Source organism: Aquarana catesbeiana, linkage group LG08 (genome assembly GCF_042186555.1).
Source record: "Aquarana catesbeiana isolate 2022-GZ linkage group LG08, ASM4218655v1, whole genome shotgun sequence".
Lineage (NCBI taxonomy): Eukaryota > Metazoa > Chordata > Amphibia > Anura > Ranidae > Aquarana > Aquarana catesbeiana.
In genome coordinates this window covers 44,985,805-45,046,752 of record NC_133331.1, presented here as the reverse complement: position 1 = coordinate 45,046,752, position 60,948 = coordinate 44,985,805, and the positions used below count along the sequence as shown (strand labels likewise).

The window sequence follows — 60,948 nt, the reverse complement described above, 5'->3', positions numbered from 1 at the left end:
GGGTCTCTCCGGTTCTTCTCCACGCTCTCCGGATCTTCTGCCGGGCTCCTCCGCTCTCTTCTGCTCTTTTGCCGCTCTTTTGCTAAAGCGGAGGAGCCTGGTCTTCAATCTTCTGCCTTCTGCCTTCTGCCCTCTTCTCCTGATGTTGACACGACGCTCTCCCCGGCTGGAATGCTCTCTGGGCGCTCTGCTCTGACTTATATAGGCGGTGACCCCGCCCCCTTATGCCGTCACAGTCCCTGGGCATGCTGGGACTATGACGGCATAAGGGGGCGTGGTCATCGGGTGATGACCACGCCCCCTAAAACGTCACAGTCCCAGCATGCCCAGGGACTGTGACGGCATAAGGGGGCGGGGTCACCGCCTATATAAGTCAGAGCAGAGCGCACAGAGAGCATTCCAGCCGGGGAGAGCGTCGTGTCAACATCAGGAGAAGAGGGCAGAAGGCAGAAGATTGAAGACCAGGCTCCTCCGCTTTAGCAAAAGAGCGGCAAAAGAGCAGAAGAGAGCGGAGGAGCCCGGCAGAAGATCCGGAGAGCGTGGAGAAGAACCGGAGAGACCCCCGAAGTCGGAAGAAGACCCCCGGAGCTGTCTAATAAAATGCTTTAAAAATCTGTGTAGTGTTTTTTTTTAAATTGACACTTTTTTCCTAGGTGAATGGGTAGGGGTACGCTGTACCCCATACTCATTCACATAGGGTGGGGGGCCGGGATCTGGGGGCTCCCTTATTAAAGGGGGCTCCCGGATTCCGATAAGCCCCCCGCCCGCAGACCCCGACAACCAACGGCCAGGGTTGTCGGGAAGAGGCCCTTGTCCTCATCAACATGGGGACAAGGTGCTTTGGGGTGGGGGGGCCGCAGCGCGCCCTCCTCCCCCAAGGCAACAACCCCCCATGTTGAGGGCATGCGGCCTGGTACGGTTCAGGAGGGGGGGGGCGCTCGCTCGTCCCCACCCCCATTCCTGTCCGGCCGGGCTGCGTGCTCGGATAAGGGTCTGGTATGGATTGGGGGGACCCCCCACGCCGCTTTTTCGGCGTAGGGGGTTCCCCTCAAGTTCCATACCAGACCCAAGGGCCTGGTATGCCCTTGGAGGGGGAACCCATGCCGGATTTTTATCTAAAATTTGGCGCGGAGTTCCCCCTCAAGATGATCTGAGCACAAGTCGCGTGCCGAAGTCGGATCATGCGAGACGGCAATCCGACTTTGATCCGACTTCAATGATAGTCAATAGGCTGAAGTAGGATCAAAGTCGGACCAAAGTAGTACAGGGAGCATTTCTAAAGTCGGAACGACTTGTGTCGGACCAGTTAGGACGGCTCCCATAGGGAAACATTAAATTTCACACGTCATGCGACATGAGCTCCCAATGTCGGAGCGTTTGTCGGACCAGTGTGAACCCAGCCTAAAACTGGTAAGCTGCAATTTTTAGGCTATGCTATGTGAATTGGGACATGTAACAAATATAAAGTAGGTTTTGTACCAATTTGGCTGCAAAATTGGATATACACTTTAAGTTAGGCACACATAGTAGAATTTTATTCAAAATGTTTTGTTTTTTTAAACGTTCACTCAATTTTTCTAATATTAATGGAGTAGTTATTAGTGGAGTTAAGGGATGTGTCATTCAAAAATAAAAAAAAAATTGAACTTGTGCCACTTTTTACAATTTATTTGATTAGGTATGGAAGAGAGGTGCCAGGGGACTGCTATGTTGGCTTTTGTGGAAGCCTTAAGACTTACACCAAATGAAGATTCAGAGATGCCCCTGTCTCCCAGAACCTGGGCATCAACAGCAATGCAATGGTGAAGCAGCATGGTATGTTGGTCCTTGGGTCAGCTGATCCTGGCACTCTAGCAGTGCACACAGTCTACCAGGAATCTCACCAGGTCAGTGCACTACATCTAGTGGGCCAAAACATCCAATGTCTCTTCTAGAGTGCAAAGAGACAAACCTGTACAGTTTGTTGCTGCACCTAGAGTCCAGGAACTTCCCACCTGCAACAGAGGTCCTGGAACACCTCTGAGTAAAGGGACCATTTCCCTGGGTACAGCTACTGCTGACTGAGGAAATTAATCCAGGACAGGATCTGATCTATCCTTTTCTTCACCTTTCCTATACCTTCTATATTTTATTACCTTAAAATGTTGTACACAGTGATTTTACCTATCTTTAAAACATAAGGGTTCATTTACTAAAACAGGAGAGTGCAAAATCTGGTGCAGCTGTGCACCGTAGCCAGTCAGCTTCTAACTTCACCTTGTTCAATTAAGCTCTGACCATAAAACCGGGAAGCTGATTGGTTTCTATGCAGAGCTGCACCACATTCTGCACTCTCCAGTTTTAGTAAATCACACCTGTAGAATCATATACTTGAGTCCACTAAATGTATACATCTTCCACCCATATATTTGAAACTTAACTCTCAATACAGTAGACCAGGGGTCGCCAAACCTTCTAAACAAAGGGCCAATTTTATGTCCTTTTGGCTTTAGTGTGCCAGACTGTGGCCGAGGGGAATAAACAATGCCCCATCCTTGGTTTGTTGGCATCAGTGGGAGGACTGGTGCCCCATCATTGGTGTCAGTGGGAGGATTATTGTCTCAATTTGGAGACCACTGCAGTAGACTTATGTGATATACGATGAGTAATTTTACACATTAAACTATATGGTTGTGTACAAGTCATGGAACTTATACCCTATGATTTCGTACACTGTGTTACTTTCTATATAAATATAGATTCTCAAAAAAAAAAAAATGTCAGTGCCTTCACCTAGGATAGGGCTTCCAGGAGCAAAAGAGATTACCTTCCTAGAAAATTAACCAGTAATCTAAGCAAAGTTATTGGGAACAGAGGAACTACTACACTCAACATACTAGTATTAGTACATACATCCAATATGCAAACATATAACATTAGCAAAAGAACCCAACACGAGTGTTGGTGGAGTTGTGAACATACAGTATCTCACAAAAGTGAGTACACCCCTCACATTTTTGTAAATATTTTATTATATCTTTTCATGTGACAACACTGAAGAAATTACACTTTGCTACAATGTAAAGTAGTGAGTGTACAGCGTGTTTTGTATAACAGTGTAAATTTTCTGTCCCCTCAAAATAACTCAACACACAGCCATTAATGTCTAAACCGCTGGCAACAAAAGCGAGTACACCCCTAAGTGAAAATGTCCAAATTGGGCCCAAAGTGTCAATAGTCCGCTAATTGCATATCCCTGCTCTATATGAATTGTTCTTCACAGTCACAATAATTAAGAATTAGATAAAAAAAATTGTGCGGAAATGCCTTTTAGTGATTTTGAAAAACAAAGATAAAATAAAAGCAAATAGACAGAAATTTGAAATGAGCCCTAAGCATATACTGCAGGGAAAGGAAATAAGACAGGAAACCTCGGTTTAATATATATTGAATTGTGAAGCTAGGCTGACACATAGCTAAAACCATCTCTGAAAGCATCTCTGACAGCTACATACAAGGTAAGTCTTTGCTCACCTTTTAGTTTTTGGTAACCAAGAGGTAACTGTCTTGATCTCCCAATAAAATTTGTATTATATTTTATTATATTATATTTATTTACATGGGGGCACGGGGAGTAGATTTAATTATTATAGACTTCTTACAAACTATTGCTGTATGATTATTTTGCTTTGCTGTTCCCTTCTGCTCAGAGTAAATTGATCAGCAGTCATCTAGCAGTATTGGTGACTTAACTGCTGGACATATTGCACATAAGTCCACTCAAGAAATAATCTATAATTATCTAGAGGGGAAAATATAAAACAGCAAGAATAATAGTTTTTGCTTTATTATTATTAAAAATACAATGATTTACTAAAACTGGAGCGTGCAATATGTGCATGGTAGCCGATCAGCTTCTAACTTCAGCTTATTCAATTAAGCTTTGAAAAAGAAAACTGGAAGCTGATTGGTTTCTATGAAGAGATGCACCAGATTTTGCACTCTCCCATTTCAGTAAATTAACCCTAATTTATACATTAAAGTGGTGTTCCGGCCGAAATTATAGTTTTTAAATAAAAATACCCCTATAATACACAAGCTTAATGTATTCTAGTAAAGTTAGTCTGTAAACTAAGGTCTGTTTTGTTAGTTTATAGCAGTAGTTTGTTATTTTATAAACTTACAGCAGGCCGTGGCCATCTTAAGTGTGGGCATCTGAAGCCAGACTGTATTTCTTCCTGGATCTCATCCTTGCAGATCTCGCACATGCTCAGTGCAGCACAAGCAGTGTAATAGGTTTCAGGTCAGGTTTCCATAGCAACGGCAGTGTCAGAGGAAGTTGCTGCCCCTTCCCAGAAGGCATTGCAAACAGGAAATGATGCGATGGGCCGCGGCCAGGGAGGAGGAAGTGAAAAATGAATACAGCAGATATACAGTAAGTGCTGAGAAAAAAAAATTTAAAATATCCAATTCGTTTACAGTACACAGTTTAGTGAGGGATGCTGAAGAGTTGTAAAAGTGGGTGGAACTCCACTTTAAGGAGCTATTTCAAATAATTCTATAATATTTATGAAGAAATCTAGAGTTACAATTATTTCTTGGATAACTAGGACTAATTATTTTGCATTCTATATGGGATTCCTGGGGCTTTGCTCATTAATTGTTGTCACCTTCATTTGGGTAGCTATACAGAGACGTAAGATTCTAAGATAGAGAATTTGTCCGGGCATTACCCTGGTCCTCTGCCTACGTCTTACATTAACCACATCTCCTTCTAGCCATTTCCTATAATATGCTAGTCCACATCTTTCTCAGCCTGTGTTTTTGCTGTCTCCTAATACGTAGCTTCATCAATAGCTGAGTGTAAAGAGCCTCTCAGAAGTCTGCACTCCTCCTCAGGACTCTGTGTCTCCCCTCCTTAGGAGCCTGCACATCGTATCTTGGGAGCCTGCACATTCTTCCTAAGGATCCTGCATTCCTCCTCTGAAGCCTGTGTCCTCCCCTCCTCTGGATCCTTTGTCCTCCCTCTTCAGGATCCTGCACTCCCCCTCTGGAGCCTGTGTCATTCCTCCTTAGGAGCCTACACATTCCTCCTCAGGAGCCTGCCCTCCTCCTCTGTAGCCTGGGTCCTCCCTCCTCAGGAGCCTGCACTCCTCCTCTGGAGCCAGTGTCCTCCCTCCTTATGAGCCTGCACATTCTTCTGTAGGAGCCTGCACTCCTCCTCTGGAGCCTGTATCCCCTGTAGCACCCTCTAGTATGTGTACTAGGAGTGGGTGTAGGTAAACCATACTATGACTCACATTTAAAGCGGAGTTCCACCCAAAAATGGAACTTCTGCTTTTCAGGATTCCTCCCCCCCTCCAGTGTCACATTTGGCACCTTGCAGGGGGGAGCGGAGAGCATATACCTGTATAATCCAGGTATTTGCTCCCAATTTCCCACTTTGCTCCCACTTTCGGGCATAGATATCCGCGGCTCCTCCTCCGCCCCCCCCCTGCTGTCTTCTGGGACACACACAGGTCCCAGAAGACAGCAGGGACCTGTGGGACCATGTAGCGCGACTCGCGCATGTGCAGTAGGGAACCAGGCTGTGAAGCCTGATTCCCTTACTGAAGATGGCGGTGCCTCCACCAGAGAGCCGAGGGACAGATCAGCTTTGGGTGCCGACAACGCGGGCTCCCTGGACAGGTAAGTGTCCATGTTTTAAAAGTCAGCAGCTACAGTATTTGTAGCTGCTGACTTTAAAAAAAAAATTTGGCAGGACCTCCACTTTAAGCTGGTGAGTCTTAATTGGGTCAAGGTTTATTAGAGGTCAGGGCTGGATGACTCATCTCAGCAGCTCTCTGAGGCCTCCTCCTGTTCCCAGAGTGTTGGAAAAGGTTCTGGAAGATAGTGGGTGGAGATTAGAAGGGGCTGCTCAGCATATTTAGAGGTCTCTGGCTAAACCCTGGGGGTGGGCCTGGCAGGGAGCCTTTAAATATTGATGAGCCTGCCAGCAGGGGCAGTCGGGTGAAATATGGAGATGCAGTGTTGAGGAGGCTATCGGTGGGCCTGATGGGTGGCCCCTAGTCTGGAGGGGGGGTGGTTTGAGTGAACTGTCTTGGGCTGGGGCTCAAGTGCTAGAAGGATCCTGCCAAAACACACTGGAGGAGGTCTTCCTGGAGTCACAGAAGCAGGAGAAGACTGGGTGAGTAGTGAGTAGTCAACACTGTTGGGGACTAACAAAGGGGGGAGACTGCCACATGTAGCCAGTCTCCCTTGAAGACAGCGGTGTGCTTAAGCCTTCAGTTCTTACCCAAGAGATTTCAGGAGAGGTGGACTGGTGTATAGAGGTAGCCAGGAGGGATGGTGAAAAGGGCAGATGCAGCCAGGTGGGCTGGCAGTGCCTGAAGAGGTGGTGCTGGGATCAGTGGCTACAGAAAAGTTGCATCTGAGCTAAATGTAAGGGACTGCTAGTTCCTGCCTGTAATAGACTGTTGCACATCTGAGAAGGAGTCTATCAGATCCCTCAAGAGTGATTCAGTTGACGCTGACAAGAGTGTGCAGGAGGAAAGTGAAGGAGACTGTATATAGATGTACTGTATATAGGAAGTTGTCCCTGAAGATTGCTGAAGTCAAGCGGGCATCCCATAACCTCCCATTTCTATCTGAGTTAATAACCCCCTATTAAATAACAAAAACAAACTACGGACTGTGTTCTCGCTTTGTGTGCTTGTGAAGTTTCAGTGTTCCTGGCGGTGCAGGAGTGGGGAATCAATGTTCAACTATAGCTCCTAGGTGGGGTGTGCTACACCCCCCCCTCAACAGCTTGCAGTCCTCATCTGGAGCTTGTATCCTCTCTCCTCAAGAGTGCAAGTTCCTCCTCAGGAACCTCCCTTCTCCACTCAAGCCTGTATCCTCCCTCAACAGGAGCCTGTAAATTCTTCACTAGGAACTTGCACTCCTCCTCTGGAACCTATATCCTCCCTCCTCAGCAGCCTGCACATGTCTCCTCAGGAACATGTATCCTACCTCCTTAGAAGCCTGCACATCCCTCAATAGGACTCTGCAAATCTCTCCTCAAGAACTTGTATCTTTCTCCTCAGTAGTCTGCACTCCACTTCATAAGCCTGTGTCTTCCCTGGGAGCATGCACATCTTTCCTCAGGTGCCTGCACATTCCTCCCCAGGAACCTGCACTCCTCCCCAGGAGCCTGCACATTCCTCCCCACAAACCTGCACTTATTCTTTGGAGCCTGCACATTCCTCCCCAGGAACCCGCACATTCCTTCCCAGGAGCATGCACCTCTCCTCTGGAGCCTGAACATTCCTCCCCAGGAACCTGCACTCCTCCTCTGGAATCTGCACATTCCTCCCCAGGAACCTGCACTCCTCCTCTGGAGCCTGCATATTCCTCCCCAGGAACCTGTACTTCTCCTCTGGAGCCTGCACATTCCTCCCCAGAAACCTGCACTTCTCCTCTGGAGCCTGCACATTCCTCCCCAGGAACCTGCACTCCTCCTCTGGAGCCTGCATATTCCTCCCCAGGAACCTGTACTTCTCCTCTGGAGCCTGCACATTCCTCCCCAGAAACCTGCACTTCTCCTCTGGAGCCTGCACATTCCTCCCCAGGAACCTGCACTCCTCCTCTGGAGCCTGCATATTCCTCCCCAGGAACCTGCACTTCTCCTCTGGAGCCTACACATTCCTCCCCAGGAACCTGCAGTTCTCCTCTGGAGCCTGCACATTCCTCCCTAGGAACCTGCTCTTCCCCTCTGGAGCCTGCACATTCTTCCTCAGGATCCTGCACTCCTCCATAAGAGCTTGCACATCTCTCCCCATGAGCATGTATCTTGCCTCCTTGAAAGCCTGCATGTCCCTCTTCAGGAGCCTGCACATTCCTCCTCAAGAACCTGCGTCTTCCTCAGGAGCCTGTGTCCTCCTTCCTCATGAGCCTGCATTCCTCCTTATGAGCCCGTGTCCCTTTTCCCTCCACAGGAGCCTGCACTCATGCTCATGAGCCTGTACTTACCTTTCAGAGCCCCTTCCTAAGGAGCCTGGGGACTGATGTGAATGCACAGTATGTAAAGCTCTGTATACATTGTCAGCACTCAACCTGTAATAAACAAATAGGTTTCCTTCTTTGCCCAACTTATTTTCCAGTTCCGGATAGACCTGATAACTGTAAACACTTCTTTCACATGTTTATCACTGCCTGTGACCCCCAATGGGCCACTAGCAGTCAATCTGCTGACAGCCTGAATATTTACTGCTGCTCAGTGGCTCTGGGGTTCAGCAAAATGACATCCTGCAACAAGAAGAAACAGAAGCAATCTTGAGGGCAATTTACAGCACACACTTATTTTGGTTACGTAATTATTAATGCGGAATGTATGTATTTTGCTAAAGAACATTATCAAGTTGTTGTGGTTAAAGTTTCGTTTAAATATTCATATTCATAACACAAATAGAGGAAATCCTGTAGACACAATGAAGTGATGGCTGATAACATCCAGTTAACACAGTGTAGAAACCAGAACAATAAAAAGCCCCCAATCATAAAATCAAATTAGAAATGTAATAAACTAATGTGAAATGACTCTAAGTCACAGTTTTTTTTTTTTTTTGAAGAGAATAGAATTGTGATGCAAATAAAAATCAAATAATTCTGTAAAGTTATTGGTATACACCCTCTAACAACCCCTCCCCCAATGAGACCACAATGTACAGTACCCAACAAAATCAGTGGCATAATATGGGAAACCTTTCTCCAAGCTATAAGCATAAGCAGTGGCGGCTGGTGCTAAAAATTTTTTGGGGGGCGCAAACAACCTGAAAAATACTGAAAAAAAAAACATCAATTGCAGCCACTGTGCCATCAAACGCAGCCACTGTGCCCATCAAATGCCGCCACTGTGCCCATCTAATGCCACCACTGTGCCCATCAATTGCAGCCACTGTGCCCAACAATTGCAGCCACTGTGCCCTTTAAAGGCTGCCACTGTGCTCTTTAAAGGCTGCCACTGTACCCTTTAAAGGCAGCCACTGTGCCCATCAAACACTGCCACTATGCCCATCAAATGCTACTACTGTGCCCATCAAATGCTGCTACTGTGCCCATCAAACGCTGCCACTGTGCCATCAAACGCTGCCACTGTGCCGTCAAACGCTGCCACTGTGCCCATCAAATGCTGCCACTGTGCCTATCAAACGCTGCCACTGTGCCCATCAAACACTGCCACTGTGCCCATCAAACGCTGCCACTGTGCCCATCGAATGCTGCCACTCTGCCCATCGAATGCTGCCACTCTGCCCATTGAATACTGCCACTGTGCTATCCAATGCCGCCACTGTGACCCCCGCCTGCTCGCCGTCTGCCCAGCACTTACCCTGTCTCAGTTGGGCAGCGGGTGACGATGGGGAGCGGTGTCCTCTGAGAGGTGTCTTAATGTGTTTCTTCCCGTCCTCTCCTCCCGTCCTCTCCTCTGTCAGGCATCCAATCACAGCACCTGTCGTTTCAGCCAATCAGGTGACGGGTAACAGACCCGAGCACATGATTGGTGGAGAGGTGGTTCATTGTTAGGACAGCGAATGTTCATTCGCTGTTCTAACACACCTGGGTCACATTAGAGCCCTATTATCTGACACCTATTAGAGCCTATGGCTCTAATCAGGTGCTTCAAAAACACCCCCCGCCGCTGTAATTCAGGCGCTCAAAAAGGGCGCCTGAATAGGGGTGGCAGCGGCGCCCATGGATAGATCCATGCATTGGTCATAGAGGGGGTAGCTGGAGAGAGAGGGCGGCGCCCATGCACCCTAATGGACGCACCGCTACTGCACATAAGCACTGATGAGACCTAAAACATATACCACACTAAACCTTAATTAGACGGTAAAATGGAAAATTGTATCAAATATGTACTGTAATTTTCCATTCTTGGTGTCAATCCATAACAGCACACACGTGGTAGTATGGTGCCATGTTGGCCCCTGGAAAAAGGTGTTTGTAATTCTCCCTCTTCTTTTAATAAAAGTCACTTTTTTTGCTGTCTGTGGCCCTGTTGGACAAATATACCTCTTATATTACCAATATCAGAAGTGGACTATGTGGATGTGCCCCAATGCCCAGCTTCTGCACCTGATCAATTCAGCAATGAGCCGACCTGAACAACAAGAGAATCTATGGACACAGCTAAGTATATCTATAGAATTCTGAATGTGGAAAATGATCACTAAATGCCAATCAGGGAAAATTATCCTGAGATGAGATGGCAGAGTTCTTCACCCCTGAAATGTGGATGTAAGGTTGGATTTGGGTGGGTGAGGTTGACACAAAGCACCGTCAGGTCTTTCTCTGAACTTCTAGAGCAGCCTTTCTCAACTTTTTTTGCCCGGAGGAACCCTTGAAATAATTTTTAGGTTCTAGGGAGCCCTTGGTACAATTAGTCTATCAAGGGTCATTGGGAAAATGTTGTGGTGGTGATAAATAGGAACAATGCCCCCCTACAGTGGTTGCAAGAATGACTCCCTTGCAGGCATCCTGCTGGTTCAGCCAAGTGGCATTGGACTTGAAACTGTGCAGGCACCCTCAGATAGGAGTTCAGTTTGCCACAGATCAAGAAACCCTTATGCCGCGTACACACGGTCGGATTTTCCAACGGGAAATGTTTGATGGGAGCTTGTTGTCGTAAATTCCGACCGTGTGTAGGCTCCATCTGACATTTTTCGTTGGAATTTCCGACAAACAAAATTTGAGATCTGGATCTCAAATTTTCCAACAATAAAATCCGTTGTCGGAAATTCCGATCGTGTGCACACAATTCCGACACACAAAATTCCACGCATGCTCGGAATCAAGCAGAAGAGCCGCACTGGCTATTGAACTTCATTTTTCTCGGCTCGTCGTACATGTTTTACGTCACTGTGTTCTTGACGATCGGAATTTCCGACAAGATTTGTGTGACGTGTGTATGCAAGACAAGTTTGTGTCAACATCCGAAGGAAAAAAAACATGGATTTTGTTGTCGGAATGTGCGATCGTGTGTACGCAGCATTAGCCACCCCTGAAGGAACCTTAGTTGGGAATGGCTCTTCCATAGAATGAAATGAGGCAGACCTGTTATAGTGCAGCAGATAACTAGAAATAAAAGAGAATTCAAGTAATGACCAGTAGGATGGTCAGGCATCAAATTTTGACACCAGCTCCTGTGATATTAGACAGGATTCATGATACTTTATGATTTGAATATTGGACATTTATTGTTACATAGATAGCATTGGAACTTCAGTGTGCTGGGTAATTATTACCACAAAGATATACAGTATATGGAGAATCAATGTGCAAGCGCACATTTGTCATTCCCTATCTGCAAAACTGAAGTCAACCTCTACTTATAGATTTTTTCATTAATTTTAGATACTACAGGCTTATGACAAGTTAATTTTAAGGCTTTTGTAGCGGCCCCATTGGCTTTGAGTAAATAACGAGGGGAGAGCTTCTGACGGGTGCTGTACTTTTATTCTTTTGTCTCAAAGGTGTGCATTAAGGTTGAACACCACAGAGGTTAATCTTTTGACTCCTTAAACAATTTAAGCACCATAAGCATCGTAAGCACCATAACCACCATTTGCACCATAAGCAGCGTGAAAACTTGCTCCGCTTGCCAAGGGGTGCAAACTTTAAATTTTAGTAAACTTCCATAAACTGTCACCTTCCCACGAGGTACTGCTGTATTGCCTGTGAATGCTGAATTAAATGAAAGCCCCTTTCTCCAAAACTAGAGGAAGCAGGAAGGTTGGGTATTCTCGATGTTTTCATAAATGAAGGCCTTCCTTTCATTGATGGTCCTTGCTGCAAAAGTCAGACATTTAGTGACACTGTGCATTTTGTCTTTGCAGACTAGGCAGGGTGGTTTTGGTCTTGAAGCAGAGATCTCTGGAACACTGGAGGTGGAGGGCTTATTTTGAGTGCTTGTGTTGAGCGCCTTGACTCTTTTGGGAATTCTCTCATCTGTGGTCTTGGTACTGAGGAAGAAGGGGGAGGCAATGGGGTTGCATGCTATCTTGGCTTCCTTCTGCAGGAACTCTGTGAAACAAGCAAAGGTTGGGTATTCTTGAAACTTGTCTAATTCGTCCACAACGATGCGACTCCATCTACGCATGACCCATTCAGGCAGTTTCTTGAGAAGCTTGTGGTTTTCTTCACAATCATTTAGAATAGCTAGGCCTTTAACATGGGGAATGGCCTCCACACAGCCTTGAAGGAAATCTGCAAACACTCTTAATGCTACAGGGTCGTTTGCGGATATCTTTGGCCATTTAGTCAGCCTTTCTCTGAAAGCTCTTTGCACTATGAATGGACCTCCATACCTGTCCTGTAGGATCCCCCAGGCACCCAGATAAGCGCCTTCTGTATTCCGATAGAAGAAACCTTCCACTGCCTTACGAGCTTCACCACCGAGATACCTCTTCAAGTGCAGCATTTTTTCGCACACAGGGATTGTTTTTTGATCGATCAGCGCCATAAAGGATATCTTCCAATCTATGAACTTTAAAGGATCACCTGTACCTGATTCAGGTATAGGGAGATGGTTGGAGATGAGCAGACTTGCAAGTTCTGGAATTAGACTACCTTCTTCTTGTGGTCTTGACACCTCAAGTGGTGTATTTGAAGGTTGAAATGACATAGCTTTCAGATTCAATGAGGTTTGTGGTTCATTCTTTTTGTAAAGGTTTTGCACCTTGTAGTCTGTCTCCTGTTCACAATATTCCAAAACATCATAGGCATTGTAAGCTTTCACTCTAGCTGCAGCTACCTTGACTTCATTTTTCTGCTTGTAGCTGTTGCAGTCTTGTCTTTTCCTCATCTAACTTAAGTTTAATTTCTGCCTCCATTTTGCTCAGCCTAACTTGCTGCTCTATCTTGGCTGCAAGGTCAGCTTCTGCACGTTTGCTAGAAGATCTGGAAGTGGCTCTCAAGCTTGAGCTAGAGTCTGGTAATGACTCTGAGAGGACAGTTTCTGTTTCTGTGTTTCCAAAGACTGACTCGTGCTCTTCTTTATTAAAGTGGAGGGCCACCCTAAAAAAAAAAAAATTGCACCAAAAATCTTTAAAAAATTTTTTAAAAAAGTGTGAAAAAAAAAAATGTACTTACCTGAAACCCTTGTTGCTAGGCAGTCTTCCTAATCTGCCTCTTTCTATTCCGCGGCATGTAATGCTCCTCGGTGAGCGGCCCCGTTGCCTTCTGAGAACTGTGTGTGTTCCCAGAAAACCACGGGGCCATTCACAGAGCGCCGCTCGCGCATGCGCAGTAGGAAACTGGCAGTAAAGCCGCAAGACTTCACTGCCTGTTTCCCTTACTTAGGATGGCGATGCCATGACCCGAGAGCCAAAGGACGGGTCGGCCTCAGGCGGCCGACATCGAGGGCACCCAGGACAGGTAAGTCTACTTATTTAAAGTCAGCAGCTACAGTGTTTGTAGCTACTGACTTTTAAAAAAAAATTTCACTGGCCGGAATCCCGCTTTAAGTACCATCCTCACTCTTTCCTTCTCAAGTTGATCATTAAAGGTTTCCTCCACACTCTCTAGCGGTTTGTTGGTGAGGTTTGTTGTGCTTATTGAGGAAAGTTTTCCTGTACAGTATTTATAATTAAGTAGTTTTTAACGATGATATTTTTAAGATACAAATTCAATCCATTATGACCACAGTCTAAAAATATGAAATGTTTTCACCAGACATGTAATCATACAAAAATAGTTATATTTGTTGGTTGACATAAACAAACGTTACATAAAATTAAAATACCGATTGCGTTACATAAAATCTTGAGTATCAATTTGAAACACCCGCTAAATTGGAGTGTAGTACCTTTGATGTGATACAACAGTGATAAACTTCCCTGTAGAATCAATAACCTTGTAAAATGACAATTTAGACAGAACGTCCATATTTCACAAATTCAACAGTTACTATACTGCAGGTAAGTAAGTGGTTAACAGCGTAAAATAAAATTGGACATATGTTATGTCATAAAATGGAAACTATTCAAGATGAAAAATATATACTGAAAATTGAATCTTTAGAGAAAAATCTACAAGGCGGTTATTGATTCGGGAGAAACATTATACTCAATAGATCAATATTTAAGAGAACATAAATGCACACAAGATAAAATCAACACGCCATAATTACCCGTTCCAAAGCGGTTGCTGGTTACCAGAGTTTTTAGAATAGCTGCCGTGGATTTCAAGATGGATACTCTTAAAGAGGAATTACTTCTTGTGACCTCCGAGTTGCAAAGCATAAGGTGTTCAGGAATCTCCATAAATGTAACAGTGTGAGTAGACGCATGGTGTATGTGCCTGCGTGTATGATTAATGGTGATCAGGTGTCTTCAGTCATCTTGAGGGTGTGTGTGTGTGTTCGAGTGTCCCTTCATGGCATCTTTCTTGCTTCTAAATATCATCCCAATCAATAAGATCATAAAATTATTAGGCCTGCGGAAATTAACGATTAATTCCTCGATTAATCGTTAATTTTTTTGATCGATCAAAATTTTTTTGATCAGTAGACTGCCTGCCCTGGGGCCGCTTTGGGCCAAGCTGTGGGTGCAGTGCAGCGCTTGGCTCCCTCCTCCTCCTCCACTATGTCATACACAGTCTGCGGGTATCTCCCGCTGTGTGTCTCGGAGCTGAGTGTGAAAACTTTGGCCGCGCTGTGAGAAAAGTCCCGACCTCCTCCTAGATCAGCTCGTGTGATAGACGCAGTGTTCTGTCTATCACACGAGCTGATCTAGGAGGAGGGCGGGACTTTTCTCACAGCGCGGCCAAAGTTTTCACACTCAGCTCCGAGACACACAGTGGGAGATGCCCGCAGACTGTGTAGTCCAGGCACAGGCACTGACTACAGTGAGGCTGCGATTATGGGCACGGTGAGACTGCATTATGGGCACGGTGAGACTGCATTATGGGCACAGTGAGGCTGCCATTATAGGCACGGCGAGGCTGCGATTATGGGCACAGTGAGACAGCATTATGGGCACGGTGAGACAGCATTATGGGCACGGTGAGGCTGCCATTATAGGCACGGTGAGGCTGCGATTATGGGCACGGTGAGACAGCATTATGGGCACGGTGAGGCTGCGATTATGGGCACAGTGAAACTGCATTATGGGAATGGTGAGACTGCATTATGGGCACAGTGAGGCTGCCATTATAGGCACGGTGAGGCTGCGATTATGGGCACGGTGAGACAGCATTATGGGCACGGTGAGGCTGCGATTATGGGCACGGTGAGACAGCATTATGGGCACGGTGAGGCTGCGATTATGGGCACAGTGAGACTGCATTATGGGAATGGTGAGGCTGCGATTATGGGCACGGTAAGTCTGAGATTATGGGCACGGTGAGACTGCATTATGGGCACGGTAAGGCTGCAATTATGGACATGGTAAGGCTGAGATTATGGGCACGGTAAGGCTGAGATTATGGGCACGGTAAGGCTGAGTTTATGATGTGTGACGTCCTAGCCATGCCCCGCTATGTCCGGCTTCGGCCGTTGCCATAACAACGGTGCTAAATCAGCTAAAAGTAGTTGGATCTGTATGTGTGTTATAATTAATCGAAATTAGTTGATTAAAAAAAAAATCGATTAATCGAACACGAAAAATTTAATCAGTAACAGCTCTAAAATTTATACGGTATGGCTTCTTTTTCATTGGTTAAAAAATCTAATGATCTACTTTCCAGGGAGTTCAGTGAGTTTTAGGTAATATCACCTTCAACCACTAGGGTGTGTCTGATAGCAGCAAAATGGGTTCTGAACTATCTTTTAAATAAAATGTTCAATTTTCATGACATGTATTTGTTTGTATCTTGGTGAGAAGAATATATTTCTTTAAGTATTCTGGTAACCAGCCTAGTCAGTATAGGTTTGATTAATCAACATTACATAAAATGTTTCTATATATATTTATATCTATAAATGTATATCTATATAAATTGGTCTATTTTTGAAAGACACATGTTATGTACATCAATCAATATCACACAAAATGATTATCTATATGGATAAATGTATAATTCGGATATATCCGATGAATATTTGTTTATCTAAAAACATGTGTAAAGTCTTATAATCACAACTTTTAAATTTCTACCTTATAACAAAGTTATTAGGTCAGCGGATACTAATTATAATCATATCTGTGACCTACAATATCATACATAATTCGAATGACTTATAATAACCATATAAGTACTTTTAAAATATTTCTGACTTGCACAAACTTCAAATCTTTTCCACCATGTGTTGAATTGAACTTTGAACAGTTTCAATGGATGTTTAGATAGTTTAGCTGTGTCCACAATTCCTAAAATTTACACGATGAGTTGTGTTAGCCAAGGTGTTTTTTATGTGTTAACAGTCCGAATAACCTTTTTGTCTCTATGGCTGTATTTGTCGCTTTTGTTTATCCACTAAAACCAGGTAAATATCTTTTGTTTCGTGAAGAGATACACTATTGTACAAAAAATCTCTCTCTCACACAAGGCTTGTATAACCTTAAAAGATGGTTGATGCATTAAGCCTTGTAAAGCATACAAAGTCACCTATTTTGCTTTAAATGGTTCCAAGAGGGGAACAGTTCAACTATTGCAATACAGTCCATATTCTTTAAGGCCCACTCGTATCTCACATCTCCGCCAGTAAATATAAAATGCATTATTTCTTCATAAATTCACAACAGGTTGCAGATTTCAGCTGTTAACGTGGTGCATGCATCCATTCTTTTAACAACATATGAGGTACGCCTTGTTGGATGTTATTTCATTTTTCTTAACTGTTTCTTTGTGCATTTCTTGGCCCTTTTCTGTTAATCTTCGCTCTCTGGAGCTGGACCGCACTTGTTGTGACTCGGTGGGTTTGTCTGTTTCTTTAGTGGGTGACAACATTTTGTTTTAGTGTGCCTTTGCCTTTCAATGTGTGTGCCTGAAACCTAATCTGAATGAGAGTTGGCTCAAACTTGCTATCAATAGGCTACAAAGGAAAATAGGCATTTACACTTGTAACTTACAAAGATTAACAAACAATGCATACCATACGACAAAATGTTGTTAAACGCATATACTGTTGATATTTTTTAACCAGACAATTTACCCTTTACGTAATTAACGAAAGTTAAGTAGATTAGGAGATAGCGTTGTTTACTATTTGACACTAGGCCTCTAAATACTAGGCACTCATATCACTAATTTAATAACAATCATTGCTTTAGTAAAATATAAATTATTTGGTTCGTATACTAATTAAAGGCAATTTCCAGACCACATATAAAGCAGCGCGCTATATTTAAATGCCCATGTGATGCGTTTACTTTTCGGCCTATTCTCTGTTGCTAAGATGGCGTCCGCATGTGTCCTTGCGAGGCGTTGGGAAGCCCTTACTCAAAGTTTGAAGAAAACAGCGACGCAGCCAGTGATGACAGAGATGTGGCGTCGAGTCTCCACCTCAGCAACAAGTTTTAACTGTAGCGGCCCCATTGGCTTTGGGTAAATAATGAGAGGAGAGCTTCTGACGGGTGCAGTACTTTTATTCTTTTCTCCCAAAGGTGTGCATTAAGATTGAACACCACAGAGGTTAATCTTTTGACTCCTTAAACACTTTAAGCACCATAAGCATCGTAAGCACCATAAGCACCATAAGCACCATAAGCACCGTGAAAACTTGCTCCGCTTGCCAAGGGGTGCAAACTTTAAACTTTAGAAAACTTCCATAAACTGTCGCCTTCCCACGAGGTACTGCTTTATTGCCTGTGAATGCTGAATTAAATGAAAGCCCTTTCTCCATAACTAGAGGAAGCAGGAAGTGTCTGGTGATTAAAACATTCCCAGAGAAACAAGAAGAAGGCAATAAAGGTTCCACCTGTCAGTCAGTGCTGAACAAAAGATTTAAAGTGACAAGCGGACAGTTACAGCTTTGTTTTATGTCCTCTTATCAATGGCAGTCATGTTCTTGGCTTGGCTGTTGTGAGCTACAGTTGCTGACTACAATATCATTTTTATTCTCTTGAAAAGTAAAACTCAACCATATTCTTCACATTGTGTATGGACATACATCACTTTTATTGTTCTTTTTTGCTGACCATCATTGGCCAAAACTTTACGCATATGTATCAGAATTCTTCATATTCACAAACCAAACCAAATTTTGATGGCCATGCATCAATCTGTTGGAAAATGTCTGGAAAATAAGATCCATTTACCTTGATCAGTTAAGGTAAATGTATTTTGGCAGTATCCCTCTCTATCAACAATTTTTTTCCTCAAGCCTTGATATTATTGGTCAGTCAGTGGGATAAGAATCATGTATCCAGGCACTGCAAGCAATAGCTCTTCCATATTTCGATTTTTAGGATGAATATTTATTACAGGTATTTATATAGTGCTAACAAATTTTAGCAGTGCTTTACCTTCATATTAGCCCCTGCCCTTAAGAGGCTCATAGTCTAAAGGTCCTTATCGCAGACACATACTCAGGCCAGTTTAGAAAGTAGGGGACTATATAGTGCCCTGCCAAAGTATTCACCCCCCTTGGTTTTTTACCTATTTTGTTACATTACAGCCTTTAGTTCAATTTTTTTTTTTTATCTGAATTATATGTGATGGATCAGAACACAATAGTCTAAGTTGGTGAAGTAAAATTAGAAAACTATATACATAAAACAATTTTTCAGAAATAAAAAACTGATAATTGGCATGTGCGTATGTATTCACCCCCTTTGTTATGAAGCCCATAAAAAGCTCTGGTGCAACCAAATACCTTCAGAAGTCACATAATTAGTGAAATGATGTTCACCTGTGTGCAATCTAAGTGTCACATGATCTGTCATTACATATACACACATTTTTGAAAGGCCCCAGAGGCTGCAACACCCAGGCAAGAGGCACCACTAACCAAACACTGCCATGAAGACCAAGGGACTCTCCAAACAAGGGACGATGTTGTTGAGAAGTACAAGTCAGGGTTAGGTTATAAAAAAATATCCAAATCTTTGATGATACCTAGGAGCACCATCAAATCTATCATAACCAAATGGAAGAACATGGCACAACAGCAAACTTGCAAAGAGATGGCGGCACACCAAAACTCATGGACTGGGCAAGGAGGGCATTAATCAGATATACAGCAGAGAGACCTAAGGTAACCCTGGAAGAGACTACTGTAGTATCTGTACATAGGACGATAATAAGCCGTACGCTCCATAAAGTTGGGCTTTATGGCAGAGTGGCCAGAAGAAAGCCATTACTTTCAGCAAAAAACAAAATGGCACGTTTTGAGTTTGCGAAAGGCATGTGGGAGACTCCCAAAATGTATGGAGGAAGGTGCTCTGGTCTGATGAGACTAAAATTGAACTTTTTTGTCCATCAAAGAAAACGCTATGTCTGGTGCAAACCCAACACATCACATCACCCAAAGAACACCATCCCCACAGTGAAACATGGTAGTTGCAGCATCATGCTGTAGGCATGTTTTTCAGGAGTCGAAACTGGGAAACTAGTCAGGGTTGAGGGAAAGATGGATGGTGCTAAATACAGGGATATTCTTGAGCAAAACCTGTATCACTCTGTGTGTGATTTGAGGCTAGGACGGAGGTGCACCTTCCAGCAGGACAATGATCCCAAACACACTGCTAAAGCAACACTTGCTTGGTTTAAGGGGAAATATGTAAATGTGTTGGAATGGCCAGTCAAAGCCCAGACCTCAATCCAATAGAAAATCTGTGGTCAGACTTAAAGATTGCTGTTCACAAGCGCAAACCATCCAACTTGAAGGAGCTGGAGCAGTTTTGGGCAAAAATCCCAGTGGTAAGATGTGGCAAGCTCAGAGACTTATCCAAAGCGACTTGGAGCTGTGATAGCCGCAAAAGGTGGCTCTACAAAATATTGACTTTAGGGGGGTGAATAGTTATGCACATTGACTTTTTCTGTTATTTTATCCTATTTGTTGTTTGCTTCACAATAACAAAAAAAAAAACATCTTCAAAGTTGTGGGCATGTTCTGTAAATTAAATGATGCAAATCCTCAAACAATCCATGTTAATTCCAGGTTGTGAGGCAACAAAACACGAAAAAATGCCAAGTGAGATGAATACCGTATATACTCGAGTATAAGTCGTTCCGAGTATAAGTCGAGGCCCTAATTTACCACAAAAAAATGGGAAAAACGTATTGACCCGAGTATAAGACGAGAGTGAGAAATGCACAGCTACTGTAAGTGGAAAAGAGGGTCAACAATACCCATTTGCAGCCTCACTGTGCCCATTTGCAGCCATAGGTCCCCCGAACTTCAAACTTGGTAGTTAAGGGTTCCTAGATGCCCCCTGGCTGCAGCCAAAATTTGGGGTCTCTGAACCCAAAGGGTCCCGAAATGACATTGCTGCAGATGGACACAGTTAACCGATTTTGGGGCCCCGTATTTCGGAGCCACTTAATGCTAGGAACCCCAAATTTGGTGTGCAAACCCAGTCGAACTAGCACCATAAAATATCCAAAGCTTCTAGCACCAAGCGACCTCGAGATACAGGGCCCCAAAAATCGGTTCAGAAAATGTCAAGCACTTTTCTGTAACAGAGAATGACATTTTCCAAACCTAGTTTGGGGCCCCGTATCTCGGGGCCACTTGGTGCTAGGAACTCCAGCTTTGGATATGTTGTGGTACCAGTGCTACTGGGTTTGCACATCAAATTTGGGGTTCCTAGCACCAAGTGGCCCTGAGATACGGGGCCCCAAATCGGTTCAGAAAATGTCAAGCACTTTTCTGCAGCAGAGAATGACATTTTCCGAACCGATTTTGGGGCCCCGTATCTCGGGGCCTTTTGGTGCTAGGAACTCCAGCTTTGGATATGTTGTGGTACCAGTTCTACTGGGTTTGCACACCAAATTGGGGTTTCTAGCACCAAGTGGCCCTGAGATACGGGGCCCCAAAGTTGGTTCGGAAAATGAAATTTTTTGCTGCAGAAAAGTGCTTGACTCGAGTATAAGTCGAGGGGCGCACTTTCAGCACAAAACAATGTGATGAAAAACTCGACTTATACTCGAGTATATACGGTACTTTTGCAAGGCACTGTATATATAACAAGTTTTCTGCATAGCAATTACATGCTCATTACATGTTTATAATGTCTATTTTAGCGCTGCACTATTTTTTATTACGGTTTAGAAAGTAGCCAATGAACCTAACAGCATGTCTCGCAAGCAGATGCAGAACATGCAAACTCCACCCATTGGTGTCTTAAGTGGGATACGAACCGGGGGTCCCAAAATGGAAGGCAGAAGTGCTAACCACTTAGCAGCTGTGCTGCCTATTGGGTACATATAGCCGGCCTACAGGTAGAATTCAGATGCTGGCTGTAATAACTAAAGATCCTATAATAGTTCTTCTACATCTGCCTATCCTAGGCCTCATCAATTACCAGCAGAAGCTCACCATTTTTGTTTTTATTGTGGCTAAACAGATTATCACCAAAGCTGGAAGAAACCTACGGTGGCCCTACAAGGAAGTAAAACATGAATGTGCTGCTTGTTAATGAGAAACGTTCTAGCAACCTCGCTGGCTTGCAACCAACCCTGGTTTGGATTCACACTACCTATCTTGAATCCATCTATCCTCAATTATCTATAATTATTTCACCTTTCCCCATTACCATCCCTCAGTATTTGCATCTATCTTTACATGTGAATCATGGAATGGGGGCCACCTATCCGGGTGTGCCAAAAGTTTTATATTATTTTCTAATTACCTGCACTATATCTTTGTTTCGCTGGATGTTACTCTTTACAATGCTTTGTATGCTTTTAACAATTTGGCACAGCCCCTTTCCTTGAAAACCCAATGCAAATAATAAAACACATAAAAGCATAATATGACTATGCCATCATCTGCTAGTAAAGTGCTTATTTCTGGATCATGTCAAAGCAGGATACATTTGCTTTAGACACATTTGACAGACCCCCTGGTGGTCTGGCTGATAGCATCACCAAAGTAAAGGTACTAGGGGGTTTGTAAGTAATGCAGGAAGTGTTAACCACAGAGAACACAAATATCAGATGAGTCAACCTTTGTTTGGTTCACAGTTTTGAGATGACATGATAACCAGGCACCTCTATTATCTAATGTTTCTACATAGCAAAGATATTTTAGAGTTGCCGGAAATTGTGGGAATTCAATTTTGAAACCAATCTGAGGCTATTTTCCATTTCTGTCCTACATATCTAACCCTATTTACCATTTTTATATATATCTCTAATCCTATTTACCATTGTTATCATCCATTTTTAAGCCTAAACCTATTTACCATTTCTATCTGTCTATGTAAGATATCAGCTGCTGAGTTTGAAAAATGTTTATGCAAATACTTCAGCCCAAGGATGTGCCACCATTTATGTTCTATTGAATTTGTTTTCAACAAAAGCTGTACAAAAGTACACAAATACCATAAAAAGGGTATCAAATACTTAAAAAATCCAGGGCAAAAAATAAAATAAAATAACATTGGCATATACAAACAAGCACCATCACATTTACGTAGGTGTACCACTGTAGCAGCCCACAGCTGAGGAATGGGAGCGGATGTGTGTTAAATGCTCAGGAGTCGATAGGGTTACAATTACGTTCACGGGGGGGGGGGGGGGGGGGAGGGGGGTAAAAGTAGACAGAGAAACAGGTTAGAAAAGAAGGAACATGGAGCCAAGAGTAGGTACCCTGGTAGGATCCAGTGCACCTACCCTGGAGGATATGCCTAGTCTGGACACCTATTTGTCCCAAATTCACAAACAATGTGACATAAGAAGGAGTAGAGAAGAGGGCTGACCTCTATAGGCAGGATCGACCAAGGGGAGCGCCTGTAGGTCATAGGGCGTGAGCGCCTGCTCGTAATAGGGCGTGAGCGTCTGCTCGTCATAGGGCGTGAGCGCCTGCTCATCATAGGGCGTGAGCCTCTGCTCAAGGAAAATCCACTGCTTATGGTACTGTAGTGTGTAATTATTCCTGCGCTACCATGTACAGGAGGAGAAAAACGTTGAACTGCTGCAAGCACCGAATATGGGTCAAGCCAAGCCCATACAGCAATAGAAAAAATATATATAGAAGTTGGTGCTACGCTGCTCTTAACAGGATGAAAAACTATGCTGCTAAAGGTAGCAGTACGAATGTAGATAAAAAAGTGAATATTGTAAATATACAAAATAATCGAAATCAGAAAAAGTATATAAAAATATATAAAATCACTATTAAAAAGCTTCTATACACAATAGGTGCAATGTGGTGTGCCACAGTAATCGGTGATAATGACAAAGTGCAAAGTGCAAAAAACAATCAATAATGACATTAAAACAGTTGTGATAAATATCTAGCTGGAATGGGTAAGGTAAATATACAGTAAACCTCAATGAACTGTGCAAATAAGCAAAACAATGTGCAAAAACAGCAATAATGAACTAAATGTGCACAGTGCAATAAATGTGTGCAAAAAAATGCAAAAACGGTGTGTATCAAACATATAACCAAAAAACAGAGTCCACTGTAGAAACTGGTGAAAATCCAAACAAATCAACTGTGTGCAAGGTGTAATAGGACTAGGTGTGTAGTCCAATGCGATTAAATCCTCTTTCTCTGGCTGAGCATAACAATGTGCAAAGTAGTGCAGTAAAGTGCTGAAAAGAGGGGGGTGATCTCCTCTTCGTGCACAGGACACACACTGATGTGAAGTGGCCTCTTACCTCGCGGTAAAGAGGTAACCGCATCTAATCGCTGGCAACGGCTCTCCGTTGTGTTCCTAACTGCCTCTTCCTTATGTTCCTGGCCTGGATGGAATTCTTAGTAGGTCTTTGTCTCTCAGCGGAAGCAGGAGGGGGGTAAAGGAAAAAAAAGGGGCCAGATAGTGTAGTAATTCCTACGTGTGATGTCACGGTCACGTGACTTCATCAGGATATCATCCTGATCATCCATGATCCCCTGATGAAGTCATTTGACCGTGACGTCACACGTAGGGACGGGATAGGCACTCCAGACTGATGTATGCAAACAAGCTCGCCGCTTATAGGAGATACGTTTTTTGTTTGGTTTGATATGTAAGTTATGTGAGTACCCTCACTGCTGTTTTAATAAAAACCAACTTCTGATTGGAATTACTACACTATCTGGCCCCTTTTTTTTTCCTTTACCCCCCCTCCTGCTTCCGCTGAGAGACAAAGACCTACTAAGAATTCCATCCAGTCCAGGAACATAAGGGAGAGGCAGTTAGGAACACAAGGGAGAGGCAGCCATTACCAGCGATTAGATGCGGTTACCTTTTTACCGCAAGGTAAGAGACCACTTCACATCAGTGTGTGTCCTGTGCACAAAGAGGAGATCACCCCCCTGTTTTCAGCACTTTACTGCACTACTTTGCACATTGTTATGCTCAGCCACAGAAAGAGGATTTAATCGCTTTGGACTACACACCTAAGTCCACTGCTTAGTTTGCGAATGGTGAAACCAGTTCACTAATCTAGTGAGCATGAGGACAGCAGCAGCATGATAGTGATAAAGATCCGGAACCCCTATAAGACAGTTTTGTGTAATCTGGGTTTTGCGTATGAACTTTGTGAAAGCCGATTTCAGCCTACTAAAAAATTGACATGGAACTACAATAGGCAGAGCTTTAACCAGATAAAGAAATCAGGGTACTATATCCATGTTTAGAATATTGACCCTGCCGAACCATGAGTATATGGAGCGGTCATAAGTCTTGAGATCTTGCATAGTACGCCGCAATAGGGGTACATAGTTCTACAGTGTATAGTTGGGAAGAGTCAGATTGGATTCTTACGCCCAGGTATTTAATGGCCAAGGAGCAAAACGGCAAAGGAAAATTGGTCTGGATCTGGGTGCCACCATTTATGAATCCTTTTGTTGTTGATGTCCATAGGTGACGTTGAGAAGGTAGATTTCAGATGCCAAGTGTAATACATGACTGAGTACAGCTACACTTCTCTGATTTTCCCAAACTGAAGCACAATATATAGAAGGTGCTTACTTGTTCTAACACTCTACATTTAACTCCCCTTAAATTTACAATATGTCAAAAGTATTGGGACTCCTGCCTTTACACGCACATGAACTTTGATGCCATCTCAGTCTTAGTCTGTAGAGTTCAATATTGAGTTGGCCCACCTTTTGCAGCTATAACTGTTATGGTAATGATTAAGAGCTCCAATCGAGCCCAAGGTTATCTGCTGCTGTCTCTAATTTGAAAAGTGTTGATATGCATGCATATAAAAGTAAACACTCTGAGACACGCTCAGCGCTATTACTTGTTTCACTTCTAATTTATTCAAGGCGGTGTTAATGTTTTATACACACAAATACGTCATTGCTATGTTAGTCTAATAGGTACATCTCATTGGTTAAGAAGATAAAGAAGATGGAGAATTTTCATAACGAGGTCTGGCTGATCTTTGGTTTTATCTTGTTCCGCGTTCTTCTGATGTGTGGGATGTAGGGGGTACCCGCCATCTTGAGAAAATATAGGAACAGAGCAAACCTGTATACTTATATAATGAGTAAGGAGAAAAATATGTATGCACATAAGAAAATAGACATTTTCAGATTACTATTATTATCTACATCACATTCCTTCACAATCCCCCCTAAAATGACTATTTTCTCTTTTCTGTCCCTAATACTAAAGGTCCCATTTTGGCCTGGCCCTTCTCCTCAGCAACTCTTTTAGGCTGTATATAGAATTGGGCAGCAACTGTTCACTTCCCTCCTCGATACAGCTGGAGAGGTGCAGTCAGGCGCTATCTATCCCTAAAACCCTAAAGGATTGTGAGATTATGGACAGGGAGTGACTGTAGGGGAGTGAAGGGTTTGTCATCTTCCATCATAAGGGGGTCCTCTTCTTCTTGGTGGAGAAATGTAGGTGTGCTATTGTCTACAGTTTTGTTCATTAACTTTTTACAAAAGGTAGAATACAGCATACAATCAGGGCTAAAAGGACCAGGATTATTAATACCGTTACCCCTATCTGGACGAGCACCTTCTGCCACCCACTCATCCAGCTAAAATATTGATCCCATGGGTCTGTGATACCTGAGTTCTTCTTCAACTCCAGTGACAGATCTTCTAATTTCTTTATAGCTAGAGTAACCTTACCATTTGGGCCAGTATTATCAGGAATGTATGTGCAGCAAGTTCCTGTTTTTTTTATTTTACAGACACCCCCCTTCTCGGCTAACACCATGTCTAAGGCCATCCGGTTCTGGAATGTCATGTAGGAAGTGGGGGCTAACTGGTCAGCAATTCCCTGGAGGGCGTCTTTAGTGTAATTTACACATCTCTGTTGGTTATAATATGTGTAGTGTCAGGTCACCTAGAGGCTGGGTGACAGATGCACACCGTTGGGATCAGGAATGCACCGCAAGGTAGTGGTCCCTATGGCTGACTGCTGCGGATTGTACCCTGGGAGGTTCAGGAATCAGGTCACTGGATCACTGACACAGATCCCACTGGGAGCTAGAGCATAGATTCCCCAGGGCGCGGAGTCTAAGAGCCAGCAGGTGTTCACCAGAGCCTCTAGTGGTGAGGATGGACTGCGCTGCAGTCTGGCTCCAGGTCGCGGCCCCCGGGGTCTCACAGCTCACGCTCACACTACAGGAGAAGAGGAAGGAGGCAGCAGACTGGAACAACAAGGAAAGTAAGGTACAAGCCAAGGTCGGTAACCGGAATCAGATGTAGGAAACACAGCAAGTACACACAGAGGCTAACACACAGTGGTTGATCAGCACTGCTGGCTTGCAGTGCACAGGTTAATATAGGGTTCCCTGATAGGGCCTGGGGTGGGGCCATGCTTAGAGGAGAGGTTACAAAAGCAGTCAGGTGAGGGTCAGCTGGTCTCTAGAGATGAACACATGGAGACAGGTATGCTGATCGACAAACTCTATTGCATTACCATGACATGTAGTTAATCCAATCTACATTCTTGCTGACAGTTGTTATGGGGATCAAAGACTCAAAACCAGCTTTTACCTGATCCCTGGCTTTAAACTCATCAGGGACCCCCCTTGTAACCCTTATGACATCTATGTATACATGAGGATCAAAGCTTCCGGAGAGAGCTGCTCGCTTCCTCCTCTGACTGTGTGCTGGGTCAGTGTATGTATCAGGGGTATCTTTGGTTAGGATATGGGGCTTTCTATTTTCATCTTTTTTTTGTCTAATGCACTCTGTGGTCGCCCAGTCTGGCCCTGTGTTCCAACCCACTGGCCCCCACAGAAACCACAACTCTGTCCCCAGTAACTGTCTGTGTGGCATACATATATGTCCTTACCGTCACTGTACCAATGGCATCACCATGAAGGGTCAAACGGACAAGGTACTATGTCACAGTAATCTAAGGTAAAGGTGGTGACATGTGTACCTGAAGAGTTACACCAAAATGTAATTATGTTATCATTTTTGTGATGGCCACCTCCTGGGCCCCTCCCCCCTAGATCAAACAGAAAAAGGATATGCAGCACCCGAAAACACGCTCTCCTGCAGTGATAAGCGTGCATTCAGGTGTTCTTCCTGGCCAACTTGACAGAGGTGGCTGTGGTCAGCAAAACTTGGAATGGACCATCATAACTTGGCTCAAGTATCTCCAGACAGTAGATGGTGTGTTCCTGTATCTAATTTAGGATCTGGAATGGAAGAAAACACCTGGACATGCATTCAGGTTAATTCTCGTGATAATGTGGTTACATAATTAGTCAACACATCAGACTGTAACTGTAACTGTTGTAGAAAGTAACAACCAAGTCTGGGAGCTGAACCAAACAAAATTTCATAAGGGGATAGGGCATGTTTCCCCTGGGGTGTGTCTGACACTGAACAGGGCAATGGGCTAACTGTCTGGCCAACTCATGTTAGTCTCTTGGGCCATCTTTAACATCCTGTTTTTAGTGTCCCATTCATCCTTTCTACCTTCCCGCTACTTTGAGGGTGGTATGGGATGTGTAGTGCCAACTGAACCCCCAGTGCTGCCCAAATCTCTTTAGTAAGGGTTGTTGTTAGGGCTGGTCCCTGATCTCTCAATATCACCTCTGGGACCCCAAATCTACATACTATCTCACTCAGTAGTTTCTTAGCTGTGGTCCTGGCAGTCGTGACCACTTCCACTAGGGCGTTTTCAAATCTGTCACTTCTTGGCACTTGAGAATGATCAATTTGCATCCTCTGGAATGGGGTATAGGGCTTTTGCCAGGTGCTTCTTCTGTGCTTCTTCTGTGCTTCTTCTGTGCATCCTGGGTTACATTTGGTGCAGATAATGCATGATCTGCAGAAGCTGTCGGTCAGTGGAGTAACTCTTGGTGCAACACTTGTTGATAAGAGAGTTCATAAAAGTCTTTGTCAAGTGGGCAGCTCCATGTGCCCATTGCACCACGGCTGGGTACATACTCCTGGGTAGACAAGGCTTCTTGTTGCACTCGAATAGTCCATTTCTGAGAGTTGTTCCTCTCCGTTTCCAGCTTTCCTTCTTATCCGCACTTGTTGTTTCCTGTAGTTCTTTTAGATAAACTCTGTCCACTGGGAAAGTCTGTAAGGTAAGCACGGGGTGGTCTTCTTCTACCACCCTGCTGTCCACTTCCCGTGGACCACCAGCTGTCTGTTTGGCAGCTGTATTGGCTCGATGATTGCCTTAAGCTTCCTTTGAGTTCATTTTGTCGTGTGCTTTACTCAGAATAGTCACTTGGGTTGTGAGAAGCAAGGCATCAATCAAGTTTTCACAGGTGTTCCTGCAGCCATCAGGAATCCTCTGTTCTAGATAACACCATAATCATGGGCAATGTTGAAAGCATATCTTGGCTCTTTTTCCCTCTGCCCATTTACATGCTGTAGTAAGTGCTTACAGCTCTGCCTCCTGTGCAGACATCACCGGTGGTAAGGCTTCAGCTTGTAGAACAGTGTTTTCAGTGCTGACCGCGTGTCCTGTGCGGTCACGGGGGTGACAAGTCAAGACTCTACTCCTCCTCCTCCTTTCCCCCCTCGAGAAGTGGAAGAAGGGTGGTAGGGTTCAGTGTTTGACAACTTAATAGAGTAATGCTGTCCAGTAGGAGGGAACACAGGAGTCTCAAGTGTCTGGTAGTGGACAAGTGTTTCGGCTGGATCTTGGTTGAATATGGCAACAACGTCATGGGGAGCAAGCAGAACGAGGCAGTGTCCGAGGACCAAGTTCAAAGTTTTGTCAAGCAAGGCTTGTGTAGCAAATCCAGCTCGCAGACACAATAGGCCTCCTCTGACTACCACATCCAGTCGACAGGAATAATAGGCGTAGGCTGATGCCGTGTGATTGGGTGAGTACACCTGCAGCATGTCCCAGACGTTCGGATACAAAGAGCTTGAGCGTTTTGTCGTAGGCTGGGAGCCCTAGCGCCTGAGATGGCACACTTGAGGGCCTCAAACTTAGATATTTCTTTAGGAGACATCTGGAAGGGGTCTGATTGCAGAGCATCAGTAGGAAGGCTTCTGGAATCCATGCTCTGCACTAGGAAATTAGTCCAAGGAAAATGACAGGTGTTGAGCACCACTGCATTTTGGGCTTTGAGGCTCTGCAGCCCTGGTTGGCAAGATAGCACAACAGGCTTTCTGAGGTGACTTCAACAGGGGGTAAGTCAGCTACACAAAGGAGAAGGTCATCAACATGTTGGAAGAGAATCACTTCCGGGTGTTCCTCTTGTCATGTGTCAAGGATGATAGCCATAGCTTTTGCAAACTGGCTTGGAAAGTTCTGTGCCCCTTGTGGCACAACTGTTTAGGTATGTTGCCGTTTCTTTCCGTGGATGAATGCAAAAAGGTACCAGCAGGAGGGGTGAGGGTGGACACTGAAGAAAACGTTTGTAAGGTCCACCTCTGTGAGGTATTTTGCAGTCAAAGGCATCCACAGTAGGTACCTGGTTCTCTTTTTAGGATTCTCTTCTTGGGGTTATTGTGGTTTCCGGGGCAATGAAGCGCCCTCTTTTAGCTTGACTGAAACTGGTGGCACCTTTAAGTGACCGTTGTCTTCCGGTCCTGTGGACCATAGGCACGCAGGGATTCTGTCAAGTACTTCCTGCAGTATTGAACTTGAAGTTTTTGCTTCATTAAGTGTCATCAGGAGAGGCAGAGAACACAAAGCAGATGAATCTTCTAAAGATAGGGGAGTATGTAACTTCACCCCCCCTTCAGGCGTGTCCTGATTGAGGCCTGTAGTCCGGGCAACACATCAGCTCCTAGTAGATTCAAGGGACATGTAGAGGACACCATAAATCTGGCAAGCAAATCAGGAAGTGGACTGGAGCGGGGCACCCCATCCATTCCTACGCAGGAAACATCAATAGTGGAAAGGAAAGAATTATTAGGCAGATTCACCGCCCTCAACACACTTTTGGCTGCACCCCTGTCAATGAGGAAAGTGGTAGGTTTTTCGTCTGGGACATCTTGGGGCTCTGCATTCTTTTCTGAAGTGACCCCGTTTCCCACAGTTGTAACAGGTGATCCTTTCCCTGGTATTGAGCAGTGGTGGTGGACTAGTGTAGGCGGGATCTTCGTCATGGGTTACCATGAGGGGCGTTGGTTTTTTACCTTTTTGATTTTCTATACCTCTGGTCACCAACAATAAATCAGACATTTTCATTGAATGGTATTCAGGGCGGGCCACCATCAGGCCTTTTCTGATATCCTCTCTGAGCCCTGAAACAAAAGCAGTTGATAACATGTGTGTGTGTGCCTTTATGAGTCTAGCATGATACTTCTTCACAGACTCCCCTTTATCTTGGGTAATATCTTGGATTGTGGTGGACTGATCCGTCAACTTCTCCTTTGCCCAGTCGTGGAGTTGTGCACAGAACTCCACTCCTGAGGTGTAGGAAGTGGCACTTGTCAGGCAGGCATCATTGAAGGCCGTCTGCATGACTGGCCAAAAGACATGTCCTGCTTTGATTTGGCATAGGCTGATCAAGTCTCTCCAGGCAGCTGAGTAAGTTTCTTGTATCTGCACTATCCTGTGGTAGAAGGGAATTGGCTGCTTCTCTGGGTCAGGCAGACTTGTCACTAAGGCCGCTGCTTGTGATAGAGTAAAAGCGACATACATCACTGGTGCCCCTTCTGGTAACCGAGGCTGTTGTTGGGGCGGGGGCTGGCAAGAAGCACTGTTCCTTACGGTTGCCAGCATGTGTTTGAGATCCTTTCGGAACTGAGAGTCTGGAGCCGGATTGGGGGTTAAATCAGTGGGTGGCCTTGCTGCCTGCTGTCGGGCTTCCCACTCAGATGCTTCTTCATCATTAACATATCCGGCTTGGGAATGTGATGCTCCCGTATTGGGGAAGACAGGTGTGTGGTATGAACCATCTTGGTTTAAACAGGGAGGGCTGGGTACAGGCTGTTTAAGCTTACTGGGTGTACCAAGATGGCCGCCGGCAGGAAGTGCACTGGACTGGGTAGAAAGTGAAGGCATGGGTGCACTAAGATGGCCGCCGGGCTGAGTTGTCACAGTGGGTTGTGCTTGGGTGGTGAGAAAGGAGTGGTTGTTAGACGGAGGGCAGTGCTGTCCCTCCCCTCCTTTGTTTCAAGTTCCAACATATCATCAGCTCTGTGATACACATACATAATACAATCGCCATCTTTCTTAACTTCCTTTATTCAATTTTCTTCATCACACAGGATTTTTCTCCCTGTCGCTTCAGCAACATAACTTTCGCCACTTCTTTCAACTTTGTTAACTATTTCAACATCTTCTTTGCAATATCACTTTCTTTTCTCCCGTACAACCAAGGGGTTAATATTTTTCTCAGCGTTCTTATCAGCAAATTCCTTCGGTGGGGGCTCATAAGACTAATGTACGGTTAATCTCAGAACAAGAACAAACACATCAGGGGTAGTGAGGAGCAACGGCCCGCGACCCAACAGATCCCCCGGGCAGCCCTCCTTCTCTGACTTTCACCAGTCCCCACCCCCTCTCATGTATAGCAAACAATAAACCACAAATACACTCACGACAGGACATTACACCTGCCACTCTTCGAACTGCAAAATTTCAGCAGGCTAAAATAACCACAAGGGCAGACCACCCTGCAAAAATAAACCCGTTTATAGACGCTTGCTACAAGGGAAACAATCTCATCTCAGAGGCCGAAAGCTCATCTGGAGATGAGACTACCCATTCACACATGTAGCACCCTTAGACTGCTGAGTTTCGTAGCCCAAAGAATGGCAGACAGTGAACAAAAAATACAGTCAGCAGAAACTCATTGGCAGGTTCGTTAAAACAACCTCAGGCGAGGAATTACCTGCCTCTAAGACAGTCTCAGCATACCGACAGAATCCAGCCGTCAACCGAAAGATAAGAGAGTCGTACAGTGGTAAGAATATAAATCAAACTCACCGGTACTGTTAGGGCTGCGCAAACCCCGTCTCATCAATCAGTTAACGCCCGAATGCTTATCGCGGTACGGCTTCGACTGTAGCCTGAGGTCCCGGGTTTCGGCACCATCTGTTATGGTAATGATTAAGAGCTCCAATCGAGCCCAAGGTTATCTGCTGCTGTCTCTAATTTGAAAAGTGTTGATATGCATGCATATAAAAGTAAACACTCTGAGACACGCTCAGCGCTATTACTTGTTTCACTTCTAATTTATTCAAGGCGGTGTTAATGTTTTATACACACAAATACGTCATTGCTATGTTAGTCTAATAGGTACATCTCATTGGTTAAGAAGATAAAGAAGATGGAGAATTTTCATAACGAGGTCTGGCTGATCTTTGGTTTTATCTTGTTCCGCGTTCTTCTGATGTGTGGGATGTAGGGGGTACCCGCCATCTTGAGAAAATATAGGAACAGAGCAAACCTGTATACTTATATAATGAGTAAGGAGAAAAATATGTATGCACATAAGAAAATAGACATTTTCAGATTACTATTATTATCTACATCACATTCCTTCACATAACAGCTTCAACTCTTCTGGGAAGGCTGTCCACAAGGTTTAGGAGTGTGTCTATGGGAACATTTGACCATTCTTCCAGAAGCGCATTTGTGAGGTTAGGCACTGATGTTGAATGAGAAGGCCTGGCTCGCAGTCTCCGTCTAATTCATCCCAAAGGTGTTCTATCAGGTTGACATCAGGACTCTGTGCAGGCCAGTCAAGTTCCTCCACCCCATACTCACTTATCCATGTCTTTATGGACCTTGCTTTGTGCACTGGTCCAAATCATTTGGTGGAGGGGGGATTATGGCGTGGGGTTGTTTTTCAGGGGTTGGGCTTGGCCTCTTAGTTCCAGTGAAGGGAACTCTTAAGGCGTCAGCATACCAAGACATTTTGGACAATTTCATGCTCCCAACTTTGTGGGAACAGTTTGGGGATGGCCCCTTCCTGTTACAACATGACTGTGCACTGGTGCACAAAGCAAGGTCCATAAAGACATGGATGAATTTGGGGTGGAGGAACGTGACTGGCCTGCACAGAGTCCTGACCTTAACTCGATAGAACACCTTTAGGATGAATTAGAGTGGAGACTGCAAACCAGGCCTTCTTGTCCAACATCAGCGCCTGACCCCACAAATGCGCTTCTTTGCCCAACTTATTTTCCAGTTCCGGATAGACCTGATAACGGTAAACACTTCTTTCACATGTTTTCCACTGCCTGTGACCCCCCAATGGGCCACTAGCAGTCAATCTGCTGATAGCCTGAATATTTACTGCTGCTCAGGGGCTCTGGGGTTCAGCAAAATTACATCCTGCAGCAAGAAGAGGGGGTGGCTGGAGAGAGGGGGCAGCGCCCGTGTGCCCTAATGGACGCACCGCCACTGCGCATAAGCATTGATGAGACCTAAAGTATATACCACACCAAACCTAAATTAGACGGTAAAATGGAAAAGTGTATCAAATATGTACTGTAATTTTCAATTCTTGGTGTCAATCCATAACAGCACACACGTGGTAGTATGGTGCCATGTTGGCCCCTAGAAAAAGGTGTTTGTAACTCTCCCTCTTCTATTAATAAAAGTCACTTTTTTTGCTGTCTGTGGCCCTGTTGGACAAATATACCTCTTATATTACCAATATCAGAAGTGGACTATGTGGATGTGCCCCAATGCCCAGCTTCTGCACCTGATCAATTCAGCAATGAGCCGACCTGAACAACGAGAGAATCTAAGAATACAGCTAAGTATATCTATAGAATTCTGAATGTGGAAAATGATCACTAAATGTCAATCAGGGAAAATTATCCTTAGATGAGATGGCAGAGTTCTTCACCCCTGAAATGTGGATGTAAGGTTGGATTTGGGTGGGTGAGGTTGACACAAAGCACCGTCATGTCTTTCTCTGAACTTCTAGAGCAGCCTTTCTCAACCTTTTTTCCCCAGAGGAACCCTTGAAATAATTTTCAGGTTCTAGGGAGGCCTTGGTACAATTAGTCTATCAAGGGTCATTGGGAAAATGTGGTGGTGATAAATAGGAACAATGCCCCCCCCCCCACAGTAATTGCAAGAATGACTCCCTTGCAGGCATCCTGCTGGTTCAGCCAAGTGGCATTGGACTTGAAACTGTGCAGGCACCATCAGATAGGTGGTCATTTAGCCACAGATCAAGAAACCCTTAGCCACCCCTAAAGGAACCTTAGTTGAGAATGGCTCTTCCATAGAATGAAATGAGGCAGACCTGTTATTGTGCAGCAGATAACTAGATAGAAATAAAAGGGAATTCAAGTAATGACCAGTAGGATGGTCAGGCATCAAATTTTGACACCAGCTCCTGTGATATTAGACAGGATTCATGATACTTTTTGATTTGAATATTGGACATATATTGTTACATAGATAGCATGGTCCATAAAGACATAGAGGAATGTGACTGGCCTGCACAGAGTCCTGACCTTAACCCGATAGAACACCTTTAGGATGAATTTGAGTGGAGACTGCAAACCAGTCCTTCTTGTCCAACATCAGTGCCTGACCCCACAAATATTCTTCTGGAAGAATGATCAAACATTCCCATAGACACATGGACCAACTCAATATTAAACCCTATGGACTAAGACTGGGATGCCATTAAATTTCATGTAAAGGCAGGTGTCCCAATACTTTTGGTAATATCGTGTATTTCAGACTCTAGGAGAAATTTCTTTCCCATAACATGAGTGTTGCTTTTGCTACAGTACATAGAAAAATAGGGAATGATGGGTTTTATCAAGGGCTATAATTCTTTTTATTAGTAGAGCAACCCTTGTATGTTTACGGAGAGTATTTTGGAAAAGGGTTTAGAAAAGTCCAAAGACTCAGACCAAAACTTTTTTGTTGAATACATTTTTATTGAAAAGTGTAGCTCAAAAATACAAATAAAAAAACGTTGTATTACAACAACTTCAGCATAAATGTTGAAAGCAGTAGATATCACAGAGAATCATAAGCAATTTTAAGTTTTAAGTTTTACTTACCTGAGCCCTGGAACTTGACCCACGGGGACGCGCTGTCTCTCTGCCCGGGGTTCTCGGCTCCTGATTGGATAGATTGATAGCAGCGCAGCCAATGGCTCCCGCTGCTGTCAATCAAATCCAATGATGCGGCACCGGGGAGTGGGGCCGAGTCCTGCATTCGGTGGCTATGGATGCCAAATGCTGGACTCGGGAGCGTGCCCGCAAGGTAATCCCCCGGTAGATCACTTCTCCTAGGCAGTTATGTGATGTGGGGAGGAGCCACGAGAGCCGCCGGGGGACCCCAGAAGAGTAGGTTCGGGGCCACTTTGTGCAAAACGAGCTGCACAGTGGAGGTAAGTATGATATGTTTGTTATTTAAAAAAAAAAAAAAAAACTAACCCTTATGCCACGTACACACGATCGGAATTTCCGTCAGAAAAAACTTGGATGTTTTTTCGACGGAATTCCGCTCAAACTTGCCTTGCATACACACGGTCACACAAAAGTTCTCTGAACTCTCGACCGTCAAGAACGCAGTGACGTACAACACTGCGACGAGCCGAGAAAATTAAGTTCAATGCTTCCGAGCATGCGTCAAATTGTTTCTGAGTTTCTGAGCATGCGTGATTTTTTGCGCGTCCGAATTGCATACAGACGAATGCATTTTCTGATAGGAACTTTTCCCGACCGAAAAATAGAGAACATGCTTTCAATCTTTTGCTGGCTGGAATTCCGCCAGCAAAAGACCGATGGAGCATACACACGGTCGCATTTTCCGACAAAAAGCTCTCATCTGAGTTTTGCTGGCGGCATTTCCGATTGTGTGTACGCGGCATAATCACTTTAAGTTGGGTTGTAACAGCCATTAGAACAAGTAAATATCAGTGCTTAAAGTGGAAGTAAAGGCAAAACCTAACTAACTCTAAACCCACTCTCAGCCCCATGCTAAGCCTAATCTATCTAGCCCTGTAAAGAAAGAATTACTATACCTACCAATTCTGCAGCCACTCCGGTCCAGTCCTAGGCTGAGCTGTCAGCGGCGGCTTCAGTGCGTAGGTGAGGCAGCCAACAAGGGAAGACCCATAGTAAGTCTATAGGTGATGTCACTTCCCAGGCATTTCCAAGCAAGCTTTCTCCTGCACACAGAGGGCGCTGCTAGAGACCGGACTGGAGCGACCTCAGAATAGGTAAGTTATAAGTATAGCAATTTTTTTCCTTACAGGGCTAGATAGATTAGGCCTAGAAAAAGTGCCTGAGACTAGTCTTATGCCCAATGGCGTCCCTAGGGGGGCCAGAGGGGGCCCTGACCCCCCCAACATTATGCTGTGCCCCACCATGTGCCCCTCAATTAAAAAAAAAAATTTTTTTTACAAAAAGGCAATGTCTTTTTGTTTGCATTCGTAGCGGATGCGCCACATCTTACTCAGGCCGCCGCTGGAGTAACACAATCTCTATTGAGAGGGAGAGCGTCCCCAGTCAGCTCCTGCGGGTGATTCCTCCCCCCTCCCTCTGCTCGCTGACACTGCATAATGCGAGCGCTCACACAACCACGGCCGCCCGATCTGCTCCTTCCCCTGCATCCTCATTGGCAGGGAGAAGAGCGAGTTGCAGGAAGGACTCCACCAGGACTCTCAGTTACTGAAAAAATAGACTGATTTCTCCCATCCTCAGGACAGGAGAACCAGCCAGTAAATTCCAAGAGATGCCAGACCAGCGCTGTCAATAGCAGGGGCAGGACAGCAAGAGGAGGCTGGGGAACCCCACAGTGGCAGAACACCAGGGCCCGGTGGCAAGACAACCTTTGCAACCCTGCAACCTTTCTGCCATCCTGGGGGGCCCCAATACAGTAGGAAGGGAGGTCACTGCAGAACATGTGAAAGGGCCCGTTATATATATTATATATATATAATTGCATTTTATAGTTGCCCCCCTACTTTTGTCCCTGTCCCTCCATGTGCCCCCCCTAAATATGAAATCTGGGAGACGCCACTGCTTATGCCCCGTACACACGATCGGACTTTCCGACAACAAAACCGTGGAATTTTGTTCGAAGATTGTTGGCTCCAACTTGTCTTGCATACACACGGTCACACAAATGTTGACCAACAATTACGAGCGTAGTGACGTACAAGACGTACGATGAGCTGATTAAAAGGAAGTTCAATAGTCATGCGCCACCCTTTGGGCTCCTTCTGCTAATGCTGTGTTTGGTTAGAATTGATTCCGAGCATGCGTGTCTGTACTTTGGACTTTTGTCCGACGAACTTGTGTACACACGATCGGAAAGTCCAACAACACACATTTGTTGGCGGAAAATTTGAGAACACGCTGGCCAACATTTGGCGGAAAGTCCGGCAACAAATGTCCGATGGAGAATACAGACGGTCGGACTTTCCGCCAACTAGCTCACATCCAACATTTGTTGCCCGAAAGTCCGATCGTGTGTAAGGAGGATTAGGCTCCCTTCACACTTGTACGACTGCAACTTTGGTGCAGCTTTGATGCAACTGTGGATGGGTGCAACTTGGTTACGACTTTGGCTTGGACCAGTAATGGACAACTGTTGCACAACTGTTGCGTTGTATAACATTCAGGTATGACTTTTATGCAACTTTTGAGGGTTAACATTGTTTATGGCCCTGAAGTTGCATGAAAGTTGGACCAAAGTAGAGCATGAACTACTTTGAAGTTGCTGCAACTTTAAGTCACACGTATATAAATGGTTATCATTTTGATGTCCAAAGTTGCATGACAAGCCGCACAAGTGTGAATGGAGCCTTATGCCGCGTACACACGGTCGGACTTTTCGGCTACAAAAGTCCGACAGCCCGTCCGACAGACTTTCGACTGACTTTTGGCGGACTTTTGGCGGACTTGCGGCAGACTTTCTAACGAACAGACTTGTCTACACACGATCACACAAAAGTCCGACGGATGCGTACTTGATGAGGTACACCGGACTAAAATAAGAACGTTGATAGCCAGTAGCCAATAGCTGCCCTAGCGTGGGTTTTTGTCCGTCGGACTAGCATACAGACGAGCGGATTTCTGGGTCCGGCGTAGATACGACGTAAAGATTTGAAGCATGTTTCAAATCTAAAGTCCGTCAGATTTGCGGCTGGAAAAGTCAGCTCAAAGTCCGGGGAAGCCCACACACGATCGGATTGTCAGCCGTATTTTGTCCGTCGGCGTCCGTCTGACTTTTGTAGACGAAAAGACCGACCGTGTGTACGCGGCATTAGAGATAGTTAGGTCTTGCCTTTACTTCCACTTAAGGTATAATCTGATATTGTTAGATGTGCCTAAGCAGTATCCTAAAAAGTTTACCTTTTGTCTTGAACTCCACTGAAAAATAGCAGTGCACTTCCGGGAGTGTGAGTGTGCCTAGGCACTCCGGTGTCTTTAGCTTTATAGCTGTGTATCTGCTATGTGACTTTAAGGCACCACTGTTTCTGGCTGCTAGTATCAGGAAGTTTTAGGTGAGATTTGGTGGTGTCACTACTGTGCTGTTTGCTGTTCTCCTTGCTGGAGGCTCTGATATGAAGAAGCAAAACCCCACCTCTACCAAGGCTGCATCTACACAGAATATGCCACTCAATATCTTTTCCTCCAGAGCTCTTTATTTTGGTGTTAGCAATACAAGTGCATTTTTATTATTGCCACCCAGGTACCACCCTCCTTCCTTCCTACCAATGAAGGCTTGATCCCAAGGATTTTGATCTATCTGCCCCTCGACATTTCACCCCTCAGCCTACTGTACAGTCTCCTCTGTGCAGCTTCACCTATCAGATCAGTGTACACAGAGCCGAGGAGCCGGAGCTACACAGATCTGATAGGCAGCAGGGGGGGACAGAAGATGCCTCTGGAAGCCCCAGAATAAAAAAACTCCTTACAGTTGCAGCGTCTGGATCTGGGTCACCTATCATCAGGTGTGGGGAACATGCCCTGGGTGCCGGCGCTAGCACACAGCCGGTGGAGGAAGTAATATAGAAAACTTCGTCTACTGCCTTCAGTGTTTACTGACAACCTGGAAAGGAGAGGGCTGCTATAGGTGGTGGAACGCCGTTCCACCCCGTTCCGGCTGAAAAAAAGCCCTGAATACAATGCAGATGTACTTCTCCATATGAGTTCACATCTGGTGTCAAATGTGGTCACTTCATCCAGATCATATATAATCAAAACCAGCCATTCTAAACAGAAAAATCTTATAATGTACGTGACAGACCCAACCAGGACAAAGGCTTTTGGAGGGGACTGCAAGCTAGCCTCTTGCCTACTGACTATGGATCCTTGCTTTTAAGGGAACACTACTCTTTGGGAGGTGTGTACCTGGGGGACCCTTGGATTGGTCTTGCTTCGGATTCAAGTCCATGTTTCCCCAAAATACACAGACTCTGGGAACTGGAGGACCCATGTACATATTTAGGGTCTCGAGGCCCTAACCAGCAATGACTGCTTTAGATTGTGATACTCAGAGCAGATGTTAATATCATCAGCTCAAAGCAACCTGCTTCTGGGGCCTCCTGATATAATCTGTTTAGGGTGTTTTTTTTTTTTATGTGTTAAGTGTCTTTTTCCCATTTTGTGCATTCCCATTGTTAAAGTGTTTTTAACACTACATTTTGATTTTCTTCCAGCCTCCCTATTTGTAGCTTCCATCCTGCACTGTATAAGTGTTTGTTAAAATCGATGCCTCTAAATACCTTTTGCTGATGTATCTTCAGGGCGGTCACATGACTCACAGCTGCTCTGACACTCCAATCCAGGGCTACAGCAGGAGGAGCTGAGTTCTCCCTCTGACATCAGCCAAGAGTCACATGACCACCGAGCTGGCCGCTCGGCTCCTCCTGCTGTAGTCCTGGATTGGAGTATCAGAGTCGGGAGTCACGTGATCGGCCTGAAGATACATCCGAAAAATGTATTTAGAGGCTTTGTTTCTAATAAACACTTATACGGTGCAGGATTGCAGCTTAAAAGAGAGGGGCTGGCAGCAAACTTTTAGTATTTTACTAACAGCAGCGGGGGGCGGAGACAGAGACACAGACTCCAGAGCTGACAGGCAGGGAGGGGAGGGGGCAAAGTACAGAGCTGGCACAACAGATGAGGCATGTAAACTGACCACGGTGTCAGGGCTCAGCAGCCATGATAAACCGTGGTCAGTTTACAAGGGGGAGGGCAGAAACTGGCAGGATCCTGTGATGTCCCCCCACTGTGTGTGCGAGCCGTGTCCTCCGCCGGATCTATCGCAGTGCCGAGCTCCGTTCCCTGCGAGCGTTGCGATGCACGGCGACGGAGAATGGCGCCAAATTCAAAAAGTAAAAAACACACAATATATACAGTACACTGTAATCTTATAGATTACATTACTGTATCAAATTATTTCACGTCCCTTTTGTCCCTAGTGGTTTGTCCAGTGCCCTGCATGCAGTTTTATATTATAAATACTGTTCTTTCTGTCTGGAAACTGGAGATTGTCCATAGCAACCAAAAAGTGTCCCTTTACATCAAAAGCAGTTTTAGACCAGATAGAAAACAGCGATAATAAATTTGAATAACTCGCAGAATTGAGCAATAGTGATTTGTGGGGAAATCCTTCATCAAACACTGAAAGTAATGACAGCTACAATTCTGCAACTGAGCAAATTTCAGTGTTTTTGATTTGGATACATTATTGAATAATTTATATTATTATTATATTATTATTTGTTATAATTATTTATAGTTATTTATTATATAATAATTTTTGATATCGTGTTTCAAACTTTAGCATACCTGGGATGTCTACTAGACTCTTGTTTGGACAGACTTAAGTGTGTTATTCCTAAGAATTACAGACCTATAATATAAAACGCCAAATTTCCATGCAAAAATTGCACCGCTTTGAGCATCAAAAATCTGAAATAATCATACAGCCAGGGAGGATAACATTTTCCCAGTTTCATATTGTCTTCTGTAAGCTATCCCAGCATGTCCACACTCTCTGACTCTTATTTCCACTTTTAGGTGTGCAGTTTCTCACAGTCCTCTCTAGCATTACATATATTGAACATTATGTAATGTACTTTGGTGAAGTCAGGGGGCCGCATTTAAGGCCCCCTTTAGCTTATAAGTTGACAATCACTGTTTTAAACATTCTATTAACAAGGTTTTCAGTTCCCGAAATAGTGCAAGTCAAATTACTGATTTCAACCCTTGGCCGGCACAAAAAGGGACCTCTGTACAGATTAAGCAAAAGAAGTCGATTAACATGGTAACAGGTACAAAGGTCATGTCTTAAAACAAAAATGAGTAAACACCCTATAATTACTGTAAAAGTGGGACCTAGTGGCCAGAGAAAGGGGAAGGAAATGGGAAGGAAACGTCCTTACTCATCTTCCTTTTTATGTGTTTTGTGGTTTTTTAGTTGAAGATGCAGAGGTAGAGGTAACACCTGCTGTAGGACACGTGATATATAACCTCTTGTGTTTTGATTCAGTAAGAGAATGCAGAAATTAAGAAAAGTAAGGGTCTTTGATGCTTCGGAGCTCATCAACAGGGCCTTAAATTAGGAATTAGAGGTAGGCTGAATGAAGAAAATTAAGAAAAGAAATGTGGACATTGTGGTAAGATTGGGCTGTGTCATCTACCTCCACAATCCTAAGTGTGTTTGAGGTTATGTTCCTCTGTGTATTTGTACCAACTTTTTTGACCCTTGCATTAGCATCTCAGTGTTTCTTCTTTTCACCCAGCATTGGGCTTGATTTACTAAAGGCTGTTCACTTTGAAAAGGAATTTTCCATAAGCCTAATGAATGCGGTGAAAATACCCAATCATTTGCAAGAAAGGTGGAAAAAAAAAACAGTAATTTTGCTTGCACGTTGCTGTATGATGAAAATTCCCTTGCAAAGACAATTGGAATTTCCACATTGTAATGGTTTATAGTATTATATGAAAAAAAAAAAAAATTCAAAGGATCTTAAAAAAAAGATTAAGCTGTGTAAGCCTTTAAGACTATCTTTTAGATATGAAAATTCTTCTATAATCTAAATTTGAGCAGAGCTGAGTTTGACTGTAACTGGTTTAACCCTTTGGTGCCTCTGAACTGGCCTTTTTTGCGTAAGGCTGCAATCGTCAGGAGCATTTCATTTGTGTTTTTTGGTGGTAGATTATGATAGTGGTAAGAAATATACAGCTAACTTAATAAAGAAAATGGAAATAATCCATTACCATTTACCAATGAAAGCCCAATCTGTCCTTAAAAAACACAGTATAATCCACCTGGATGCACAAAGTAGTTGTGATGATATGTACAGTTTTTTTTTTTTTAAAGATGCACAAAAGATGACAAAAGTAAAACAGCAAGCGGCTGGTGTGCCAAGAAACAATATAGTCAGCAGGGTAAAAACATGCAAATAGGACTGGGAAAGGTTGACATGTGAAGTCAATACAGATTATGAAACAACTGGCAAAATACAGTCTAACAATAAATAATTATAATGATCAGCACCAAGCCTTGGCAATGTGGCAATGTGCATCAATTTTTGTTCTTGAAAAAGATTATAAAATGAGAAGAGGGGTGGATGGGGGGGGGGGGGGTTAAAGGAAAAAGTGATGGGGGCGAAAAACGGGGTGGGGGGTGGGGGGGCGAGAGGCTGCAGGTAGTGCCCAGGTGCCCACACACCATTCGTTTTAAGATCAACATAAGATGGTTTGATAGGTACAGTTTTACTAACGCATGTCAAACTTGCAAAATTGTGCTTAGGTTTAGATTTGTTTTACCCCTTAAACTGCCATCTTCTCAACGGGGGAGGTTGTGTATATTTGGGAAAAAAATGTCGTTTAAGTGTATGGCTGATTTAAATTCTGGTATTTGACAATATTGTATCTTAAAATGATGGAATTTAATAATTGCATCTCACATAATGTATGTTACCTGGGAAGTTGAATGATGATCTAATAATAACAGAATAGGCAATCCGGAAATAAATGTGTGCAGCTCTAGATCTATACTAGAGGTCCCTTGGTTGTGCATGTACCAGATAGGGCAACAATAATATTTTAGGGTCTTTAAATCTAATACAATACTATTATCAATGCTTATCACAAGTATGATTGTTTAAAGTTTGTAGCATCCCATCACTGTAATTTCCACTGAATGGTTTGACCTGCAGGTAACTATGGAGAAACTAGGTTCATTTGCTCTATCAAAACTGACCCTAGTATGTGTATGCATGTATGTGAGATCAGGATCTTAGATTGCAAGCTCCTTGAGGTCAGGGACTGATGTTAATATATAATATGCAAAGTGCTGTGTAAAATTTCAATGTTATATATAGACCTGTGACCTGTTTAAAGTAGAACTAAAGGCAAAACTTTTATTTTTTTAGTTTTGGATAGAGTGAAGAGGGATTAGAACACTTGTCAGTTTTTATTGCTGTCTGTGTGCCGGTTAAGGAAATTCACCCTATTTCTTCTGTTAACCATTATCATTGCAAGTGAAAGTAAAAGAAAATCCCAAATTTTCGAATGTCCCCAGAAAAGTAATAGAGGGGAAATCTTCCAATGGGAACACTAGTTCTGGTGACTTGGGGGTCCCCAGGAAATTCTCTTAATTTTCAGTGATTTCCTTTCACTTACTATCTGGCTATGGGCATGGAAGTGAAGGGAAATCTCCGCAAATGAACACAGATTGCGAAAAAAAAAAATCTGACGGGTTATAACCTTTCTTTGCTCTATCCAAATGAAAAAAAAAAAAGTTTTGCCCATAGTTTACTTTAAATATAATATAAATGAAGGTAAGCGAAATAATGAAAAAGCTAGGGTTCCTCCTAAGGTTGCTAGGGGTTTAGTGAGCAATTGCAAATTGATCTCCTACCTACACTGACCACCAATGCTAGGAGGGACATCTACGCTGGCCACTAATGACAATTTTGTGACCGCCCCCTCCCCCCCGCCGCGGGAGACGGACCAGAGGGTGGCGATCAGTGGCTTTACCTTAGGCTGCTCCTCGCTCCAGCTTGTCGTGGGAAGTGCCGGCCATTGCTTCTCCTCCCGGCCGAACAGGAAGTGGAACCTGAGACTCGATTGGCCGGGAGTCCTAAGACTCCCGGCCAATCGGGTCTCAGGACCCGCTTCCTGATTGGCCGGGAGGAGAAGCAGGAAGACATTAGCGAATATTAATTCGCTAATGTCACACATCTGGGTGGGCTTCCGGCTCTAACTTACGTGCTTCAAAAAAAAAAAAACCCATTGAAATCCATACGTCTGGTGCCTTGCATGTAGATTAGGGGCCAGCGCATGGATTGGGGTGCAGCGCCTCTGTGCTCCTAATGGAGCGGCCGCCACTGTAGCTCAGTATGAAGGAAGGTGTCCCCTGTGACCGCATATCCATGTCATCCCAAAGTACAATGGTAAGTGGTAACCTCAGCCTGGACTCCGGCCAGGCCGTGCCCCCAAGACTCCAAGGGGGAGACAATTTTACCATCTATGTTACTTTTCTGTTAACCTCCCTGGCGGTATGATTATTTCAGATTTTAGGTGCTGAAAGCGGTACAATTATTTTGCATGGAAATTTGGCGTTTTATATTGTAGGCCCGTAATTCTTAGGAATAATTCACTTAAAGTGGAGGGCCACCCTAAAATAAAAAATTGCATGAAAAATCGTAAAAAAAAAAACAAAAAAAAAAAAAAAAAACATTTTTTAAACTTACCTGAACCCTTGTTGCTAGGCAGTCTTCCTAATCTGCCTCTTCCTATTTGGCGGCGTGTCCTGCTCCTCGGTGAGTGGCCCCGTTGCCTTCTGGGAACTGTGTGTGTTCCCAGAAAACCACGGGGCCATTCACAGAGCGCCGCGCCGCTCGCGCGTGCGCAGTGGGAAACTGGCAGTGAAGCCGCAAGGCTCCACTGCCTGTTTCCCTTAGTTAGGATGGCGGTGCCGGGACCCGAGAGCCGAGGGACGGGCCGGCCTCAGGCGGCCGACATCGCGGGCACCCAGGACAGGTAAGTGTACTTATTTAAAGTCAGCAGCTACAGTGTTTGTAGCTGCTGACTTTTACATTTTTTTTTTCCCAGGCCGGAACCCCCTTTAAATCTGTCCAAACAAGAGTCTAGTAGATATCCCAGGCATGAGAAAGTTTAAAAAACGAAATCATAAATTATAATATAATAAATAACGATAAATAATTATACCAAATAATAATATAATAATAATAAAAATTATTCAATAATGTAATCAAATCAAAAACACTGAAATTTGCTGCAGAATTGTCGCTGTCATTACTTTTCAGTGTTTGATGACGGATCTCCCCACAAAGCACTATCGCTCAATTCTGCGAGTGATTCTAATTTATTATCGCTGTTTTCTAGCTGGTCTAAAACCACTTTTGATGTAAAAGGACGGTTTTGGTTGCTATGGACAATCTCCAGTTTCCAGGCAGAAAGAACAGTTTTTATAATATAAAACTGCATGCAGGGCACTGGGAAGACCACTAGGGACAAAGGGGATGTGAAATTATTTGATACAGTACTATAATCTGTAAGATTACAGTACACTGTATCTATACTGTGTGTTTTACTTTTTGAATTTGGCGCCGAACTCCGTCCCTGTGCGTCGCAACGCTCGCAGGGATTGGAGCTTGGCACTGTGAATCGAGCGAGACACGGCGGCTTGCAGATCACAGCGGGGAGACATCGCAGGATCCAGGGGACCAAGTAAGTAACCTCTACATGGATCCTGCGATGCGATCCCGAGTCTGGCTCGGGGTTACCGCTTTTGGTAATGAAAATCCACCCCCGAGCCAGACTCAGGAATACCGCCAGGGGGGTTAATATTACTCATTTAAATTCAAGATGATTACTAAAGATGTTGTTGTACAGAGCAAGAGGAAGTATAAAATGATTGGCCTATGGTGGCCAACGTGCCGGGCATGTCATAATATTTATTCTTAAAGGGTAACTCCACTTTTGTGGGGAAAAAAAATTAGCAAACAAAAATATTTCATATACAATTGCGATACAAGTCAAATTGTATTTGAACGCTATTAACACTTGTAATGCTCTAACATTATTTTCTGTTAATTTTTAGATGACGTCCCAAAACGTCACTACAATGACAATGACAACAACTGATTACAACAATGTGCTTCACCCTATCTATAACGTCTACCTCCCGATCATGTACATTATCACCTGTGTGGCTGGCCTGCTGGGCAACACGCTGGTCATTGTCGTGTTTGTCTTCTATGAAAAGAAAAATACGCTAACAGAGGCATTTTTCCTTAATCTGGCTGTGGCCGATATTTTGTTTCTTTATTCGTTTCCATTTCTCTTCTATCAGCTGCACTACAACAAATGGATCTTCGGAGACATCACGTGTAAAGTGGTTTTTGGGATGTACAGGGTGAACCTCTTCACATCAATGCTCACCCTCACCGCCATTACCTTTGACCGCTTTGTCTCTATTGTTAAAGGGGTGAAAGCGCAGAAATACCAACAACGCAAACACAAGTGGGGTGCTGCGATGTGTGCCTTCATCTGGGTGATCGCTTTGCTCCTAGCTGTCCCGCAGTTTAAATACTTAAAGGATGATTATGGCTACTGCATGGAAGACTATGAAGATATGAAGAAGCTGAGGATAACCGTCTATTCAATCCAGCTGGTTGTTGGCTTTTTCCTGCCATTATCGACCATGGTGATCTGTTACGGTTTTATTCTGAACACTTTGATTCGTTCTAAGAGTTTACAGAAGAAAAAATCCATCCGAATCATCCTGGCACTGGTGGTGGTTTTCATGGTCACCCAGCTGCCCTTTAATGTGACTCTTCTGATCTTTACAATAAAGGACGACCACCAGTTATTGGAAGTCCTGGCAGTACTGGAAAGTGTGGCATATCTTCATGCCTGCTTGAACCCAATCTTATATTTCTTTGTTGGCAGCAAATTTAGAAACAGCTTTTGGAAGATGCTGAGCGGTTTCAGATTGGTGAAAGGACGGGAAGAGCCAAGCCGTGGAAACGAGGGAAGTTCAAAAGTTGTTTCTGGTTCTACTCATGTGGAGGCTTTCAGCCTCGTGCAGATTTAGAGGAGAGAAAGAGTGACTTGATTCTGAGCTTTCAAGCTTCTTTTGTTATCACTTTATAATGTAAAGTGATGCGCAGACTGTTGGCGCTATATAAATCCTGTATAATAACAATATTTACCGCCATTCGTGCTGCATGGATCTGCCCTAGCCCCTACTCACTGGCATTGCTGAAACACAGATATCCCCCACTCCTGATTACCACCATCACCGCACATATCCTAATCACCAGCTCATTACTACCATTGCCTCCTGATCAGCATATCTGCACCACTCCCTCATTACAACCATCAAGGCCACACAGATCCTTCCCACCCCCCACCCCCACAATCCGTTTCCACTAATATCAAAGACAAGGTCTCTATTACAAGTTCAAACCAGTCCTTATACATTATTCCTTTCGGTAGTTAGTGACTGAACATATTCCCTGTGTGACCGGGCATTGTACGTAACAACTTTTGCTCTGTAAGTCACAAGAATCAGCTCCACCATGTTTTACACATATTCCCTACAGTCCTGGCACTCATGCCTTCCTCCCCAATGAGGAATAGGCAAAGTTTGTTAACAGGCTCCCTGCATTGGCACCTTTTTCATTTTCTTTTATTCATTTTTATTCATGTGTATGTCACTCCGCGCTAATATATGTGTTTTTATTTACTTGGATTGTAGGGTGTGGGTCTTTGGGCCTACCCTGTAGTCTAGGGGGAGGATGTGTGGCCCTTAGATTCCTTCCTCGCCTGCCTTGTGGGGGGGGGTTCTCTCTTCAGGATAGCCCCTCACCTAGTATCCCTTGGCCTGATCATGACGAAGGGGGGTCTGCTGGGCCTTTTGGCTAGATGGACCTAGATGTGTCTTGTGCCCAGGGGGGAAGGTCAGGGAAGAATCTTCCTCTTCCTAGGACACACCTTAAAGTGGCTGTAAACCCCAGAAATATGAACAAAGAATATCCTTCTGTAGTGTGTATTTGTCTCAATTAAGATCACAAAGTGTCATTTCTGTCTGCCGCTTCAATCTTCTGCTGGCGGCATGAATCACTTCTGACAAGTTTTCCTGACACCAAGAGAAAAAAGGTGACAGGGGAGGGAGCACCAGCTGGTTGACAGCCTCAGCTCTGTTCCTGTGTGCTGTGTGAAGGGGGTGTGTGTCCCTTCCCTCCAATCAGCTCTCAGAGTTCTTCTCACTGAGCTCTGCAGAGTGTAACTTTAGCACTTTAGCCTCACTTTTTTTTCTGACAGCTCAGAAAAACTCTATAAATGATGGACTTTGAATGGCTCTAGATGAGAGTGTGCTGTGGTTAAACAGGTACAACTTATGTAGGAGGATTTTTTTGCATCTCTGTGTATCACCTGGGGACAATCACTTCACTGGATATATGTACTATATGTATATGTATTTACAACCACTTTAAAGTGATACTATAGACTTGTTTTTTTTTTTTAAAGTAACAAACATGTTATACTTACCTGTTCTGTGCAGTGGTTATGCACAGAGCAGCCCAGATCCTCCTCTTCTCGGGTCCCTCGCCCCCATAGCAATCACCCGAGCCGAGCCGCTGCTCTGTGTGTCCATTCAGACATGGAGCCGCGGCTCGGCCCCACCCCCATTCTCTCTCCTCATTGGCTCGCTGACTTTGATTGACAGCAGTGGGAGCCAATGGCGCCCGCTGTGTGTCTCAGCCAGTGAAGAGGGAGAGTCCCAGACAGCCGAGTCTCTCATGCAAGATCACTGGATTGACATGGGGCTCAGGTAAGTATTAAAGGGTTGTCTGCTGCATAGAATGCATTAAGATAAAAAAAACCTTCTGCCTTGAGAACCACTTTAATTTCACTTTTTTTAATATGTTCATATACACTTTTTTGGTTCACTTTGGTGTTTTGTTTTTGCGCATCACACCACGGGATCAGAATAAATTTTACCTTCGAATCGCATTGGGCATCTACTGTGGGAGCCAAAACTCCAGTAATGGAAAGGACAATCACCCATTAAAAGTCTGTAGTTCAGGTGCTTGTCTCAAAACAGATGTTGCCAGTGGTGATTTTGCCCCTTTAGAATGTCAATTTATTTGAGGCTTGGTCAGTAGGTCCCCAGAAGTGGGAAGGCTCGGGACACACAAGTGCTGGGGTTGTAGGGGATACACACAATACATGGTGGAGCTGATATTCCTGTAAGTTACAGAGCAAAACTGGTATGTCAGATGCCCAGGTCACACAGGAAATGTGTTTGATCTTTGACTGCATAAATGAATAAGGTATAAATAAAGCCTGGATTTGAACATGTAAGAGAGAAATTGTTTGTGACAGCAGTGGAAATGGAGTGTAGTTGAAGTCTGACACTGTGACTGTGGTTGATGGAGAAAAGAAACACTGTCCTCTCAAAATGTATGTTAAAGTGATTGTAAATGATCACCTTGCAGAACAACCCATTAAGTTTTTAAATAGAAATGAATGGCAAAACATTTTTGTGATCACATTCCCTCTGTTCTCAGCTGCATAAAAGCTGGGGGAGGAGAAGCAGCAGCACGCTGAGCTTCCCAGTGAATGGCTGTGCAGTGGGAGCTTGCCAGGACAAGTCTGATCATTGGAGGAGAGTACACTGACTTCCCAGCATAGCTAGAGAGCTATCAGTTATTAATAGGAAAGCAGAGGGACTGGCAGGAACACCAGGGCTTTCACATAAAGGAAGCAATACAAAGAGAACAGGATGCTTTCTCCCACAAGTACATTGTACAGCAGGCACATATTAGGAATATGAAGTGTTGGGGTAACATACGCTTTAACTCTGTCCAGATGGTAATATGATTTTGCTGGCAGCTCCAGATAGGTAATAAATCTGCTTCTTTTCTACCAAATAAACTCATTTATCAAATAATGATTGATCTGTGTCGTTATTTTCCTCTTACTACACACAAACTGAAAGGAGATATGATAATGAGACCTAATATGGGAGAAGAGAAGACAAAGAGTACCATGATGGGAGGAGACAGGATAATGTGAACCTTAACGGGAGGAGATAAGATAATGTGCACCATGATGGAAGAAGGTATGTTGAGCACAATGATGGGAAGAGCTACGATAATAATCACCATGATGGGAGAAGGTATGTTGAGCACAATGGTAGGAAGAGATAAGATAATGATCATCATGATGGGAGAAGGTATGTTGAGCACAATGATGGGAAGAGATAAGATAATGATCACCATGATGGGAGAAGGTATGTTGAGCACAATGATGGGAAGAGCTACGATAATAATCACCATGATGGGAGAAGGTATGTTGAGCACAATGATGGGAAGAGATAAGATAATGATCACCATGATGGAAGAAGGAATGTTGAGCACAATGATGGGAAGAGATAAGATAATGATCACCGTGATGGGAGAAGGTATGTTGAGCACAATGATGGGAAGAGATAAGATAATGATCACCATGATGAGAGAAGGTATGTTGAACACAATGATAGGAAGAGATAAGATAATGATCACCATGATGGGAGAAGGTATGTTGAGCACAATGATGGGAAGAGATAAGATAATGATCACCATGATGAGAGAAGGTATGTTGAGCACAATGGTAGGAAGAGATAAGAAAATGATCACCATGATGGAAGAAGGAATGTTAAGCACAATGATGGGTAGAGATAAGATAATGTGCACCATGATGGGAGAAGGTATGTTGAGCACAATGATGGGTAGAGATAAGATAATGATCACCATGATGGGAGAAGGTATGTTGAGCACAATGATGGGAAGAGATAAGATAATGATCACCATGATGGGAGAAGGTATGTTGAGCACAATGATGGGAAGAGATAAGATAATGATCACCATGATGGGAGAAGGTATGTTGAGCACAATGATGGGAAGAGATAAGATAATGATCATCATGATGGGAGAAGGTATGTTGAGCACAATGATGGGAAGAGATAAGATAATGATCACCATGATGAGAGAAGGTATGTTGAACACAATGATAGGAAGAGATAAGATAATAATCACCATGATGGGAGAAGGTATGTTGAGCATAATGGTAGGAAGAGATAAGATAATGATCACCATGATGGAAGAAGGAATGTTAAGCACAATGATGGGTAGAGATAAGATGATGATCACCATGATGGGAGAAGATAAGATAGTGAGCACTATAATGGGAAGAGATAAGATAATGAGAACTGTGATGGCAAAAGATGGCATGATGAGAACTGTGATGGGAGGAAACAAGATAATAAGAACTGAGATAGGAAGAGATGATATAATGAGAACAGAGTTGGAGAGAGATAGTATAATGAGAACCAGGGAGGAGGGAGATTATATAATGAGCACCATGATGGGAGAAATAAGATAATGAAACAGTGATGCCAGGTGAAAGTATATCAAGAACCATAATCGGAGATAAGATAATGAGCACTGTGATGGGAGGAGATACGATAATGGGAACTGTGATAGGAGGGAATAAGATGGTAGAAAGAGACAAGGTAATGAAACCATGAAAGAAGGCGATATAATAATGCATATAAACCAAATTCACCAAAGGAAAATTATAGATGAAATAATGGCTCTTATCCCCAGGTGGGGAGATGCCAGACACTCTTATTCAGCCAGTGAGCTGAATACAGACGTGACTAGAGAAAAAGTGAAAAAACATATATTGCTAAATACCCCAAAAAGTAAAAATTAACATTAAATAAAATAAATTATTCAATAAATTCAATATGAGCTAATATAAATTATAACACTCAGTGAAAGTGATATACAGATATATAAATCCAAGAAAAAATATATAATGAAAATTGAACACAGTAAGTATCTATAAAGTCCAGAAACCAATCAATTGTGAAAAATAATCGTGAAAATATTTGAAGAAAGTCCAAAAAAAGAGTGAGGGTGACCCCAAAACTGCTCAGCTGTGTTTTCAAACATCCACCACACCTCTGTGACGTGAATCCACTCCCTGCTGAGATTCAAACTCACCAGCTGTTAAGACCTCTCACTCTCGTGTTTGGCCTGACAGAGCCTCTAACCCACTTACATGGGGGTTAACATGCGAGCATACACCTCCACTGCTCCATAGGAACACCGCTTTTCTCAGGTTGGTAGTATGACATAAAAATAAAAGAAGCTCCAATAGTGTAATCTCGTTTAAAAGATTTAATCACATATAAAACAACTTGTAATGCACTCACATTTAAAATAAAATAACAGGCAAGTCACTTCACGGCAAATGGAGAACTCCCACAGCACAGCAAGCAATAGCAACTGAAATAACAACCGGCAGGCCACGGCGGACCCAGGAGGTGTGTGTGCTCACGTTCGTCTCACCCGTCTGCAGCACTCGTCCCTTCACTGGAGCTCCGCTCTGTCCCCCTTCACTCCCTCCTCTAGTACTCGTGTGAGATCGCCGTGTAGCCACGCCTTGACATGTTTCATCATAAAGATTTAATCATGGGGTTGACTAACCGGCGAATCAATCCCACTATTTAACCACACCAGAATTAGAGAGGGCGGGTGCAATTCACTCAGCATTCACACACTTCCTGTGTCTCCGTGTGTGCAATCTATAGCCCTTCTCTTCATTCTGGTTCACAGTTCTACAGTATATTGAATATATTTCAATCAATATTTAAAAGGTATTTTACAGGTAAATGCGTGGCGATCAGCTTAACAATATCCCTTCCCTCTACATTAGAACGCTAACCATCGTACCAAGGGGTTATTACTTCCCAGATATTTCTCACAAAGGTTGAATTGTCTTAAAACGAATCATTTCTACCCCACATTAGAAGTCAGTACAATATATCCACATTCATAATGAATATACATAGTGAAAAAATATTCTTGTGAAAAATATTAAAAATGGAATAAAGAATAGAATAAAAGTAAAAAGTGAAAAATGAAAATAAAAATTACAAATAAAAACAATAAAAATAAATAAATAAATAAATAAATAAATAATAAAAATAAAAAAAAATATATAAAAAAAAAAAAATAAATAAATAAAATAATAAAAAAATATAAAAAAAATATTTAAAAAATAATATAAAAGGAGAAAATAGTGATAAGAAACTACACAATAAATCCTAGTGAAAAACATGCATGTATATAGACATCTGCATATACCAACATACATGCATATAGGTGTAAGCATAAAAGACATAAGTACAGTTTAAATCATAATATGAAATTATAAGTGTGCAATCATACTTACATATGAACTACTACATATATCATACACGTCTCTCAATTTCCCCATGTGTGACATAGTCTCTCTTGAAAAGTGACCATTGCAAATCCATGATATCATTATTTAATTAATGTGTATAATATATGTATGTGCAAACTGCATTCTAATATCTCAACAATAATGAAAAAATTATATAAATAATTTGTGGATATCTCAACAATAGTGAAAAAATTTGTGGATGAACCAACCAATAATGTACCCATTATGTGTCCCCCTGACTTCTAAACTATGCCCATGTGTTTAACATAGTTAGCTGTTACTGATGAAGCAGTTGAGGTCCAGTTCTATGTTCATACCTCTAGGGAACAAACATTTTAGGAGAAAGATCCATTGAGTTTCTCTCTGAGAGAGATCCCTAACCTGATTGGATCCTCTCCAGGACTGATAAACTACATCCACACCACAGAATTGTAAAAGACTTGGGTCCTGATTGTGTTTCTCCTTGAAGTGGAGAGACACACTGTGGTATTGGAAACCCTTTTGGATGTTAGCTAAATGTTCTGCGATTCGCACTCTCAGTAATCTCTTTGTGCGGCCCACATAAAATAGCCCGCACGGGCACCATAAAAGATAGACTACATAAGAGGAATTGCATGTTATAAATTCTCTAATCCTAAACGTTTCATTATCCGCATTAGTAATTTGAGTCACACCCCTGTTAATTACTTTCACTGTTTTGCAACAGATGCATTTTCTACATGCCTTAAATCCCTGTAGATCAATTTTTATAGTTTGGTCATTTGGTCTATTTAAGATTTTTTTCACTACCCTTTGGCCAAAACTTGGGGCCCGTCTATATATAAACTTAGGGCGACTTGGTAGAACATCCCCCAGGTGTCTATCCCCGCACAGAATGTGCCAGTGTCTCTTAAAGATCATCTCCACATCCCTGTACTGGTAATGGAAACCTGAGATAAATCCTAGCTGATGTTGATTAGTTGGTGCTATAGAATCTCTCTCTTTCAAACATTCTTCCCTAGGGATGTTAGCTACCTCCTGGATGATATTATTCAAAGCATCTCCTTTATACCCCTTTTGCAGGAACCTTTCTTTCAGAATATTCGCTTGGATGGCATATGTGTCTAAGTCCGAACAATGTAGTCGCACTCTGAGCATCTGCCCCTTTGGTATATTTTTTATCCAATTCAGATGATGTCCACTCCTAATGGATAAATAGCTGTTCCGGTCTGTCATTTTGAAATAGACCTTTGTACTGATGGTATTATTCATCTTAGTTAGAGTCACATCCAGAAAATTTACTGAGGTGTCACTAATGACATGATCCAACCGAATATTGTTCGAGTTGTTATTAAGGAAAGAGATTAAATCAATTGCAGATTCCCTTGATCCCTCCCAGATGAGCAGGAGATCATCAATAAATCTACGATAAAATCGCAGCTGGGCGGGTTTTGGGTTAAACACCCGTCTATCTTCCCACTCTGCCAGAAATAAGTTGGCTAGGCTGGGAGCATATTTGGCTCCCATCGCCACGCCAACCTTCTGGGAGAAAAAATGCCCGTCATACCAGAAGTAGTTGTGGGTCATGCAAAAATCTAAAGCATGACCCACAAACACCTTCTGTACATGAGGGATATCATCCCTCTTACTCAGGGCCCAGTTCAAAGCCAGTGCCGCATCCTCGTGCTGGATAATAGTGTACAGTGAGGCCACATCGGCCGTCACTAAATACACTTCTGAGGTCGGGTCAAATTTGACCTCTTGTAGAGACCGAAGTAGGTCAGTGGTATCTTTAAGATAGGCTCTAGTTGCTTTTACGCTAGGTTTGAGGAATTTATCTAAAAACTCCCCCAAGCGAGCCGTGCCCTAAATGGTAGAGAAAAAAACTACCTGGTTCCCAGCTCATGCCGCATCCCAATCATTTATACGTTGCCGAAGATCAACAAAGTTGTGAGGGTACCGCCGGCACGTCCTATAGTAAATGGCATAGGATCAGTGACGGCTCGCTTGGGGGAGTTTTTAGATAAATTCCTCCAACCTACGCTAGGTTGGAGGAATTTATCTAAATACTCCCCCAAGCGAGCCGTCACTGATCCTATGCCATTTACTATAGGACGTGCCGGCGGTACCCTCACAACTTTGTGGATCTTCGGCAACATATAAATGATTGGGATGCGGCATGAGCTGGGAACCAGGTAGTTTTTTTCTCTACCATTTAGGGCACGGCTCGCTTGGGGGAGTTTTTAGATAAATTCCTCAAACCTAGCGTAAAAGCAACTAGAGCCTATCTTAAAGATACCACTGACCTACTTCGGTCTCTACAAGAGGTCAAATTTGACCCGACCTCAGAAGTGTATTTAGTGACGGCCGATGTGGCCTCACTGTACACTATTATCCAGCACGAGGATGCGGCACTGGCTTTGAACTGGGCCCTGAGTAAGAGGGATGATATCCCTCATGTACAGAAGGTGTTTGTGGGTCATGCTTTAGATTTTTGCATGACCCACAACTACTTCTGGTATGACGGGCATTTTTTCTCCCAGAAGGTTGGCGTGGCGATGGGAGCCAAATATGCTCCCAGCCTAGCCAACTTATTTCTGGCAGAGTGGGAAGATAGACGGGTGTTTAACCCAAAACCCGCCCAGCTGCGATTTTATCGTAGATTTATTGATGATCTCCTGCTCATCTGGGAGGGATCAAGGGAATCTGCAATTGATTTAATCTCTTTCCTTAATAACAACTCGAACAATATTCGGTTGGATCATGTCATTAGTGACACCTCAATAAATTTTCTGGATGTGACTCTAACTAAGATGAATAATACCATCAGTACAAAGGTCTATTTCAAAATGACAGACCGGAACAGCTATTTATCCATTAGGAGTGGACATCATCCGAATTGGATAAAAAATATACCAAAGGGGCAGATGCTCAGAGTTCGACTACATTGTTCGGACTTAGACACATATGCCATCCAAGTGAATATTCTGAAAGAAAGGTTCCTGCAAAAGGGGTATAAAGGAGATGCTTTGAATAATATCATCCAGGAGGTAGCTAACATCCCTAGGGAAGAATGTTTGAAAGAGAGAGATTGTATAGCACCAACTAATCAACATCAGCTAGGATTTATCTCGGGTTTCCATCACCAGTACAGGGATGTGGAGACAGTGGCGTAGCGTGGGGGGTGCGAGGGGGGCGTAGGCCCCAGGCTCAACATTTGGGGGGGCGAAATCTTGCTCCAGCATGTGTCACCCTCTCTCCATACAGCTAAATTCTATGTTCTGTGACCCCGCGCTCCGGCCGCCATATTAATTCTCAGGCCGGCCCCTGGCGCCCTGTGATTGGGCGAAAGGGGTCATGTGCGGCAGGTGGGGCTGGCCTGTCCTCAATCGCGGGGGAGCGGGGCTGGCCTTCGTTGTGGCCACCGTCTTCTCCTGCTCCTCCTCTCCGGCCCGGGTCACCAATCATGTCGGCCATCGCGGAAGGCAGTCTGTGGCCACTGTCTTCTCCTCCTCTCCGGCCCGGGTCCCTGATCATCATCATGTCCCCGCCAGGGGAAGGCAGTGTGACAGTCGGCGGCGCAGAGGCAGAGCAGATGGAAGAAAAAAAGGTAAGAGACTCACTCGGCCGGGGGGGGGGGGGGGGTAGATATGGTCTGAGGAGAGGGAGCAGCCAGAAAGTTAGTGTATAGTGTAATGTATAGTGTATTGGTCTGTGGGTAGAGTGTTGTGTAGCAGTCAGTATGTAGTGTATTGAGTAGTAGTGGTCTGTGGGTAGTGTATTGTGTAGTGGTCAGTGTGGTGTCTGGTCAGTGTGTAGTGGTTAGTGGTGGTCAGTGTGTGGTGTAGTGTAGTGGTCAGTGTGTAGTGTAGTGTAGTGGTCAGTGTGTAGTGTAGTGTAGTGGTCAGTGTGTAAAGTAGTGGTCAGTGTGTAGTGTAGTGTGTATTGGTCAGTGTGTAGTGGTGTGTAGTGTGTAGTGTAGTGGTCAGTGTGGTGTGTGGTCAGTGTGGTGTGTAGTGTAGTGTGGTCAGTGTGTAGTGGTCAGTGTGTAGTGGTCAGTGTGTAGTGTGGTCAATGTGTAGTGGTGTGTAGTGGTCAGTGTGGTGTGTGGTGGTCAGTGTGTAGTGGTTAGTGGTGTGTAGTGGTTAGTGGTGTGTAGTGGTCAGTGGTGTGTAGTGGTGTGTAGTGGTTAGTGGTGTGTAGTGGTCAGTGGTGTGTAGTGGTGTGTAGTGGTTAGTGGTGTGTAGTGGTTAGTGGTGTGTAGTGGTCAGTGGTGTGTAGTGGTGTGTAGTGGTTAGTGGTGTGTAGTGGTCAGTGTGTGGTGTGTAGTGGTCAGTGGACAGTGTAGTGTATTGTGTAGTAGTATAGTGTAGTGGTCAGTATAGGAATCAGGTAGGTCAGTGTGTGGTGTTTAGTGTAGTGGTCAGTGTGGTGTGTAGTGGTCAGTGGATAGTGTATTGTGTAGTGGGTAGTGTACTAGTATAGTGTAATGGTCAGTATAGGAATCAGGTAGGTTGGTGTGGTGTGTAGTGTAGTGGTCAGTGTATAGTGGATTGTGTACTGGATTGTATAGTGTAGTGGTCAGTGTATAGTGGATTGTGTACTGGATTGTATAGTGTAGTGGTCAGTGTATAGTGGATTGTGTACTGGATTGTATAGTGTAGTGGTCAATGTAGGAATCGTGTGGGTTGGTGGGGTGTGTAGTGGTCAGTATAGGAATCAGGTAGGTCAGTGTGTAGTGTAGTGGTCCATGTAGGAATCAGGTAGGTCAGTGTAAGGGTCAGAATGAGATAGGTCAGTGTATTGTGTAGTAGTATAGTGTAGTGGTCAGTATAGGAATCAGATTAGTGGTCAGGTAGGTCAGTATTATTGTAGGAAGGGAAGGGACTCAGGGAGTGCGAATTATCCGCAGGTTAGGGGGCGCAAATTACTTGTCTTGCCCCGGGCGCTGACAACCCACGCTACGCCACTGTGTGGAGATGATCTTTAAGAGACACTGGCACATTCTGTGCAGGGATAGACACCTGGGGGATGTTCTACCGAGTCGCCCTAAATTTATATATAGACGGGCCCCAAGTTTTGGCCAAAGGGTAGTGAAAAAAATCTTAAATAGACCAAATGACCAAACTATAAAAATTGATCTACAGGGATTTAAGGCATGTAGAAAATGCATCTGTTGCAAAAGAGTGAAAGTAATTAATAGGGGTGTGACTCAAATTACTAATGCAGATAATGAAACGTTTAGGATTAGAGAATTTATAACATGCAATTCCTCTTATGTAGTCTATCTTTTATGGTGCCCGTGCGGGCTATTTTATGTGGGCCGCACGAAGAGATTACTGAGAGTGCGAATCGCAGAACATTTAGCTAACAAGCAAAAGGGTTTCCAATACCACAGTGTGTCTCTCCACTTCAAGGAGAAATACAATCAGGACCCAATTCTTTTACAATTCTGTGGTGTGGATGTAGTTTATCAGTCCTGGAGAGGATCCAATCGGGTTAGGGATCTCTCTCAGAGAGAAACTCAATGGATCTTTCTCCTAAAATGTTTGTTCCCTAGAGGTATGAACATAGAACTGGACCTCAACTGCTTCATCAGTAACAGCTAACTATGTTAAACACATGGGCATAGTTTAGAAGTCAGGGGGACACATAATGGGTACATTATTGGTTGGTTCATCCACAAATTTTTTCACTATTGTTGAGATATCCACAAATTATTTATATAATTTTTTCATTATTGTTGAGATATTAGAATGCAGTTTGCACATACATATATTATACACATTAATTAAATAATGATATCATGGATTTGCAATGGTCACTTTTCACGAGAGACTATGTCACACATGGGGAAATTGAGAGACGTGTATGATATAATGTAGTAGTTCATATGTAAATATGATTGCACACTTATAATTTCATATTATGATTTACACTGTACGTATGTCTTTTATGCTTACACCTATATGCATGTTTGTTGGTATATGCAAATGTCTATTTACATGCATGTTTTTCACTAGGATTTATTGTGTAGTTTCTTATCACTATTTTCTCCTTTTTTATTATTTTTTTAATATATTTTTTTATATATATTTTTTTTTTTTAGCTTTTTTTCTTTTTCTTTTTTTTAATTTTATTTATTTTATTATTTTTATTTTTATATTTTTTTATTTTTTATTTTTTATTGTTTTTATATGTAATTTTTAATTTTTATTTTCATTTTTTACTTTTTACTTTTATTCTATTCTTTATTCCATTTTTAATATTTTTCACAAGAATATTTTTTCACTATGTATATTCATTATGAATGTGGATATATTGTACTGACTTCTAATGTGGGGTAGAAATGATTCGTTTTAAGACAATTCAACCTTTGTGAGAAATATCTGGGAAGTAATAACCCCTTGGTATGATGGTTAGCGTTCTAATGTAGAGGGAAGGGATATTGTTAAGCTGATCGCCACGCATTTACTTGTAAAATACCTTTTAAATATTGATTGAAATATATTCAATATACTGTAGAACTGTGAACCAGAATGAAGAGAAGGGCTATAGATTGCACACACGGAGACACAGGAAGTGTGTGAATGCTGAGTGAATTGCACCCGCCCTCTCTAATTCTGGTGTGGTTAAATAGTGGGATTGATTCGCCGGTTAGTCAACCCCATGATTAAATCTTTATGATGAAACATGTCGAGGCGTGGCTACACGGCGATCTCACATGAGTACTAGAGGAGGGAGTGAAGGGGGACAGAGCGGAGCTCCAGTGAAGGGACGAGTGCTGCAGACGGGTGAGACGAACGTGAGCACACACACCTCCTGGGTCCGCCGTGGCCTGCCGGTTGTTATTTCAGTTGCTATTGCTTGCTGTGCTGTGGGAGTTCTCCATTTGCCGTGAAGTGACTTGCCTGTTATTTTATTTTAAATGTGAGTTTATTACAAGTTGTTTTATATGTGATTAAATCTTTGAAACGAGATTACACTATTGGAGCTTCTTTTATTTTTATGTCATACTACCAACCTGAGAAAAGCGGTGTTCCTATGGAGCAGTGGAGGTGTATGAAATAAAATGAAAGCTATTCCTGCGCTACCAAATTGGAAAAAGAAAAGAAGAAAAGGAAAAAAGGTTGAGAGCTGTAGAGAACCTATGTGACTGGACAGCAGCACACACCAGAAAAGGGCCAAGCATGAACCCAAAATAAAAAGAAATGAAAGAGGGAGGGGGTGTTGTGCTCACCAGGGAAATTGCTATAGATCTCTGTGTGTGG

The 60,948-nt window shown here is 43.6% G+C and overlaps 1 protein-coding gene across 2 annotated transcripts; it reads left to right on the top strand.

Annotated features, from left to right (window-relative positions):
* The first annotated feature begins 3,425 nt into the window (after positions 1–3,425).
* LOC141105712 (C-X-C chemokine receptor type 6-like) lies at positions 3,426–50,351 on the top strand. 2 transcript variants are annotated; one of them, XM_073595770.1, is made up of 2 exons: positions 3,426–3,497; positions 46,491–50,351. In XM_073595770.1, the coding sequence occupies exon 2, from the start codon at positions 46,491–46,493 to the stop codon at positions 47,484–47,486; it is 996 nt and encodes a 331-aa protein (XP_073451871.1). In that variant the 5' UTR covers positions 3,426–3,497; the 3' UTR covers positions 47,487–50,351. The 2 variants fall into 2 exon arrangements, with proteins under 2 accessions (XP_073451871.1, XP_073451872.1); XM_073595771.1 differs by lacking the exon at positions 3,426–3,497 and adding an exon at positions 41,612–41,985.
* Positions 50,352–60,948: the final 10,597 nt, after the last annotated feature.

Bases quoted from the DNA above. Each gene is read 5' to 3' on its own strand.
- LOC141105712 (XM_073595770.1), top strand. From the start codon at position 46,491: ATGACGTCCCAAAACGTCACTACAATGACAATGACAACAACTGATTAC.